This window comes from Xenopus laevis, chromosome 7L (assembly GCF_017654675.1).
Source record: "Xenopus laevis strain J_2021 chromosome 7L, Xenopus_laevis_v10.1, whole genome shotgun sequence".
NCBI classification, from domain to species: domain Eukaryota; kingdom Metazoa; phylum Chordata; class Amphibia; order Anura; family Pipidae; genus Xenopus; species Xenopus laevis.
In genome coordinates this window covers 1,326,624-1,398,712 of record NC_054383.1, presented here as the reverse complement: position 1 = coordinate 1,398,712, position 72,089 = coordinate 1,326,624, and the positions used below count along the sequence as shown (strand labels likewise).

The following is a 72,089-nucleotide window of genomic DNA, read 5'->3' as shown; positions in this document are numbered from 1 at the left end:
TCCACATCACTCGCCCCAGGAACCCAGGAATCATTGCTTGCTGGGCCTTTGCAGTTCAAGTCTTCCTGTGACCTCCAACATTGAAGAATATCCAGGGCAGCAAATAAAGGTCCATTATAGACCTCACTCTAGTTTGGAAGCCATTGCTCTGAGCTCTTGTGGTTCCTCTTGTTCCTGCTGCAATTCCTCTTATATTCCCAGACCTTTAATTCAGAAGCCCAGAATGGGTAGACCAAATTATATAAATCAGAGATGTGCCGCCCATGTGCTGATCCAACTGCTTGGCCACCAGGTCAACAATCAGATGCCAATATGGGCCCATACAGGTCCTCACCTAATGGGATTTTCTAATCGTAAGGCCCACAAGCTGTTGACTGAGTCTTGAGGAGGTTCATCTTGATCAACTCCAAATCCCAGAATCCCACTGGGCATCACTGCAACATAGTTGATCGATGTACTCCAAGGGGGCCCTGGGGATGTTGGACCCCAGGTCAATTGTCTGATGGATCCATGGAAGCTGCTGTCATCATTGGTTCCAGATAAACAGTAAATATGCCAATTCACACTTCTCCGACAATTAATATTTTTCCCACAACTCCATGGGCATTGGCTGAAAGAAGCAGATGGAAAGCTCAGATACGGGCACAGGTTGACACATGAGCACCAGGGTGTTGTGACGGTGATTGTGACAGGTGATTAATTTTGAAATTTGAATAAACCAAAACAAAATATGTTCTTCTCAAGCCAAACACTAAATGCTGCTCCTGAGCCAGTGAATACGGATGTGCTGCACCCACGGATCAGACTCTCACTGGAGCCTGAAATAAGGGGAATGTTTGTATTTCTGGTGTCCAGTGGGTTAAAGGGGATATAAACCCAGAAATAAACAATAGTATCTGTTGACTTTTGAAACAATGTAGCAGCTGATCAGTGGAGAAATATTCAAGGGTGACTTGGGTGGGAGGATTGGTATGGGTGGTGCTGGAGAGGAAGAGGGTGCATTTTATATTGTGCTGATAATGTTCCCAACCAGCAGTGTCTATGGTACAACATGGAGAGTTGAGTCAGGCTCAGGAATAAAGAACAACCGAGAACAGACTTGATGTTGAAGGCAATTGAGTGACTCAAGGTAACTTTTCCTTGCACTTTAAAGCCCATTAAGGAGAATGTGGGAAGTGCACTTACCTCTAATACTGCAAGTCAGGGAGATAAATCTACTAAATCAGAAATTACCGGGTTTATTTGCAGAACAGACCCTGACACTGACAATAAAAACCCAATTGCTCTTCCCAGGAAAGTGCATTATGTAAATGAATACTGTTACTAAACGATGCAATACAATCCTCTTTGTCATCCAATGCACTCAGTCTCCCAGCATTCCTTGCTTATGTATTAACCACAAGAGGGTCTGCAGGCCCCCATTACTAACTAGAGTCTGACTGTCCAACCTGTAGCTCTTCTGCTCCTGTCAAACTAAACTTTCAACAGCGACTAATATTAATTTGCAACATTGATAAAATGTGCTACTGGCACTATCTTGACCTTCCGCTACATCTCAATCTAATGTCAACGTCTTGCCCTACTATAACAAACTTGTCCATCCTGTCCTACTGTCTCTATCTCGTTCTACTGTCTCCATCTTGTTCTACTCTCTCCATATTGTCCTACTGTCTCCATCTTGTTCTACTCTCTCCATCTTGTCCTACTGTCTCCATCGTGTCCTACTGTCTCCATCTTGTCCTGCTGTCTCCATCTTGTCCTACTCTCTCCATATTGTCCTACTGTCTTCATCGTGTCCTACTGTCTCCATCTTGTCCTACTGTCTCCATCTTGTCCTACTGTCTCCATCTTGCCCCACTGTCTCCATCTTGTCCTACTGTCTCCATCTTGCCCCACTTTCTTCATCTTGTCCTACTGTCTCCATCTTGTCCTACTGTCTCCATCTTGCTCTACTGTCTCCATCTTGTCCTACTGTCTCCATCTTGCCCCACTGTCTCCATCTTGTCCTACTGTCTCCATCTTGCCCCACTTTCTTCATCTTGTCCTACTCTCTCCATATTGTCCTACTGTCTTCATCTTGTCCTACTGTCTCCATCTTGTCCTACTGTCTCCATCCTGTCCTATTGTCTCCATCTTGCCCCATTGTCTCCATCTTGTTCTACTGTCTCCATCTTGCCCCACTTTCTTCATCTTGTCCTACTCTCTCCATATTGTCCTACTGTCTTCATCTTGTCCTACTGTCTCCATCTTGTCCTACTGTCTCCATCTTGTCCTACTGTCTCCATCTTACCCCACTGTCTCCATCTTGTCCTACTCTCTCCATATTGTCCTACTGTCTCTATCTTGTTCTACTGTCTCCATCTTGTCCTATTATCTCCATCTGCAGAAATTCATTGTTATAAAAATCCTGGGGAAGGAAGAGGAATGAGAAGACCCCTCATTAAAATAATGAAAAATGTTTGGGGTAGAACATGTACTACTGAGATATTTACTTTAAACAAAGGAAAATAATATGTTTACTCCTTGGCATTCATCTGCCAACTATACAGTGGGTGCAAGATTTATTGTGTTTTTGGAGCCATTATAAAAAAACTGTTTTTGCCAATTTGTCATCTGTACTTTAGTATGAGGCAAGTAATAATGGAATTTCCGTATCCTACAACCAAGCAAAAGTGGAAAGATAAGGTTGATCCTCAGAAAATGAAATGGAAATTGGAATCTGAGCACAAGAGCGAGTTCTATGTGTGTTCAGGTAATTTGAGCATTTCTATTGTCCAACTGGAGCCGACCAATCAGAAAATGCCCTTTGAATAAATTCCTGGGCTCTAAGTCATAGTATGTCCTGTACTCGAGGTCTCCTGAATTGTTCTGCACAAATAGAATTCAGACAGGGAGATATTTCATCAAGTGCCTCTGTGGGTTGCACAAAAGTAGAACGTCTCGGAGTCTATGGATCACCCTGACATTCTCGTACATTTCCTATTCAAACAGTGACAATTGCGGAAATGAAATTCTTACATGGAGAGTCGATCGGCGCATCATTTGAATGCATTACTGGTGCTCAGTGCATGGAGGCAACAGAGACTTTTCCATTTATTGGATTGAAGCTCCATTTGGCAAATACAAGCGGCAGATGGAATCTCTGCCTCATTAACTGCAAGTGGGTCTTTTCTGAGCATCGGCCTATTGAATGTTCCTCTGACAATGAGAAAACATCTTGTGATATAAACCCTTATCTTTTCGTTTTTAAGGTTCAATCCTAATATGAAGCAGTGATAAGGCAATGCTGGGAGTTTATTATTATACTGAAGCCATAGGAACATACATTTTCTTTACTTGTGCTCATAACAGAACTGTGTGCCCAACATTAAGGGAAAGTTAAACCAAAGAGAGAGATTACCTGTTGGCTATTAATACCCAGAAGCTGGTGGGCTTGCAATATAAAGGCACCACCAACTGATCAACCAGACCCTTCTACTGACTTGCTCCTCCCTCTCACACTCCCCACTCACATCTGTGCACCCTGATGAGTAATACATGTAATATTGCATACAGTGGTTCCAGCAGTTAGGAAATGTAATATGGGCAACAGATATTATATGCTCAGAGTAGCTTATAACTGTGGAAGTGGCTGAAGTAGAAAAAAGACCATCCCTGTTATATCTGTTAAGAAATCCTGAACACTCTATGACCCTATAGCTAAAGTATATTTGAACCCCATCTCCCATCGTTTTTGTCTTAGTTGCTCTGGGCATTAAACCCCATTTCTGTTTTTTTATCCATTCTGTGGCCATCTTGCCCTACAGCCTCCATCTTGTACTCCTGTCTTCATCTTGTCCTACTGTTTCCATCTTGGTCTAGAGTGTCTATCTTGTCCTACTGTCTCCATCTTGGTCTACTGTCTCCATCTTGTCCTCCTGTCTCCATCTTGCCTTACTGTTTCCATCTTGCCCACCTGTCTCCATCTTGCCCTACTGTCTCCATCCTACCCTACTGTTTCCATCTTGTCTTACTCTCTCCCTCTTGTCATAATGTCTCCATCTTGTCCTCCTGTCTCCATCTTGCATTACTGTTTCCATCTTGCCCTACTGTCTCCAGCTTGCCCTACTGTCTCCATCCTGGCCTACTGTGTCTACTTTGCTCATCTGTCTCCAGCTTGCCCTACTGTTTCCTTCTTGCCCTATTGGCTCTATCTTGGCCTATTGTGTCTATCTTGCCCTACTGTTTCCATCTTGTCTTACTCTCTCCCTCTTGGCCTATTGTCTCCATATTGGCCTACAGTCTCCATCTTGTCCTACTGTCTCCATTTTGTGTTACTGTTTCTATCTTGTCCTACTGTTTCCATCTTGTCCTACTGTCTAGATCTTGTGCTTTCTCCATCTTGCCCCACTGTCCTACTGCCTCCATCTTGCCCTACTGTCTCCATCTTGCCCTACAGTCTATATCTTGCTCTCTTTACATAGATGGCTTCTCTCTTACACACTTTGTATCTACAACTACAGGCACCGGTATGAAGAAGGGCAGCAGCAGATGAATCTGTTTTCATCCCTTTTTAAGCACATTTCTATACAACGCCAACAGATAAAGACATTTTCTCCAGTTCACTTTCAGTTCATGCGAGTGTATTTATATTACCCCCTAGTGCAGTGGTGGTGGGATGTTTATTTACACTGAGTTTTGTATTTGTACAAATCTGCTGTACTTTACATTTCCCTGATGATCCCTTGATTTTTACTGCTCTGCTTTTTGCTCCCACAGATGCCGGATGCGCAGTTATTCCAGAGAAACCAAATCCAGTATCTGTCTCTAATAGATCTTTCATTATCTCTATCAGCAACCTCACTTCTGTTCCAGCTGGGCAGCGACTTTCATTCTGATTCCCTTATAAACAGAACAGTGTGGGGCTTATTGTGTGCCCAGAACATTCCTTCTCTGTATATTTGTATTTATACATATGGGAGGAGGGAGGTGCCATATTGATTCCCTTAGACAGTACAGTATGAGGGTATAGCTTATTGTGTGCCCAGAACATTCCTTCTCTGTATATTTGTATTTATACATATTCACTCATTTTTCATTTCAGTCTTTCCACACCACTGAGTCTGATACTTTCCTGCTGTAGAAAACTCTCATTGGTGCTCATTATCTTTTTTCTATCCTGCTTAATTTTAATTAGGCAAATGCTTCCAAACTCCCCTTTTTGTTGTTAATGGGACAAAGGATCAGGCGGTGAATAAGATTAATCTCCAACCCGAGGTTGAACAATTGGTCAGGATAGGGGTGCGCAGGAATAGCGAGGGGGACACCTGAATGTGATGTATAATGTGCAGGTACATTGAGTGGTCGCTAGTCATTATCAATGAGAGAGAAGCATTAATCTATCAGCACAATAATGATCTTGTCATGTCTCTCTGTGCCGAGATGAAGCCCTCGCTCTAAGTGCCGCCGCCGCGATTTTAACTACATATGATTCTGATTTTCTAGGCAAGTAATTTATTTTTCTCTTTCTTCATATGGCAGCTGTTACTGGGAAGAGACTCTGATAAACACCAACCCCCAGGCAATGGGGTGGGGGGTGAATATTGTGAAGAGAGGAAAATCCTTGCTGTAGAATTGCTTTCAGTACTACGGTTGCTGAAGTGGCCCCCTGCGGATTTATTTATCTTTTATTTTATTAACATAACCCTAAACTTTTTTTAAATTGAATTCTTGGATGATCGTTGACTATTGATTTGGTGGAGAATGCAGTTTTTTTTCCCAACAACTTTCTATCACACATTCCTTAACAGGATGGCTTTTTAGTGAGTGAGGGAATACAGGGATATGGGAGAGAGCTCATAGTACAAGTTGATCCAGGGACTGGTCCATTTTGGAGTCAGGAAGGAATTTTTCCCCCTCTGAGGCAAATTGGAGAGGCTTCAGAAGTGTTTTTCGTCCTTCTCTGTAAGTTAGGCAGGTTATATATAGACTTAAGGTTGAACTTGATTGAAGTGTGTCTAACCTAACTTACTACTATATTACTATGTAAGATGTCCTCAAGTGGAGGCCCATTGGTTTAAGTGGATATATATATGGCGGAGGCCACAAAACACAGGTAAACCTGTACCACAGAGACCACAGAAGGACGAAGAGGGTTTTTCACTTACTATTGACTGTGTGTTACCATCTTACACTGCAAGAAGGCACCCTAGTGGTACACACTGCTATGTTTATAATAAACTTCATGTGACAATGTTGTCCCTATATCATGGGTCTTCAGAATTTTTGGGTTCAGGCCGTCCCTTTATGTTCAACACTTTTGAACCCACCTCCTATAAAATTCTCATAACATTCATTATTAGATAGTTCCAGGGATTTGTAATCAATCTAAGGGCACTTTGCCCCAATGTGGACTTCATGGTGGACCTGGTCTCCCACTGGATTCTTGGGATTGGAAGTGTGGGAACCCTATCGTTCCAGCTCCTGAGATAAAACCCCTGAGTGATACACATAAAGAGGAGACTTACCTCCCCTGAAAAGTTATTGGTTGGGTACCTCAGTGATTCTAGTCACTTACCTGCTTACTGGAGGTTGGCACTGTTCTCCTTCTAAAAATGCACCAGCCTGGGGCCCTGTTTGGTGAGTGCTGTGCCACCATCATCCTAAGGTCTTCCCGTCATGCTCATCAGGCTTGGGTTAGTGGATGTGCAGTACAGAACTTCTGTTTTGGGCTTGTACCCTCCTAGAACTGGCACAGGGGACACCTGGGAGCAGGTCCGGACTGAGAATTAAAATAGGCCCTGGCATTTTAAGTACACAGAGGCCCAATCAGCCCACATAGAAGCCCAAACAGCCCCCACCAGCCCACTAAATAGTGACTTTCTATGGGACCTTATAGCAGCCCCTCTGGCATTTGCCAGAACCCACAGATTGCCAGTCCGGGCCTGCCTGGGAGAATGAAGAAGAGCTCCCATTTGGGGTAGCAGGCGTGTGACTACAATCACTGGGGGGGGGTGCCTAACCACCTTCTCCTTTAAATGTCCAACCAGTTACCAACCGACATAGCTGTTATATATGGGCACGCTCTTTGATGATGGGGTTTGTAGAAGTGAGGCTCATTTGCATTGAACTCATGTCCCTACTTGTACAGTAGTAATATGATAACAACGGCCCATGCTCCCTCGGGTGTTTTTGACTCCCGTGTACAAAACGATGAAATTGCGTGGGTCTCCTAGCAACCGGCTCACTTCAGTTGAAATCCAATCATTTATCTGGCGCCATAGAAATATTTATTAACTCGCCGATGTAAAATGTGGCTGCCCAACCTATGGAAATGTACGTCAAAGACCACAGACCCCCCTATAAAATAATGAACACCTACTGACGTGCCTCATGCGACTCATGAAAGTTCATCCAGAAAGTTCATATAAAAAATTCATGCGACAGACATAGTCGACTGTGTCTGAGCTCAGATGCACCAAAAGGCTCTAATTATTAAAGGAATTAATTAACGTAACCCTCCTCCAGTAGCCGAGTCGGAAATCTCTCAATGCTGCACATGTGTCTGTATATACAGTGTCAATGATGAGATGAGAAGTATGAACAGGGCCACCATCAGGGCATCACAGGTACTGCACTCCAGTTGCCCCATGGCAGAGGGGGTCCTCATAAAACTGGGATTTGTAGATCATAAATGGGTGGGATTTGAGGAGGAAAAGGGAGGTTTTTGGGTCGATTGTTGGTGGAATGATGGCAAAATGGTGTGTGATTGGGGTGGATCATGGGAGTGGTGGTGCATGTTTTGGACAATGGGGCCCCTTTCTGCCACTTGCTTGTTGACAGAGTCCTTTATCCACAGACCTGAGTGACCAGTGGGTTAATATTTGGGGAGGGTCCTGCTAACTTAGTAATGCCAACCAAGTAGTACGGGGCGTGATTCCTGATGGCCCTGTGTATACATGTACAGGGCCATTGTCAGAAATCACGGGGCCCGTACTTTTACTTTACTGTTTCTGGGTATATATTGCCTCGGGGCAATGACAGTAGACTGGGGGGCATTAGAGCACCCCATTATATGAGAATTGCCTAAAAGCACTTGGTCACACCATTCAGTTAAAGGGACTGCAGGACTAACTCAATTCTCTATTGGCTGCACACTAAATTAGATTTTGGGGTGTTGCCTGGAGACATAATATCCAATACGAAATCTCATTATGGACTGTGGTTAATTTCTACCACCCAATCACTGAATATTATTCATTATATTATCCATCCAAGTAGCACATCTCATCTGTGGTCCTTAAATGTAGGCAGATGTCACCCAACTACTACTGATTGGTGGACTGGAGCCCAGTTCTGCTCATGCTTAGCTGCCTCGTCTCACTCCCGGCTCCTATGAGTTTGTTATGGTAGATGCTAAAAACACTGCCTTTACCTTGTCAACGGGCCCGATACCCCCAATTTATCTAAGGTGGGCTGATCTCTGTAGGGTTCAAACCCAGATACTGGAGCCACATTCCCACTCCTGTTATATAACCTATGGACAGGACCTGGTCACAAGATTCCTGGGTAATTGGGAAACTTCCATCTCGCCGGGCATAGGGACCATAATTGGGACTTTCTGAGCAGTAGGAATTAACCCTTTGGGTTCCCTACATTAGCAAATAAGCACCATGGCCTTTTGTTAGAAGCTTAGGAACTACCCTCTGAGTGACCTAGTTTTGCACCCGCTGCCCTCATGTTCTACACTATTCCATTTAGTAGATTAGCACATAGGGGCAATTATTCCGGGCCCCAGTTCCAGAGGGTTCATTGTATCATCTTACCCTTTAGATTGAGACTTTACCGTTGCGGCACCACTTGGGGTTCAGAATAATTTCGCTGTTGCACCTGTGACTGGAGCTCCAGTGATTTGCCCTTTGTCACTTCCCATTTGTTGCTTTAGAAAGTGTCACAATAATGGAAGTTTGGGCTGCAGATGGTTTTTACAGCACAAACACCATGTAATATTAATAGGAGACACGTGTGCATTTCTTATTCATTGCTGTTCCGTTCAATTGAAATACAAATCAGTTCTCACAGTGTTTGGGCTCATGTGATTCACTCAGTCAAACACTAAATACATTGGATTGTCTCCATGGACTTCTAGAGTCAGAGTGTGACCTGATAGAGTGAATGGAAGGAGAATGCAGATATGGGACCCCCAGTGGCTCCACGTGTGGGCTGGATACTGCATAGGACTTATGTTCCCCCTAAACTAAAGGAGTCTATTGTGCAAAAAAGTCCATTGACTTTAATGAAGAATGAACTTGGGCTTAGGCAGTGCTATGTGGCTCAACTCCTGGGCCTGTAGCTATTAGAGTAGCATCAATGAGAAACCTTACCCCCACCCTCGGATATATGGTGACACTGCTAATCAGAAGCTGGCTTTTACTGCTCGAGTCACTTAGAATAGAGAATACTAACATCTTATTGGTTTTTATGGGATAATGAGCCTGGAAACTTGGTCTGTGTTACTTCATCAATCCAGTATACAGGAGGCTAAGAGATTTAGAGACAGGTTTAGAGAGAGTAGAGCAAAAAGGATGCAGTTGGACATGACGGTGACAGTAGGGAAAGATGGAGACAGTGGGGCAAGATGGAGACAGTAGGACAAGATGGAGACAGTAGGGCAAGATGGAGACAGTAGGGTAAGATGGAGACTGTAGGACAAGATGGAGACAGTAGGGCAAGATGGAGACAGTAGGACAAGATGGAGACAGTAGGGCAAGAAGGAGACTGTAGGACAAGATGGAGACAGTAGGACAAGATGGAGACAGTAGGGAAAGATGGAGACAGTGGGGCAAGATGGAGACAGTAGGACACGATGGAGACAGTAGGGCAAGATGGAGACAGTAGGGCAAGATAGAGACTGTAGGACAAGATGGAGACAGTAGGACAAGATGGAGACAGTAGGGCAAGAAGGAGACAGTAGGACAAGATGGAGACAGTAGGACAAGATGGAGACAGTAGGACAAGATGGAGACAGTAGGGCAAGATGGAGACAGTAGGGCAAGATGGAGACAGTAGGGCAAGATGGAGACAGTAGGACAAGATGGAGACAGTAGGGCAAGATGGAGACAGTAGGACAAGATGGAGACAGTAGGGCAAGAAGGAGACTGTAGGACAAGATGGAGACAGTGGGACAGGATGGAGACAGTAGGACAAGATGGAGACAGTAGGGCAAGATGGAGACAGTAGGACAGGATGGAGACAGTAGGGTAAGATGGAGACAGTAGGACAAGATGGAGACAGTAGGGCAAGAAGGAGACTGTAGGACAAGATGGAGACAGTAGGACAGGATGGAGACAGTAGGACAAGATGGAGACAGTAGGACAAGATGGAGACAGTAGGGCAAGAAGGAGACAGTAGGACAAGATGGAGACAGTAGGACAGGATGGAGACAGTAGGACAAGATGGAGACAGTAGGGCAAGATAGAGACAGTAGGACAAGATGGAGACAGTAGGATACGATGGAGACAGTAGAGCAAGATGGAGACAGTAGGACAAGATGGAGACAGTAGGACAAGATGAGACTGTAGGACAAGATGGAGACAGTAGGACAAGATGGAGACAGTAGGACAAGATGGAGACAGTAGGATAAGATGGAGACAGTAGAGCAAGATGGAGACAGTAGGACAAGATGGAGACAGTAGGGCAAGATGGAGACACTAAGACATGATGGAGACAGTAGAAGACAACCCTGTACAGAGAGATGCCATTACATGATGTCAGCACAGATATTCCCATGTAAGCATCACGTGTATCGGGAAATAAATACTTTAATTCTCTTCTGATATAACTGCATATACTGATTGAGCCATTCCTGGAGAGGAGACAAATCTGTGAGATTCCATGACTGTATCTCATTCCCGGGAGAAGCCTGAGAAATCCTTTTGCTTGGAGTTGTTCCGGAATCTCTCTCACTGTTTGGAGAAGACAAGAAAATTCTTTGTTTTATTTTAGATTTTTTCATATTGAAGCCTTAAAAAATTAATTTCCAAAGTGTTTCTCTGTTGCAATAATTTATTGTGATTCCTTTCTTCCCAAAATTCCCAAATATATGAAAAAATGATCGCTTGGAAAATCTCATGTAACTCATTCCTCTCTGTTTAACCCCAAAGTCTCCTGCTGTTGAGGGGGGGAGGGAAGGGGACAAATCAAGTGAGGTGTTTCTGCTAAGATTTATTATTAACATTATTATTAACACTTATTTATATAGCGCCAGCATATTTCGCTTCGCCCATTACGCCCATTAGCCAATTAAGAGTAAAAAAAAGGTTATAGGGAATATTCCTTGGCTTTTCTCTTTGTTATTCGGAAGCAGACAAAACGGCTATAATTAGATAAAATTCAAATTACAGAACATGGAGCCACTGCCCCACTCCATAATGTCATAGGGAACCATAAATCAGTGTCTTGTGCCATTTATTTTGATTTCTCTACTTTTAGTTCAAGGGGAAACAGTCTAATCAGAAGGAATGTTCTCAATAAGCTGCACCCTTATATTGTATTGTCTTTTTAAAGGGGTAGTTCACCTTTAAATTAACTGTTAGTATGATATAAAGAGAGATATTCTGAGACAATTTGCAATTGGTTTTCATTCTTTATTTTTTGTGGTTTTTGAGTTATTTAGCTTTTTATTCAGCGGCTCTCCAGTTTGCAATTTCAGCCATTTAGTTGCTGGGGTCCAAATCCCCCTAGCAACCATGCATTGATTTGAATAAGAGACTGGAATATGAATAGGAGAAGCCTGAATAGAAAGACGAGGAATAAAAAGTAGCAATAACAATAGCCTTATAGAGCATTTGTTTTTAGATGGGGTCAGTGACCCTCATTTGAAAGCTGGAAAGAGTTAGAAGAAGGAAGCAAATAATAAATAATGATGGCCAATTGAAAAGTTGCTTAGAATTAGACATTCTATAACATATTATCCTGAAGGTGAATAATCTGCAGATAGACTGACACAATGGGGGACAGTTCCCCTTTAAGCAGGAATTATGAGTGACAGTTGATTAGACTGATTGTACAAGGAATTCTCTGGACTGTGTAATTGGGAAGGAGATGTTGGTTGGGGGGAGGATAAGTGATTTCCCTTTGCTAAAAGTCTGGTTGGACAGTGCAAATTTAGGGAATTGTAAGTGTCATAAATAAAGTGTCACCTGTTTGTGTCTCTGAGTCACTGGGATTTATAGACCTGACACTGGGGAGGATTTGCACAACGGGAGACAATATTGAAATTCAATGTAACACTTGTAAAAATGGATTCTGCACCAGAGAATTGTCACCTGAGAGATTCTACTCAATCCAAATGTTCTGGTTCTGTTATACAGGGAACTCTGAGTATCACTCATGTATTATAAGGGATAATGTACCCCCTACTGTAAATGATAAGGATATTAGAAGTCACTGAGGGGTTGTTCTGTGACCATATAAAGGCACAAGGCTGCAGGCTGAGTTATACAGGGAACTCTGAGTATCACTCATGTATTATAAGGGATAATGTACCCCCTACTGTAAATGATAAGGATATTAGAAGTCACTGAGGGGTTGTTCTGTGACCATATAAAGACACAAGTGGATTGTGCTCCTCAGGGTTGTGTCTGTGGGATGAATAAAGGAGCAGTAATGATCAGTGGGCGGGACCTAAACTCTCTGGTTGTAGGTAACAGAGGGAGGGGGTGTGTAACTGAAGGAGTGGGTGGGACTAGGACATATATATGGCGGCTCACAGCAGCAATTTATCTTTTAGCATTACTAATCAATAAATTGGAATCACAAATATTTTAGAGTCAAATTAACCTCCCACTATTGTTGCACTATTTATAAATGAAATAATCGAATTTTGCTTTTTTTTTAATATTTATAATGTATAATATAATATAACAGTCCAAGCAGACTCTCTGTTGCAGTAACATGTGTTTCTATTGAGTGTATTTAGGGCAGTATGTGACATTGGGGGGGTGACAGGGGCATAAAATGCTGTGGAAATGTGGAGAAAAATACACTTTGTAGCAGAACATGTGAAAGGCACAAAGGCGGATAATGTCTGGTTTATTCCCCGGCTCAGCGGGAAGTGACTGGTCCGTGTGTTATTTGCAGCCCGGCGGGTGGGAAGGTCTGGGCTCCACCAATTACAGAGCCATAAACTCCTCAGTTCCAGGGCCCCCCACTGGCTCCGTGTTTATATCTGAAGAAGGTACAAAAGAGTCTGTTTGACCCCAAAATTGGTTTCCTATTCAGCACTTTGATATTTATTCTTCTACAGTTAAAGGGTAAGTTCACCCAAGCGCAGCCGCAATGTGTTCGGAGCTGAAACCATTCAAGTACATTTGTTACTGGATCAGCTTTTATTTCTTTTTTTCTTCTATGAAATTCTCTTTGTTGTTCCTCCGGGCAGGCAGTTTTGACCCGGACAGACCTTCCAAAAACAGGGTCAAAACAGGAGAGGGGGGAACCGTAGAGAAGAAATAAATCTTATATTCTGGGGTTCACTGTCCCCCTTTCCTGTTTTATTATCTTTATGTGATCCCCCATATTTCCCCTCTCCCCTCGCTGAATTCTGGGCACATTTCTATTTCCATATAAGAAATGAACAGATGGGGCTTAGAATTCTCATCTTTGAACCCCCAACCTGCAGTGAAGCTTCAATTTCATCTTCCCCAGGACACGTTCCTTTAAATCCGACAAGTTCTGCACTTTCTCCTCCGATGGAAATAAATCATTTACATTGAGCGCGCGGAGCTGAATCCAAAACCCAATAAAGATTCTGCTTAGCGACTGTTTCTCTAATCTCACTGCGCCACGGAACCCACCCCGGGGGGATACGTGGAGAGGGAAACGGGAGTAGCGCTCCCAGCATTAAATATATATAATCCCACGGAATCAAATAACTCAATATTCCACCTGAAATGATGAGAAAGCAACTTCCAAAAATATATTTAGGTGTTAATTGAATTTATCCTTCCCCGAAACAAAATCTTGTACTGAAATAATATCCCCCACATAAATATTGCATGGGCCACTCCACAGCCGCAATTCTCTTAAAGTCAAACCACCCTCGAAAAGATGGGGGACAGAAAAAAAAAGCTGGAACTATAGGGGTCATTTACTTTAACCATGGACACATGGGCAGTAAGGGGTGCACAAGTAAATATATACAGTGTATCCATATGAAGGTGTCCATAGTACTGGGTAAGAGAAAGGGTTAAAATCAGAGAAGGCAGGGGTTAAATATTTGCAGCCACCATTCTCAGTTATTCTGCAATGCATTGTGGTATTTATTTGTAGGACATGCAGGCGGGTGTCTTGTGCAAAGGGGGAGATATGGTAAGTTATCAGTTGGGGGGGATCCAATTATTCCTGCCGAGAGTTTTAATTAATATCTCCACTGAACCAAGTGAAACATGAGATCGAATAAAGATAGAGAAGCAGCAGTTCCTCCAATTCTGATTATTTTGCCCGTTATCCATGTTCATGTACAACAACTCAGCTACGGCAGCCCCAGCAGCTGTGGACCCTCCTGCACCCCCTCTTCCCATTGCCTAATGGTTCCTGATAATCATCCAATCACAAGACCCGCTGAGTTTTCGTTCTTGCTCTTGTTTCCTTGTAGAAACCAACAATGTCCCCTTTAAGGCAGGGTTCCCAAGCTGTGGGGGAGCTACCTGATGGCCAATGAGGGTGAAATATGGGGAAAGTGCTCATTTGTTCTTCTTCATACACCTGATAGTCCAGCTCTGAAGGTGATTTTAGGAACCAATTGAGGGTGAAATCTTATTGGTTGATAATGTGGGAACTGTGACTGATACACCGACCTCTTCCTATATCGTTCTGCTTGTTATGGGCCAAGGGGGACACAGGGGCTTGAGGTGGAAAAGTCTGACAATCAGTGGTTCACGGGGAAGTTTCTCCATCAAGGAGAACCCACCTGGATCCTTCCATTAGGTTGAATAGGAAACACCAATACTGGAGCTAAAAATTCTAGGGGGCGCACTTTCTCCCCACTTCATCAAAGTTTTATGATTTGCACTAGCACACCCCCCCTATCCCTGGTAACAGGTCGGAGTCTCCTTTTCCTCTTTAGGCTGGAGGAAGTGACATCCATGATTTCCAAAAAAGAATTACAATTTTTGATTGGCCAGAGAAAAAGTGAGTTTTCCTTTTTGCCTCAGTCCATGTTTAATGAGCTTGGGCCCAGAGAAGGTGCTGGTATTTCTGGGTCATGTTTATAAATGGGTTCTTCTTTGCACGGTGGAGATGTAACTTGAATTTGTGGGGGCAACGACCAACTATGATCCCAGACAATGGACTGATTCCCACTACAGAATCAGGTCTTTTCTGAAGGCAGTGCTGCTGAGGGCTGAAGATGTATTGGCTCTCAGTCTTGTCCATTCTACAGAGATTTCTCCTAATTCTTTGCAATTTTACATTGAGGAATGTTATTCTTAAACTGTTACAATATTTGCCCACACACAGTGGGGCTTATTTATAAACACTGGGCAAACTTGCTCCTGGGCAGTAACCCATGGAAACCAGATGATTGATTACAACCTGCATCTGGCTGAAGAAAGCTAATCACTGATTGGTTGCTATGGGATATTGCCCAGGGGCAAATTTGCCCAGTGTTAAAAAATGAGCCCCAGTGTGTCGCAGAGTGGGGTACCCACTCCCCATCTTTACTAATTTACCTCTCTGGTACCTGCTGTTATAGTTATAGCCAATCATGTTACTGACCTGTTGCCAATTGGTCACATGTTCCATTGGGATTTTTTTTTTTGCATTGCATAAATTTTCCAGTCTTTTGTTGCCCCGCAGTCAACTTTTTGTATACATGTTGTTGGCATTCAATTCAACCAAAAAATATTATATATTTGTGGGTGACAGGTACTGTAATTACCATATTTTACTGTATAGTATTCATTAGTGGGTAACAGATACTGTAATTATTGAATGAATTAAAGGGATACTGTAATAGGAAAAAAATTATTTTCAAAATGAATCAGTTAATAGTGCTGCTCCAGTAGAATTCTGCACTGAAATCCATTTCTCAAAAGAGCAAAAAGATTTTTTTTATATTCAATTTTGAAATCTGACATGGGGCTAGACATTTTGTCAGTTTCCCAGCTGCCCCTGGTCATGTGACTTGTACCTGCACTTTTGGAGAGAAATGCTTTCTGGCAGGCTGCTGTTTCTCCTTCTCAATGTAACTGAATGAGTCTCAGTGGGACCTGGATTTTACTATTGAGTGTTGTTCTTAGATCTACCAGACAGCTGTTATCTTGTGTTAGGGAGCTGCTATCTGGTTACCTTCCCATTGTTCTGTTGTTTGGCTGCTGGGGGGGAAAGGGAGGGGGTAATATCACTCCAACTTGCAGTACAGGAGTAAAGAGAGACTGAAGTTTATCAGAGCACAAGTCACATGACCAGGGGCAGCTGGGAAATTGACAATATGTCTAGCCCCATGTCAGATTTCAAAATGAAATATAAAAAAATCTGTTTGCTCTTTTGAGAAATGGATTTCAGTGCAGAATTCTGCTGGAGCAGCACTATTAACTGATTCATTTTGAAAATATTTTTTTTCCCATGACAGTATCCCTTTAATGTAAAACCCCTTTTTCCACATGAACTTTCTGCAGAGAACTTTCACTTGACATTACTGGAAAAAAACCAAGAAAAGAATTAGAAATAGAGAAGACACACGGCACGAAATATTGTTGAGACACAATAGACCAAATAGATTGTGACACCTCCAGTTTGGAGATTTGAGTTAAGTCCTAGGGGAAATCTGGGGGTCAATCTCATTTCTGCTTCAGGGTCAAGAGAAGAAGTCCCAGAGGTCAGATATTGTGAGTTTATGTCCCATTTTCCTATAGGTTATGTCCTTCCAATGCCAGAGGTTATATCCCATAATTCTTACAGGTCGGACCTGTCAGGCTCAATAATTGTCAGAGGCCAAATTCGGCTAGTGAAGGCCATTTTATGTCTGGGGGCTATTCATACTAGAGAAGAAATACAGCAGCAGTTAAGGGGGGTATACAGGTTATAGGTTATATCCCACCATTCCTTCAGGTGACGCCCCTCATTTAGGATCAGCTGGGCAGGGTGTAGACTGCAAAAAAGAGGTGCAGATTGCCATGATTTTACCCTGTGCCCTACACTCAGCGCCCATAAGTGCAGAACATTTCTCATGAGTACAGTGCTGTCTGTGTTTGGCAGAGCTGTATTCACTGTGTTTATTACAGGCAGTAAGTGAGTGCATCCTTGATGCCCCTTAGCATTACGTTACTGCCTGCTCAATGCTCTTTAACTGAACTCTAGGAGCACAATTTTGCACCCCCTTGGGATGCAATTAGATATGAAGGATTTGAATTGGGTTTGGCTCAGTGCTTGGGTTTCTAGAAAATAAAAAATGCTGGAACTTGGTGGAATCCCGAACGAAATCCTTATAATAGAGTTGATTTGGTTGCAGCTTTATGAGGCAGAAAGCTGGGATTTCCATGTAAATAAGGCCACCGGAGGGCGCTGTTTCATTGGAGTCTATGAATAAACTCTCACAGCTGCTCCAGTGCATATCAGCCTCGTTGCTCACACACATTCCATCCCCAAGACAATAAAAAAAATGAAGTCTGGGAATCCAGAAGTTGTTTTGAGAAAGAGGAAATTCACTGTATAAATAACATATGTTCTTATTTAAATGAGTCCCACCGCTCCTATCTCCCAGCCCAGGAGAACAAACACTCCCAATCTGCTGCTTCCCCTCAGCTAATTGCCCGTCAGCCGGAAGGTTCCACAATTAGAAATACTTTACATCTCCTTTTCACAAACATGGGGCGAGAGCCAGAATTTCATTAGCATTTCTCACGCACCAACGGAAACCCATACATACGAGGAGGAATTATTAGGCGTCTGTACCTTTAAATTCATTTGCTGGAATGAACCCATTGAATATTCCTATAGAGAGGGACACACAGGTACAAACTGCTAAAAATGGGTTCAAATGCCACAATTTTCTATCCATTTCCAGGGATTTTTGGTTCCTCCAGAGTTGAATGTTCCGCACAATGTGTCACTGGTTCGTTGGTTTGTTGCAGCTGAAACAACAGTTGATACAAATATATAATGTTTATGAGTATTTACAAAACTAGAGACAATGAAATGATGTGAACAAAACCCTCCTTTCATTCCTGTTCTCTGGTTTCCTTAAAGGGGACCCCCTCAGAGCTGAAGTTGAAGATAATTGTAGGGCTCCACGTGTTTATGAAACAATAAAGATCAGAATTCGGAAATGTATTAAGTGACCTGAAGGTTTAATAGTTTCTCTTTCATATGAGTCGCTATGAACAGGGAGGAGACCCTCGGAGCAGTGATCAGCAGGGCCGCCATCAGTTGTCATTGGACCACATAAAGCAGAATGTTCTGTTCGTTGATGTGGTTCCGCAATCCGACTGCCATTTGTTATGATCCAATCATTGGGCCCAAGGACCCACAATCAGATCAGCCCAATATCACCCACTTCAATGTGGGCATATAGGGGAGAGATCTCTCTCCCCAATAACACAAGGCTGCAGGCTGAGTTATACAGGGAACTCTGAGTATCACTCGTGTATTATAAGGGATAGTGTACCCCCTACTGTAAATGATAAGGATATTAGAAGTCACTGAGGGGTTGTTCTGTGACCATATAAAGACACAAGGCTGCAGGCTGAGTTATACAGGGAACTCTGAGTATCACTCATGTATTATAAGGGATAATGTACCCCCTACTGTAAATGATAAGGATATTAGAAGTCACTGAGAGGTTGTTCTTTGACCATATAAAGGCACAAGGCTGCAGGCTGAGTTATACAGGGAACTCTGAGTATCACTCATGTATTATAAGGGATAATGTACCCCCTACTGTAAATGATAAGGATATTAGAAGTCACTGAGGGGTTGTTCTGTGACCATATAAAGGCACAAGGCTGCAGGCTGAGTTATACAGGGAACTCTGAGTATCACTCGTGTATTATAAGGGATAGTGTACCCCCTACTGTAAATGATAAGGATATTAGAAGTCACTGAGGGGTTGTTCTTTGACCATATAAAGGCACAAGGCTGCAGGCTGAGTTATACAGGGAACTCTGAGTATCACTCATGTATTATAAGGGATAATGTACCCCCTACTGTAAATGATAAGGATATTAGAAGTCACTGAGGGGTTGTTCTGTGACCATATAAAGGCACAAGGCTGCAGGCTGAGTTATACAGGGAACTCTGAGTATCACTCATGTATTATAAGGGATAATGTACCCCCTACTGTAAATGATAAGGATATTAGAAGTCACTGAGGGGTTGTTCTGTGACCATATAAAGGCACAAGGCTGCAGGCTGAGTTATACAGGGAACTCTGAGTATCACTCATGTATTATAAGGGATAATGTACCCCCTACTGTAAATGATAAGGATATTAGAAGTCACTGAGGGGTTGTTCTGTGACCATATAAAGACACAAGGCTGCAGGCTGAGTTATACAGGGAACTCTGAGTATCACTCATGTATTATAATGGCCACCTTTACTCAACAAGTACAGTACAGTGGAGCCCCCCTTTAGGCCCAGTACATATGTACCCCATGTGCCCCCCTGATGATGGCCTCGGTGATCAGGGTTAGATTGGGGGGTCCAGGGCCCATAACTATAATACAGTAGAGTAGACTGAACGGTTCCATGAGACAGGGGTCTGGTGAAGTGAAATCTCCCTGCTGCCGTCAAGATTATCATTTGCTGCAAATAATCGAGTGGTGGGTCGAGGCTTTCCGACAGGGGCTTTTCAGTGCAAGGTCACCTTTAGGGTCTATTGTTTGTTCAAAGCCCCCCACAAGTTCATAAGAGTATTAGTGATATATATAAAAGCACCATTGTATCAGACATAGTTCTAAGAATATCTTAGGAACTTTACTTCAAATCTAAGCCAAAATGACCTTTATATTGGGCAGTATTTAAGAGATAAACTAGAAATTCACCCCAAATATTGACTTGAAGTTTTCATTAGGCTGATCCCCAAGTCTCTGCTCAGGTGATTCCACACAATAGGAACCAGTGCTCTATAAAGATGGGGTGCAACACAAATGGGGAGCACAAAATATTTAAATCAGAACATTGTTCCTGGCTGAGAGGAGACACATCCATTTGCCCAGAACTTCAGGAGGATGTACCTAGAATGTTGATCGGATGCATCATTTCCCCAGGTTGGATTTACCCTTTAAATGTTTCCAGTTGGTTTCTCCCATGTTTATTGTGTCCTGGAAGCACCTGTTGTGACACTGTAACTCGCTGCGGCTCAGGTGAGAGGAGGTGAGAGACAAACACAATCTGTTTTGCTACTTTGTGCCGCCCGGCAATTGCAAATGCCACTTGCTCTGCAATTTACTCGCTCTGCTTGTTGACCGGTGGGAAGAGAAATGGAATAAATTGTGGCTGAGAGAAGTCGCCCCTGTCGGCCAGTGTCACACAATCTCTTTTAATGAGAGTTTAATTAGGAGCCGAGTGCTCAGTCTCTGCCGCAAAGAGGCACCCGAGTTTAACTTCAATTACTTGTGGATGTGAAATCAATTTGAAATAAAATGTCCTAGTGATGAAGATAATGAATTCCAAAGCCCTGAATATGTTCCTACAAGTGCGGAGCTTGTTGTGTCTGATGCTTCGTCTCCCTCTGACCTTCTCTTGCTGCTCCTCTGTGACACCCAAAGACACCCAATGATACTCAATGACACCCAATGATACCCAATGAAACCCAATGACAGCCAATGATACTCAATGACACCCAATGACACTCAATGACACCCAATGGCACCCAATGACACCCAATGATACCCAATGACACTCAATGACACCCAATGACACTCAATGATGCTCAATAACACCCACTGATACCCAATGACACTCAATGACACCCAATGGCACCCAATGACACCCAATGACATTCAATGACACTCCATGACACCCAATGGCATCCAATGACACTCAATGACACCCAGATCATTATCATAATTATAGAAGCTCAGAGGCACAGAGTCTGCCGTCTCCACTCAACAAACAATATTTATTTTAATTACTATTTTTAATGTTTTCTCTTTTGTCTCAGAGCAGCTGCTCCAGTCTGATACCAGTAGGGAACAAAACTGTTGCTGATGCTGCTGTGAAATCCCCCAAAATAATTTGTTAGATTCCAGTTTACAGTCTCGGCAACCACCACATTATACTGCACTGCCACTAAGCAACCTAACTGCAAAAAGAAAATCCTAATTATTTCATGTTTAATGCCTAACTGTAAAGCAAACTGTGAAAAATAGAAAAAAAGTGCAGTTTAAGAAAATGCATTATTTGTGATTTACTTGTTCTGGACTATGTGAAGGGTAACTGCCCCTTTAAAGAAAATCATACAACAAGCAGCAACTACAAGGGGGTAAAATACACTGCAGTCAGGAAACTCTGAGTATCACTCATGTATTATAAGGGATAATGTACCCCCTACTGTAAATGATAAGGATATTAGAAGTCACTGAGGGGTTGTTCTGTGACCATATAAAGACACAAGGCTGCAGGCTGAGTTATACAGGGAACTCTGAGTATCACTCATGTATTATAAGGGATCATGTACCCCCTACTGTAAATGATAAGGATATTAGAAGTCACTGAGGGGTTGTTCTGTGACCATATAAAGGCACAAGGCTGCAGGCTGAGTTATACAGGGAACTCTGAGTATCACTCATGTATTATAAGGGATAATGTACCCCCTACTGTAAATGATAAGGATATTAGAAGTCACTGAGGGGTTGTTCTGTGACCATATAAAGGCACAAGGCTGCAGGCTGAGTTATACAGGGAACTCTGAGTATCACTCATGTATTATAAGGGATAATGTACCCCCTACTGTAAATGATAAGGATATTAGAAGTCACTTAGGGGTTGTTCTGTGACCATATAAAGGCACAAGGCTGCAGGCTGAGTTATACAGGGAACTCTGAGTATCACTCATGTATTATAAGGGATAATGTACCCCCTACTGTAAATGATAAGGATATTAGAAGTCACTGAGGGGTTGTTCTGTGACCATATAAAGGCACAAGGCTACAGGCTGAGTTATACAGGGAACTCTGAGTATCACTCATGTATTATAAGGGATAATGTACCCCCTACTGTAAATGATAAGGATATTAGAAGTCACTGAGGGGTTGTTCTGTGACCATATAAAGACACAAGGCTGCAGGCTGAGTTATACAGGGAACTCTGAGTATCACTCATGTATTATATGTATAATGTAATTCTAAACAACTTTTCATTTGGTCTTCATTATTTATTTGTTATAGTTTATTGGCTTTTTTCTCTGACCCCATCTAAAAAACAAATACTCTGTAAGGCTACAAATGTACTGTTATTGTTACTTTTTATTCCTCATCTTTCTATTCAGACCTCTCCTATTCATATTCCAGTCTCTTATTCAAATGAATGCATGGTTGCTAGGGGAATTTGGATCCTAGCAACAAAATGGCTGAAATTACAAACTGGAGAGCTGCTGAATAAAAAGCTAAATAACCCAAAAACTACAAATAATAAAAAATGAAAACCAATTGCAAATTGTCTCATAATATCCCTCTCTACATCCTACCAAGAGTTAACTCAAAAGTGAACAACCCCTTTAACCCTTCAGTTACAGTAGAAAGAGAAGACTCTTGCGCTGAACTCCATCCTCTCAGCTTTGTGACTGTGACTGATTCCCTCTTGTTCCGGATCATTTACGCCGCTCTCATTTCTAGAGGCTTTGAGGCGTTTAAGTACCGGGGGCTCTCGAACGCACAGGCGGTGCCAGATCTCTCAGAGGGGAGCCGACAAAGTTCCTCTCACAATAGCAATTAGCCGCTAATTACAAATCTGAATACTGTGCATGATTCCCTTCATCGCCTTTGTCTGGTTTAATTCCCAGTATTCTCCAATGCCCCGGCAGTCAGGGTTACGGCAAAGCCTTCCGCGGATTCGGGGCCCTTTTATAAATGAATTTAATTTCATATTGTTTAATAATAAAGCAAATTTGCATCTTTGTACTTTGTAATTTATGCAAAGTCACAAGGAAATCTCTGAGCTCCGCCGGGAACAACGTCATTAAATTCAAACAGGCGCATGTCTGGCTCTTACAGGAGAAATCTATAACCAGCAGAGCTGACAATCTAATTTCCACAGTGGCTACTTTTTCCCTTTACATTTCAGTGATCATTCAGGGACTTCTCCTGAGAAGTTATATGTAAAGATTTGTTATTTGTGATGCCACCAGCTCAGTGTTGCTGCCCTTGTGAGACACTTGTGTTACATGTATGTTCTCCTATGTTTAATGCAGGCGGATTTATCAGAAAACCCCTGCTATAAAGAGCTTTATTCATGAGCTTTATTTGTAGCATAGTTTCAGTTGGTCATGTTCCCACCAATGTCAAAAAAAGCTCCCCAGGCTGCTCTCCTTGTTAAAGGAGAAGGAAAGGCTAAAAGTAAGTGAGCTTTATCAGAAAGGTCTATATAAATACACCAGTAACCCCTCAAAGTAATGTTGCTCTGAGTCCTCTGTCAAAAGAAACAGCACATTTCTTTCCTTCTATTGTGTACTCATGGGCTTCTGTATCAGACTAACTGTTTTCAGCTTAAACCTCCAGGGCTAGGGCTTGAGCATGCTCAGTTTGCTCCTCTCCCCCTCCCTCCTGTAATCTGAGCCCAGAGCTATGAGTGAGCAGGGAGAGACTCAGGCAGGAAGTGATGTCACACCAAGCTAATATGGCAGCTGCTATCCTAAACAAACAGAGAGCTTCTAGAGCTGTTTACTCAGGTATAGTAAAGTATTCTGCAGAATAAATATAGTCTTATAGCTTGTACTATTGTGGCTAATCTATTTGCAACAAACTGCTTCGGTAGCTTTCCTTCTCCTTTAAGGGAATATAACACAACTGGAGGGATATGGGAGGTAATAAGAAAGGCTGAGGCCTGGCAACCGGACACACTGACAGTTTAGGCAGATGAGTCAGTAACAAGAGCTATTGGGATCTATAGGAGGAAATGAAATATAAATGCACCTTTTACCATTAGAGAAATACAAAGGGCAACTCTCCCCTGTGCAGAGAAATAATAAAGATATGACTATTCTCATTGCAGTGACAATGACAATTAAACCCTGGGGGCTCTTTGCCTCCCACCCCAGCAAGCGCTAATCACAGCCCCACTCACGTCAGGATCAGCTCTCGGCACAGTAAATCACCGCACTTGTGTGTTTAGATGATATTAAAGCAGCTTTTAAAGATAAATGGTGATGGTGCTTGACAAGTCCTCGCTACAATAGAATTCTAATGACGAGACGAGGAGCTGGTGAAGGTGCCCCCTAGTGTGTGACGGCTGAAAAACATGTCTGGGGCTCCTCAGTCCCACGTTACACTATACACTTCAATTAACACCCCACAATATATTGTACAGCCCCCTCAGTATCCATGTTACATTGCACAACCCCCTGCTACTTGTGTTGCTTTGCATAGTTTCTAAAATAACCACATTACATTGCCCAGCCCCCCTGTACCCCTGATACATTGCACATCCCCCCGTACCCCTGATACATTGCACAGCCCCCTCCTCGTACCCCTGATACATTGCACAGCCCCCCTGTACCCCTGATACATTGCACAGCCCCCCTGTACCCCTGATACATTGCACAGCCCCCCTGTTCCCCTCAGTACATGTTACATTATAAGGGAGTTAATTTACGGCCATGGATTTACTGTAAATTTCAGGGAATGGATTGAACCATTCAGTGGCCCAATTACCCAGAATGACTCTGCAAACGATATTGAGTAAATTGTGACTTTCTGCTGATTATTGTCCTTGTGTCATTAGTCCAATCAGTGCAGCTAATTGTGTCCCACTCGGCTCATCACAGAGAGGAAGGTCAGTTGTTGCCCCTGTTGCTCCCACTGGAACCCCAATATGTCTGGGAAGAGACGAGGAGAACCCCAAACCAACCAGACCCAATGTTACCCCCCCTTACTGGGGCAAATACCTGAATAGAGAATGTGCCCCTCTTCTGTGTTTTTTCTTGGGCGACACACAATTGTTTTATATAATTAGCCCCACTAATAGTAATATTCCCATGAGCAGCCACAGAGCTGCAGGTTATTTATGTGGAATTTATATCAGCCCAAGCTCAGAGTCTGTAGCCAATGTGCCGCTATTGATAAGTAACTGGCCCAGTCCCACTCTGGTTCCACGTGACCCGTATGGAGTTTTCCAGCAGAATTTCCATGAAACTGAAATTTGTGTCACATGAGTTTGTGTAACATAAATACGGAGACTGTTTTGTACATCTCAGTCAATTGCACTTATTGTCTGAGCTGATGTGAGTTCACGTGGGTATCGCTGTGCCCGGGTAGAAGGAATAATCAGCTGCCAGTGCCCCAGCCGACCCCACGTCTCTTATTGTTGTACAAAATCCCACCCTGAGTCGACTCATTAAATAGAATCACAAAACTGCGTTCCTGCTGCTCCTGTCGATACTGTGCGCGGCTAATAGGGGTCACTAATGGGCTACGATTGCTACTTGGCAACAGGATAAAACACCTGGAAATAATCGAATTAACGGCGACTCTCAAGGGAGCATTTCTATATAACAGGCAAAGTATGTGGCAGCAAATAGAGAAATGTGCCGAAATGGCCTTTCATGATTTCTCTTGTTAGAGTTTCTTTCAGTTACATTAATTTTAATATATTGGTGAAATAAGCACTTTTTACCTTAAAATAAGTACAGTGCTCTCTGGCTGAGATAACTGAAGAGGCTACAGCACTTAAACAGGAAGAGATACAGTAAGGGGTACAGGTGGGATACATTGAGGGGTACAGAAGGGGTACAGTAAGGGGATAAATAAGGGGTACAGTAAGGGATCTTGAAAGGGGCACAGAAGGGGTACAGTAATGGGGTAACTAAGGGGTACAGTAAGAGATCTACAAAGGGATACAGTAAGGGGTACAGAAGGGGTACAGTAAGGGGTAAATAAGGGGTACAGTAAGAGATCTACAAAGGGATACAGTAAGGGGTACAGTAAGGGGGTAAATAAGGGGTACAGTAAGAGATCTACAAAGGGATACAGTAAGGGGGTAAAAGAGGGGTACAGTAGGAGATCTAGAAAGGGATACAGTAAGGGGTACAGAAGGGGTACAGTAAGGGGGTAAACAAGGAGTACAGTAAGAGATCTAGAAAGGCATACAGGAAGAGGTACAGAACGGGCACAGTAAGGGGGTAAATAAGGGGTACAGTACGAGATCTAGAAAGGGATATAGTAAGGGGTAAAATAAGGGGTACAGTAGGGGGTAAATAAGGGGTACCGTAGGAGATCTAGAAAGGGATACATTAAGGAGTACAGTAGGGGTACAGTAAAAGGATAAATAAGGGGACAGCAAAATATCTATCAAGGGATACAGTCAGTGGCGGAACTACCGGGGGAGCAGGGGGTGCGAGTTCGCCGCTGAAAATGCAGCCAAATGCGGCAGTACGGAGGGGGGCGGGGCCCGGCTGCACATCACGCACCAGGGCCCGCCCCCCTCAACGAATGCTACTGGATACAGTAAGGGGTACAGAAGGGGTACAGTAATGGGGTAAACAAGGGGTACAGTAAGAGATCTAGAAAGGGATACAGTAAGGGGTACATTAAAGGGGGTTAATAAGGGTTACAGTAAGGGATCTAGTAATGGGATACACAAGGGAAATATAGAACACACAAAAGACAAAGATACAGAAGACCTGTGGTGCCGGGGCCTGGGGAATTTTTTTTAGGGGGCCCTGGTCCAATATAGTTACCCACTGCAGAAGGGGACAGAAAGGGAAACAGCTATGGATACAAGAGGGATACAGAAAGGACTACATTCTCTTTAATTCAGAGAGAAAACCTTTCTGATTAGATAAAATAAACTGTAGGATGTGATTTCCTTCTGAACGAGAATTCCTGATATTAAACTGTCAGATCTATGACTGGTTTCCATAAAAGTTCAGCTCATTTATCCATGGGAAAAAGACAAATGTAAATATAAATTGTACATTAATAAACTCTTCACTTACTTTCAGTCAGGTAAATCTCATAAATCCTACTTAAAATACATTCCATCTTGAAATTAAGAATTAAGAATTAAGAAAAAGTATTCCAATTTCTATACATGTCAAACTGTAACAGTCACTCAACTTTGCTCTAAAGTCTCACCTTTGAACCACTGTAGTGATCTTGCCCTACTGTCTCCAATCCATCTTGTCCTACTGTCTCCATCTTGTCCTACTGTCTCCATCTTGCCCTACTGTCTCCATCTTGCCCTACTGTCTCCATCTTGCCCTACTGTCTCCATCTTGTCCTACTGTCTCAATCTTGTCCTACTGTCTCCATCTTGTCCTACTGTTTCCATCTTGCCCTACTGTCTCCATCTTGCCCTACTGTCTCCATCTTACCCTACTGCCTCTATCTTACCCTACTGTCGCCATCTTGCCCTGCTGTCTCCATCTTGTCCTACTGTCTCAATCTTGTCCTACTGTCTCCATCTTACCCTACTGTTGCCATCTTGTCCTACTGTCTCCATCTTGCCCTACTGTCTCCATCTTGCCCTACTGCCTCTATCTTACCCTACTGTCGCCATCTTGCCCTGCTGTCTCCATCTTGTCCTACTGTCTTCATCTTGCCCTACTGTCTCCATCTTGCCCTGCTGTCTCTGTCTTGTTCTACTGTCTCCATCTTGCCCTACTGTCTCCATCTTGCCCTACTGTCTCCATCTTGCCCTACTGCCTCCATCTTGTCCTACTGTCTCCATCTTGTCCTACTGTCTCCATCTTGCCCTACTGTCTCCATCTTGCCCTACTGTCTCCATCTTGTCCTACTGTCTCCATCTTACCCTACTGTTGCCATCTTGTCCTACTGTCTCCATCTTGCCCTACTGTCTCCATCTTGCCCTACTGCCTCTATCTTACCCTACTGTCGCCATCTTGCCCTGCTGTCTCCATCTTGTCCTACTGTCTTCATCTTGCCCTACTGTCTCCATCTTGCCCTGCTGTCTCTGTCTTGTTCTACTGTCTCCATCTTGCCCTACTGTCTCCATCTTGCCCTACTGTCTCCATCTTGCCCTACTGCCTCCATCTTGCCCTACTGCCTCCATCTTACCCTACTGTCTCCATCTTGCCTTACTGTCTCCATCTTGTCCTACAGTCGCCATCTTACCCTACTGTCTCCATATTGTCCTACTGTCTCTGTCTTGTCCTACTGTCTCCCTGTTGTCCTACTGTCTCCATCTTGTCCTACTGTCTCCATTTTGTCCTACTGTCTCCATCTTGTCCTACTGTCTCCATCTTGTCCTACTGTCTCCATCTTGTCCTACTGTCTCCATTTTGTCCTACTGTCTCCATCTCATCCTGCTGTTTCCATCTTGTTCTGCAAGACAACTCTGGTATCAGTTTACATTAGATCTGAAGAAGACACAGGTTGTATCATGCAATCCAGTATTAAGGTCTCTTTAATGGTGCAATGATTGAGTTTCTTTAACGTGTCGGCCATCATTGTTTTATTTCATCATTGTCTGTGCAAGAGGCTTCACTGAGGGAGAAATAACTTACAGTAAAGATTAAATATCAGCCTAAAGATCATTTGCAAGCATTGCTGTATGATTCCTGTCTCGTGGCACCTCTGGGACAGCCGCGCTACAAATAAAGTGCTTTATTCTGATTTATAGTGACAGCAACAGCGAAACCATTGACAGGCACAATTCTCCTTCCAGCAGGTTCCCTGTGTAATCGCTTCATCCTTTGTACAACACAATCAGAGGGAAAATGATGGAACGCAATCTCGGGACAGACTCTTCCAAGAGACCTTTCGTTAGAAACATTGTCATTGAAGTTCCTTTAGTGTCCCCTCCTTTTGTGCCTTTCTAATCATTTCAATTTTCCTCCTCATTTTATTGTATTTGTCATTCTAATGAAGGGGGAATCCAGGCGCAGGCAGTGACCGTATTTATACTTACAGGCCAATAATTCAAACAAGCCTTTCCATTCTGACTCAATTCTGCTCCTCATGATGAGTAACAAAGGGCACCACACAGGCCACTCCATGTGTTCTACCCTTATTTCTACCTTTCTACTACCCCTGCCCTCTCCCTACTTTATTTCTGGTCATTGATCCTGCAGGAGCCTTCACTCTTTTCTGCACCCCCATTGTCCATCTTCTCTTTCCCTACGTCATTGACATTCAGTAACAGCAAGTCTTGTACCAGATCTATGTCACTATCTGTCCCAATGTCATTCCCATACTCATTAGCAGTCATTATATACACAAGGAAACCAATGATGCAAGCTGATTTAAAGGTACATCCGCATATGGAGTAGGACTGTATTAGAGCTCACGTGTAGAGCAGATATCTGACCTTTATTAGGAAGGAAGAAGATTACTGGAGAATGGTGCTTCATAGTAATGGATTAATTGTAACAGGTTGAGGGTTTCTTGTGTACCAATGACAATGCAGAGTTGCCCTTAGGGACAGTCCTGGACCTCAAAAATTATGGGCTTGGAAGAAGTAGACTTGCAGTGATCCCCAACCAGTAGCTTGTGAGCAACATGTTGCTCTCCAACCCCTTGGATGTTGCTCCCAGAGTCCTCAAAGCAAGTGCTTATTTTTGAATTCCAGGCTTGGAGGCAAGTTTTACAGATGTACTGCTAAACAGAGCCTCAATCTAGGTTGACAATCCACATGGGGTGCTAAATTGCCAATCACAGCACTTATTTGGCACCCCAAGAACATTTTTCATGCTAGTGTTGCTCCCCAACTCCTTTTACTTCTGAATTTTGCTCATGGGTTCAACAGGGTTGGGGATCCCTGAAGTAGGGCATTACAGCCCCATGTTCCATCACAGTCATCATCATGATCATTGATATTGAAGAAATCGCAACCTGTTACCCCCACCCTTGCGAGAAACTTGTACCACAGCATGATCTTGTAGACGTAAGAAGTAAAGGACTACACAGTCCCATCATCAGGTGTAAAACCGTGAAACATAAGGTCAAGGAACATCCTTGGTGAAAGCCACAACTTACAGTATATATCAGTATCTGTATCTGCATCATATTCTAAATATTTACATTGATTGAGCAGATTGTTACAGGAACTGACATATCTCCATTTGGGGGCTCAAATCCCCCCATCTTTTCTGCAGAAAAATGTTGTTCCCATCTTAATTTTTAGTGCAAAGCAGCAGAGGTTCTGATCCTATCGCTGAATATATTTATTCTACAGATCAATACAGACTTCAGTGATAATGAAGGAAAGAAATAAACTAAGAGAAATCATTGATGTATAAAAGAGAAGGAAAGATGATGAGCAATCACAATGTAGAAGTCACTTGTAAGGCAACACTCAGTGTTTGAAGAGCAATCAATAAACATATCAATAAATTAGATTTCCGTGCTGAATGAGGGGTCCCAGTTTGGAGGCTTATTATAGGAAGAAGGTCATTGATCCATTACCCTTATATTAAGGACACCATGGATGATGAAGAATGGAGAGGTGCTCCAAAGGTACCTATTGGTCTAATGACTAGTTGATTTGAAAAGTAAAGTGCCACCAAAAGGAATTCTAATTTTTATATAACAGGTGTCACTCAAGGAACATGGGAAAGTCTTATTTTACTTGTGGGCCAGCTCTCCTGTAATTGGGTCATTGCTTGTTTTTTTTACACCATCTGACCTGACATTGTTCCTAGAAACCCCCAATGTGTGTAGCGTCTAACCCCACTCCAAAAATAACAGGGCTCATCAATGAACAAAGACATTGTAGAAATATCTAATCCAACAGGTAAATGTATAGGAAAGATTGTTCCACAGACATGATAAATAGCTTAAATATATGTTTCCTGTCCATGAAGCTCTGGTTGCTCAATACAAATCAAGTGTCTGCTCAGTTCTGTAGTAACATTTGGAGTTAGATGGCCCATATAGGCATTATGGATAAGGTCTTAGTGGTTGGTGTAACTTGGTAATGGTTTGGTCCAGCCCAGTAGCCTAAAGAAACCAAAAAGCAGTTTGATTTCACTAATCTAGTGTAGTATTTTACCGTCAACCTCGTCATCCTTGACTTGACTGACTTAACTGGAATAGGTTTTAATGGAGCATGTAATGTGTAACAGTCGGGGCAATGAGTGACTCCAGCAAAGGGTCTACTGAATGGTGAGGTTCATATGTAGTTCAGCAAGACTTGATCCCTATACTTCTGCCCAAAGTCAGTCTCCTCTTCTAATGTACTGACTGCTTCTATTCTAGAATAAGGTTGGCTAGATGTTTACAATAGCTACAGATCTAGAAAACCCAAGCTCTCTACTAACCCAAATCAACTCCCTGAAGAAAAGACAACAGGCAGCCTATTGACATGATAATATTAATAAGGAACATGGACTCTTGTCCACAAACATCGCTTCCTACATGGACCTTGTTAAAATATTCATATTCCTCTTGGCGTGAGCTCCTGCTTTAATCGCCCAGGAGTTGATTCACGTCAGGGGATTCTCCCAGCGGGACGGCATCTTGTTACAATACAGACAAACACGTTGGCTTCTGCTGCATCAATCACTAATACGGAACATGGAGCTTCCCATTAAATCACATTATGTTGCAACGACTCCAGGCTCATTATTATGCACAATGATTTCAGATGCTGTTTATATTACACCGGGGTTTGGGGTATACCCAGGAGACCACCATAACCACAACCATAGAAAGCTCCTCACATGTTAACTTATGTCTCTTACTCCCCCATTTATCTTCCCCAATCCCTTGTTCTCTTCTGTTGTTTCTGTTCTTCCACCTCTGCTCTTCCTTCTGTATTTGTCTCCTTTTCACAATGTTCTCCACTTCATCAAAGTCATTCTTCTCTTCTGCCCTTCTAACTTTCTGTCACATCTGTCTTCCATATATTCCCCCTCTTCATCCCCTCCCTTCCTCCTCATTCCTTCTCCCTTTTCTCATTTATGTTCTTTTTTTCTATTTCACTTATTTCCTTTCTCATTTTCATCCCCTTTCACTTTTCTTCTTCTCTCCAATTTCCTCTCCTTCCTTGTTCTTTCATTTTCTCTTCCCCTTCTGATTTCCTATCAACCTTTTTGCTCTCTTTTCACCGCTATCTTTTCTCCTTTTCTTCTCTCCTTTCATGTTCCATTCTCCTGCATTTCTCTGTTCCCCAACTTTAATATTTCTTTCTTCATGTTCTTTTGTCTTTTTCTGCTCTTTCTTCCTCTTTCTACTCTTTTCCTCTCTTATCTACTCCTTAAACTTTCTCTATTCCTCTTCTTTTCCCTTCTTCTCTTCCACTGCTTTCCATTTCAGCTCCACGTTCCCTCTCTCAACTCTCCCTCAACCCACTCCTATGCCACTTCTCTCCCCTCTCATCTTCCCCATTTCATTTTTGTTTCTGATCTCTCCTTCTCTTCCCTTTACTTTTATACTCCCAACCCATCACTGTCTTATTCTCTATTTTATCTATTCTTCTATATTGCTCTCCCTCTCTTTCTCTTTGCCCCCCTCGTCTCTTGTCTGTTTTGCCCTTTGCTTATATTTATATTTAAATAAGTTGGGTCTCCCCTTTTCTTTGTAGTGAGACTTTACACCTTTATCATTCTGTTTGTTACTGTATCTTATTGTGACCCTTCCTTCTACCAATTATCTTCACATTTTCATTAATCTTTGCTTCTTTTGTTTTTCAGGAGTCTGTGGAACTGGAGTTATGGTCAGTACATAGTAAGTGATACCTGTGCTGATTTAAAGACTAGATTGTAAGCCTATACCCATAGGTGTATTCCTGGGTCCCACTAGGTCCCACTCTCCCACAGGTGGGTGCCACAGAAGGAGTGTAACACACTGTTTAAAGTGCAGAAAGGTTGTGGATATAGTCACACTTGCTTTTGATATTTCCCCTTTAATCTCATTAACCCCCGTGTGTAATTTCCCCCTTGTTTTGCTGGAGTCAGTCAGTAACACCCCCCATATGAGACAACTCACCTGTTCCAGGTATAAATAAGAAGGGCGGTTACTAATTACTCGGCGAGACCTATTTGTGCCGTTATTTGTACCTGATGAGCCGAATCTCATTTTTACTTTGTGTCATTATTATTTTTATTATTTTGTTATGGAGGAAGCGGCCGCCAGATCCAGCGGAATTAGTGTGACTAATAGAAGCAAATAACATCATAAAATCATTTGCAGGGATTGAATAAATATTGTCTGAGACGGTATTTGCAATTAATGAGCATATTGTTATTATTTGTATAATTAGGGACATAAAGACGTGTAACAGAACGTGTGTGTCGGGTCAGAACCCCCCGTCACTGAGAATGAGCCTCCCAGGGGTTCAGTTCCTGCAGATCAGTGAGCTGAATAAATAGGCAGAATGTTATAATCAGCAAAAGGTTAACGATACTAATTAACTTCTCAGTGCTGTTTTTTTTGTTCTTTCCCTTTTTTACAGCTTATTTTCTCTCGACAAACATCTCGTTTAATGTCAGTTAATTAGGAAGCGCAATATACTGAACATACAGATCCACCTAAGACTAATTGTACTTGTGACTATGGGAACTTAAAGAACCCGTCACTGAGTAAACTCAACTGGACTATGAACCCCCAGATAAGAGTTACCCCAAACTTAATGTTGTAATTATTATTAGTATTTACTTATTTACAGCCAATTTATTCTACAGCACTGTACAGATATTAGACATCATTCCTATCAGTCCCTGCCCCAGTGAGCTTACAATCTAAGGTCCCTATCACATTCCCATCAGTCCCTGCCCCAGTGAGCTTACAATCTAAGGTCCCTATCACATTCCCATTGGTATTTGCCCCAGTGAGCTTACAATCTAAGGTCCCTATCACATTCCCATTGGTCTTTGCTCCAGTGATCTTACAATCTAAGGTCCCTGTCACATTCCCATCAGTCTTTGCCCCAGTGAGCTTACAATCTAAGGTCCCTATCACATTCCCATCAGTCCCTGCCCCAGTGAGCTTACAATCTAAGGTCCCTATCACATTTCCATTGGTATTTGCCCCAGTGAGCTTACAATCTAAGGTCCCTATCACATTCCCATTGGTATTTGCTCCAGTGAGCTTACAATCTAAGGTCCCTATCACATTCCCATTGGTCTTTGCTCCAGTGAGCTTACAATCTAAGGTCCCTGTCACATTCCCATCAGTCTTTGCCCCAGTAAACAATCTAAGGTCCCTATCAAATTCTAATCAGTCTCTGCCCCCCAGTGATTTTACAATCTAAACTCCCAATAACATTCCCATCAGTCCCTGTCCCAGTGAGCTTACAATCTTAGGTCCCTATCACATTCCCATCAATCCCTGTCCCAGTGAGCTTACAATATAAGGTTCCTGTCACATTCTCATCAGTCCCTACCCCAGTGAGCTTACAATCTAAGGTCCCTGTCACATTCCCATCAGTTCCCTGCCCCATTAAGCTTACAATCTAAGGTCCCTATCACATTCCAATCAGTCCCTGCCCCATTGAGCCTACAATCTAAGGTCCCTATCACATTCTCATCAGTCCCTGCCCCAGTGAGTTTACAATCTAAGGTCCCTATCACATTCCCATCAGCCCTGCCCCATTGAGCTTACAATCTAAGGCCCCTATCACATTCCAATCAGTCCCTGCCCCATTGAGCCTACAATCTGAGGTCCCTATCACATTCCCATCAGTCCCTGCCCCAGTGATTTTACAATCTAAGGTCCCTATCACATTCCCATCAGTCCCTGTCCCAGTGAGCTTACAATCTAAGGTCCCTATCACATTCCCATCAGCCCTGCCCCATTGAGCTTACAATCTAAGGTCTCTATCACATTCCCATAAGTCCCTGTCCCAGTGAGCTTACAATCTAAGGTCCCTGTCACATTCCCGTCAGTCACTGCCCCACTGAGCTTACAATCTAAGGTCCCTATCACATTCCCATCAGATTGTAAGCTCATTTCCAGCTTCTCTTCTTTTAGACCTTGGGCAAATAACTTGGGGTTGTCATTAGGTAAGACTTTATTTTAAATTCTCAGGGAACTGCTGGAAGGACTAGCAGATCTGTCAGTCTGTCTGTTGTACAGGCCCAGCTAGATCCTCTCAGGCAGTGGCCCCACCCCTCTGACACCCTACAGAACAGACAGCACCCTCTGCAGGGAGACATATTGGGCAGATCTGGGTGCTCCTGTTCAGGCAGGTGAGGAGCGGATTTCATTTTGTGGACCAATTAAACATCAGCATCGCTCTGTCACTCGGCAGCTTTTAATTACAATACAGAAGCCTTGAATTAAATCCAATTAACACAGAACAAAAGCAGAACAAAAGCAGAACAATCTCCACTTGGCACCCGACACCTGATACAGAAAAGAGCAAATAAAACAGAACATTTCGATCTCCTTCCATCTCGACTTGTTCACAGGCCTCTGATCTGTCTTAAAGTGACAGTAGCGCTTTGGGGGCACATTAGAATCCTGGTAATTTATACAAATCTGCTTCCAAACCTACAGTCATGTCTCTGCCAGGGAGACCTCATCAAATATTTCTAATTATTAAATGTATAATAAGGCCCCTCCCCCACACTCCCCAATCCAACCCCACTGACCTGTATTTGATCAAAGACAGAGTAGTGAGGGGGGAGGGGTTAAAGGTCACATGATTTCATTAGTCATTAAATTCCTCTTGTCAATCATTATAAAAAGCCCCACCCAGTAATGCCCATGGGAGGAGAGCAGGTGCCTATCAGCAGTGGCCCAAGGCCATTGGCACCAGGTGTCCAACCACGTGGGGGTAACATCACTATATATATATTTATATATAATTACGTAACAAAGATCTGGAAAATCGTAGCAACCAATCAGCAAGTTGAAGGTTCCGATCATGTATCTGAAATTAAAGACCACCAATTAGCTGCTTTAGATTAAAAGGCCTCATGAAAATCTTATGACTCAAATTAAAGGGGAGGTTGACCTTCAAGTTAACTTTTAGTATGTTATAGAATGGCCAGTTGCCAGTAACTTTTCAATTGGTCTTAATTTTTTCTTTTTTGAATGATTTCACTTCTTCTTCTGACTCTTTCCAGCTTTCAAATGGGGGTCACGGACCCCATCTAAAAAACAAATGCTCTGTAAGTCTACAAATGTATTGTTATTGTTACTTTTTATTCCTCATCTTTCTATTCAGTCCTCTCCTTGGTTGCTATGGTAAATTGGACCCTAGCAACCAGATTGCTGAACTTGCAAACTGGAGAGCTGCTGAATAAAAAGCTAAATAAGTCAAAAACCACAAATAACAAAAAGTAAAAACCAATTACAAATTGTCTCAGAATATCCCTCTCTACATCATACTAACAGTTAATTTAAAGGTGACCAACCCCTTTAATATCTATGGGTTACACATATGTAACATGTACAACTAATGGCACATGGTATAGTCTATGGTTTAATATGATACATCTGTACAATTTTCCTGCTTTTTAATAAGGTTTGAGTGACCCACAGAGTTGATTGGGGGTATTATCTGGGGTACAAAGGGGTACAAGAGCCTGGGGCAGTAAGACGCTCACATCTCAGGGGTTGGTACAATGGGCACGGAGTGAAATGACATTTGCTAATGAAAAGTGACAGTTTCCTATGATCTAAGAGAGCGGAAGAAGCAGCAAATGAAGTCTGTGTCCCCCTGGGGCATTTGGGGTTCAGGGAGGGATTCGGTCCATAGACATATGCAGATTGTGTTCCCTTCATGTCCTTATCTGTTATTCCAGCGAATGAGTGCGACGTCTGTGTGTTTCCAATTAATCATATATTGCTTTTCCTGGAACTGTTCCCTGGTCAGACCGGTAGAGAATTTCCCCAGAACTGTATCAATTCGACAGAATCACTGATTTCCCTGGGTTTCATTTCTGGAAAGAGAGGCAGATTAAAGGTACAGTTCTATTATACCGTATATTGACTCCCTTTTATAATCCCATTATTCATACAATGCTGTGGTTTCTCCCATCAGGAGGATTATCAGCAGCCCCTCTAAAATAGCACAGTGGGCACCCCCAAAGGACGGGCCAAGCCGAGACTTCCAGATAAAGGGTATATAACCCTGTCTTGTGAGACTATATGCAATATTTTTGCCAAAACAAGGTGGGATACCCCCCAATGCAAGGACTGTGAATTTAATAGTAAAATAATTATTCATATAGAAATATTTTTTCCCATAAGTGACATGACTTCACTTAATATCCAATAACATTCTGGATACTTTATTTAGTTTGTATTAAAGGGGTGGTTCAACTTTTAGTAGGTTATAGAATGGCCAGTTCTAAGCAACTTTTCAATCGGTCTTCATTTTTAATTTTGTATAGTATCGTATAGTTTTTTTTAATCATTTGCCTTTTTCTTCTGCTTTCAAATGAGGGTCACTGACCCCATGTAAAAAACAAATGCTCTGTAAGGCTACAAATGTATTGTTATTGCTACTTTTTATTCCTCATCTTTCTATTCAGGCCTCTCCTATTCATATTCCAGTCTCTTATACAAACGAATGCATGGTTGCTAGGGGAATTAGGACCCTAACAACCCGATTGCTGAAATTGTAAACCGGAGAGCTGTTAAATAAGTCAAAAACCACAAATAATGAGAAATGAAAACCAATTACAGAATATCCCTCTCTACATCATACTAACAGTTAATTCAATGGTGAACACCCCTTTAATAGGATGATAGCACTATAAATAAATATATTGCCTTGTTGGGTACAAAGCTTCCAATGATGTCTGTATCAATGCCATATAATGTCTTCTCTCCAAACATATCTGTTCCGGCTATAAAGCAGCCATAGATTTTCAGCTTTAGGATCAGAATTCATTGATTGAAAAAAGATTCTCTTTGATGAACCTGTCCGGCCTCTTCAAAAGAAAAGAACCCAGGGGGCTGTGTGTTGGGGCCAAGAATGAGAATTCCCACTTCTTGTCCGGATTTCTCCAGCATTTACCTTCAGCTGATTGAAGTCCCAAGGCACCCAATTGGCACCTTCACTGGCACCAGGGATTATGGGCACCTCTTTAGAAACCCGAGGAACAGGACTGAACTTGGGCACTTTGGGATGAAATCAAATTCTGTATTTACATAGTAACATAGTAACATAGTAAGTAAGGTTGAAAAAAGACACATGTCCATCGAGTTCAACCTTTTTTTTTTTTTCTTTTTTTTTATTAACTACCTATCTGCCAGTTGATCCAGACGAAGGCAAAAAACCCATCTGAAGTCTCTCCAATTTGCCTCAGAGGGGGAAAAATTCCTTCCTGACTCCAAAATGACAATCGGACTAGTCCCTGGATCAACTTGGACTATGAGCTATTTCCCATATCCCTGTATTCCCTTACTTGCTAAACACCATCCAACCCCTTCTTAAAGCTATCTAATGTATCAGCCTGTACAACTGATTCAGGGAGAGAATTCCACATCTTCACAACTCTCACTGTAACAAACCCCTTCCCAATATTTAGCTGGAACCTCTTTTCTTCTAATCGGAATGGGTGACCTTGTGTCAGCTGGAAAGACCTACTGGTAAATAAATCATTAGAGAGATTATTATATGATCCCCTTATATATTTATACATAGTTATCATATCTCCCCTTAAGCGCCTCTTCTCCAGAGTGAACATCCCCAATTTGGCCAGTCTTTCCTCATAGCTAAGATTTTCCCTTTACCAGCTTAGTTGCCCTTCTCTGTCCCCTCTCTAATACAATAATGTCCTGTTTGAGTGATGGAGACCAAAACTGTAGGGCATATTCTAGATGGGGCCTTATCAGTGCTCTATACAGTGGGACCCCCTCCTCCCGTGACTCTCTGCCCCATTTAATACAAGTCAAGAGCTTATTTGCCCTTGATGCTGCTGACTGACATTACTTGCTACAGACAAGTTTATTATCTACAAGGACTCCAAGCTCCGTCTCCATTATGGATTTGCCTAGTGCAGTCCCATTAAGGGTATAAGTGGATATTGTTACATCCCAGGTGCAGGACTTTACATTTATCAACATTGAATCTCATTTGCCACTTAGCTGCCCAGATTGCCAGTTAGTCAAGATCCTGTTGCAAGTGCCACATCCTGGATGGAATTAATTGGGCTGGATAATTTGGATATTTGCAAAGCATCAAATAAAACATTCTATCAATCCGGATGGAAAGTAAAAATCATTGGTTGATATGGGAGTGATTATTTAATGATATACAGTAGGAGAATGTTAATGTTTTACACTGTTTCCTTAACTTCCACTTATTTGTATTCATGTCTTGTAGAATTGGGTTCATTTCACAGATTTTTCATTCATTTCCAGAGAGGGAATTTGTTATTTTCCCAATGAGAATCTTGGTAATCATTGGGTCTGGACTGAAAAAAACATCACACGTCTTCAGTTTATCGCTTATCAATAGGTTCATGGAAAGGATTAGGTAGGGGGCGCTGTGGAGGCAGATGAGGGAAGGGCGAGTCTTTCAGGCAGGGACTGAATGACAGAACAGGAACAGGGTGATGAGGACGAGAATCAGTCTGGACCGGGTGAAGAGGGAGATGAGTCCGACTGTATAGGAAGATTAGGGCGAAGCGTCAGGACAGGAGCAGACTGAATAAGAGCAGGATGGAGCAGGTATAGAACGGGAACAGACTACTTGGGACAGGACGGGTGTAGATCGAAACAGGATGGTGCGGGCTTAGATCGGGACAGGACAGATCGGACGTAGATCGGAACAGGCTGGATAGGACAGAACAGGACAGAGCGGGCGTAGAGTAGATCAGACTAGAGAGCAGGAGGACTGTATAGCAGGAAAGGGAAACATAAGGGTTAGTCTAGGCAGACGAGATTCAGACAGGCAAAGGAAAGATAGAACAAGGTAAGGTCAAGGTCAGGAAAGGAGCAAGGAACAAAGCAAGATTCAGAATAGCGGGGAATAGGAAGTCAGGCAGTGCAAGGTCAATGCAAGGTTAAAACCAGGCAAGATAAAGGTGAAAGCAGTAATGGAACCGGAGTAGGAACAGGCAAGGCAAGGTTTAAAGCAGGACTGGAGCAGAACCAAGAGGGGAAGATAAGGCAGGTCAAGGGCAGTTAAGGAAAAGGCAGAATAAGGTTAAGGCAAGACAGGATCAGAACAAGGCAAGGTAACAAGACAAGGTTCAAGGTAAGGCAGGAACTTTTAGCTAGGGGCAATGCCACAGTGCTAGTATAGGTTAATGCTCAGGCAAGGAGTTTGGGGAGGGCTGACCTCAAACCACCAATTAGGCTACTTCTGGGATAAGGTTGTAAATCCCAGGTAATAGATAGTGAGCAACTCTGCAGGCTGCTCACCTGGCCCAATGGTTAAGGCACAGAGCCAGAAACCCAAAGGTCCCTGGCTTGAATCAAAGCAGAGCCTGACAGTTCATTTCCTAAGTAGAACAATGGCAAATGGGATGTTCCTGGTCCAATGGTTTTGACTTTGTTACTTTCTGGTTTTATTCAGTGGTATCATTATTCTGTCCTGGTATCCAGCATGGCTCCATCTCTAGTTGCTTCTCTATGGGACACATTGCAGAAGTCTCTTTGAGGTTCAGTTTATAATCACCAAGACACCCCATAAATAACTCCTGGTGCAAGGGTTCTCCCCATGGCAGTGCTGCTATACTACACATAACATTTACCTTCTGTGTTTAAACCCATTTTACATAGCACAAGTTGCAGGAGATGCAGTGGTAGAACAACTGGCTGAACTACAATAAATTCTTTACAGCTTCCAGCTTGTGGGAGATGTCGGTATAGAGGGAACCCATATCCATGGTAACTAAAAGCCACCCAGAGTCCCATTGTCCGACAGTTACAATGTAGGAAGCAAATAATATCCATTGATCACATGTGATGGAGGCTCAGGTACAAGAGCCTGCGGGGAAAAGTCTATCAATTGCAGTAATTACTGAGCCACAATAGCACAAAGGGAAAGTAGTTTTTGTTTCTGCAGGAGGTCCGCAATTACTGGCTGCCCCCCGGCTGCTAACAGCCAAAAATTCAGCAGTTTGTATGAGGCTGCCAATCAGTTTAGCAACTTGCAGCATCATTATCCAACGGAAAGTAACAGCTCTTACACTTCAATTGGTACCACCAGCTGTTACTATTATACTCATTACCAACCTTTTTTGCAGCCTCAGTTATATTAGATCTACTGTATCATCTCATGGACACTTAAGGGTTTGTCACTGTGCCAAGGAAGGGTAATTATACCAGAGTGACCTAGCGCCCCCTAGAAAACCTGCTCTAACTCATATACAAGTGGAAGTGAGATGGGAGCAGAAGCCGGGAGCAGCTGGGAGCAGAAGCCGCGAGCAGCCGGGAGCAGAAGCCGGGAGCAGCAGGGAGCAGAAGCCCAAATGACTTCCCCCCCATGGTCACTTATCTGCTCCGTTCTGTAGAATTCTGAGGAAGATCTGGCAAAACGCCAGTGAGTCTTTATTATTGTGTGTCTTCATGTGAATTTTAGACCTTTTGGCGTCCGCTCATTACACACAACCACTCACACTGTAAAAGCACAACAATTGCAGGACTTATTGCAGATGCTGTACTTCTCATTATCTCTTGCTGACGTGGGAAGGATGAGGCCTAATTAGACCTATTGGGAGAGATTAGCCCCCCCGGGCCACGACTCGCCAAGAAACTTACATTGCTTCCACGATGTTTGAGTAGGACGAAATGAACCATTTACTGTGCTTCATGCAATGATGGGGCAATTCACTTTAATAGGTCAGAGACAGTTACGGATAATTAGAAGTCAAATAATTCAAAAGCTATAAAAAAATGAGGACCAATTGAAAAGTTGCTTAGAATAGGTCAATTGTGGAACATATTAAAACTAAACTTAAAGGTTAATACTGTTTCCCACAGGACAATTATTCATTGCTTCTATGGCCTTTAAATTGTAGCAAAACTGACACTTTCCTAATGCCAAACTGCATGTTTTGGAGAAATATCACGAGTTGTTTATGAGAAAGTAATTATTTTAATATTATGGATTATTCTGCTTCTGTAATTTGGATCTTCATACCTTAAATCTACTAGAAAATCATGTAAACATTAAATAAACACAATGGGCTGGTTTTGTTTCCAGTACGGATTAGTTATTCGGATCAAGTACAAGCTACTGTTTTATTATTACACAGAAAAAGGAAATCATTTTTTAAAAATTTTAATTATTTGGATAAAATGGAGTCTATGGGAGACGGGCAGCCTTTCCATAATTCTGAAATTTCTGGATATCGAGTTTCCGGATAAATGGTACTTTAGATCTACTGTATAACAGGTTTTTTTTGTAACTTAGTTTTTATTAGTTTTACATGAGTCATACTGAAAATATTACATTTTTCCATTTCTTTTGCTTCGTACAAACAATGGAAGCATCTAATTTTACGGACAAGTAAAAGTAATATACCCAAGTTGATACCTGTTATCTATTTAATATCCCTAGAATACCTAAGCACTTAATGAGCTGAGACAAAACTGGTCATTCTGTAACAATATCTTATAAACAGGTTGGTCATAAGGTATGGGTCACATTGAAATGCTAAGATAGTAAGATAGTAAACCTCTCAGGTTTGATTGACAGATGGGGGTCGGATTCCTTGTGGTGCACTAGCAGCCAAGCCTCTGAGTTCCCATATGTCCCAAATATTTGTATATTGGTCCACTTTGTTGGTTATCTGTGCAATACCTGCTTTGAAAATCCTGTTCACATTTATTCTGTTGACAATTTCGGTCAGGGTTGGTGATGTGTAGGTCTTCCAGTTGGATGATATTGGCCAACGGGTAGCTGTTAGGACCTGGTTGACTAAGGCTTGTCCACATTTGTGCAGCTTGGGTATAGGTTTGCCTAAAAGTAAAGTTATGGGGTCTATTGGTATTGGTCGCTGCAATAATTGACCTAAAATGTTTGCCACTTTAGTCCACAGTGGTTGGATTACTGGGCAGTCCCAGAAAGTGTGTAACATAGAACCTCAAGCTCCACAATTCCTCCAACACAGAGGTGAATGTTGTGGAAATTAATTTGTTCAATCTTTTGGGTGTATAGTACCAACAGGTCAGTATTTTGTAGATATGTTCCTTTTGTCTCACACAGGTGACCATGCACTTTGCATTATCCCATATCAAGGGCCAGTCATTGGCCTGTATCATTGTGGGAGGGCTTGGTCCCGACTGTCCATGTATTTTTGTCTGAGTTGGACCGAATCTAAAGGGGCAGTCAATATTTTGTAAAGTCTGGTGATGAGATCTCTCTGTTGTAGCCCCTGAGCTGCTAGAATTTCGAATGCCGTAGGAGGGTTTGTCTTGATGTTAGATCTATAACACTTTAATCTAATTATCAATGTATTATTACTATTATTAGACTGAAATTCATGAAAATTCCAGCACTAAAATCAACCCTGGAAACTCAGGACCCAAAGAACTAGTTTAGAATGAATTATTTAGTTATTCAGCAGGTGCATGTGAATATATTAAAGGGGGTCATGGAGATGCACCCTAAGAGGCAATGTCGGGTGCCACCCCATTAGGCAAGAATCACTGGAGACACAATGCTCTGTTGCATATGGTCATATCAATCAGCACCATGGACAGTGACTGGGCACAATACAACTTCATTATTATCAAAACTGGGGACAGCAGTGCAGCTGTTGCTGATCGAGGGTCCCAGTCTCACAACATTGGGATATTATCTGTATGAAGGGAATACCGAATGTCTATTTGCATTGTAAATCATTGCTTATTATGAGCAAGGGTGCGGGGAGTTGAAAGCAGTGTCTCAGGCTGTGATGGGAAGAAGTCAGTGTTCAATTTCCTTTCCCATCTTAGTCCCTTAATATTCCCAAGCTTTCTGATTGGCTGACCAACATCCCAATCCTATACTGGGAGAAATATGCAGAAGCCCAAAGTTCCCTTCAGAAATTGCTGCCAAAACTTTGTCTAAAGCCTTTTACGTGGTTTCCGGATTGAAAGTGTTGTTTCCCCCGGCTCAGCTATAGACTCATTGCTCTCTGCTATACAAAAATACAGATTTAATCAAAGTTAGGCTGCTCCTCTATTCTATAAAGTAACTCATGCCCAGCAGCACAAGATTTATTAGTCAGGGGATATCTAGGGATGAGTATATTGAGCTTTTGGTAAAGTAAGGTAAGAATAATGGAATTATTCAATTTGTGTGTTCATCAGTGTAACAGGGAAACCAATGGCCCATGATGTTAACCTGTTAATACTGTACCTAACACCTTCCCTTGCCCCCCATTTTCAGGTTGTGAATCCTTTGCCAATCCTTTTAAGAGATTGTAACACACTGGGGGGCTATGGGAGAGATATGAATGGATGTGGCTATACTGAAACAGCAAAGCAAGTGGAGAGGGAGAGTGAGTCGGAGATTGGAAGAGAAAGTGCAGTGGCCCTTTAAGGGCTGAGACTATAGTATTACACTTTGCTCAGGGATCGCCAAGTCTATAAGGAACAGTCTGATATGTGATCATATATAGAAGAATATGCATATCTACCTTTTGTTTTGGGGGAGTGGAGTCTGGAACATTTTAATTGCCCCTTTTTAAACACAACTCTCCATCATAGCCGACGTTACAATGGGCAGAGGTGCATAGACTGTTGCCCTGGGAACCTAACAAACCTCTTTGTACAAGGAATGTAATTAAAAGTCAAAATTCAGCTGAACCTGAGTGGTTACACTGCAGCCAGTCCCTGAAATGAATCTGGTCACATAAAAAACCTGAAATCCTCTCCCCAGAGCCCGTTACTTTAGGAACAAGATGAGCATCACATTGAGGCCGATCTCCCCAAGTAACTTTGGGGAAAAAAAATGTAAAATAATTATTATCTTCCTTACACCCCCTAAACAAACTCACTGCCATTCCCACCATATACAGGGGGGTAACATTATAACTGGGGCGCCCAACTTGTAGATCATTGTGATCATCAGTCCATTGCAGCCCAATCCCGTCCAGGAGCTTACAATCCATTCCAAATTGAAATTCAATGGCTTGATGAACTGCAGATTTGGGGGTCAGTGCAAGACAATGAAAAGGCAGATTATGGGCTACCAAACTCTAGAAGTAAACCCTACATGGGTGAAGCCTGGACATACCTGATTTATAAGAATTGACTGATCTAACATAACAGTGACCACCTCCATTACCCGGAAGTCTGTTATCCATAAAGATCCTAATTACAGAAAGTCCATCTCCCATAGACTCCATTATAATCAAATAATAAACATTTTAAAAACAATTTCCTTTTTCTGTGTAATAAAAAAACAGTAGCTTGTACTTGATCCCAACTAAGATATAATTAATCCTTATTGGAGGCAAAACCAGCCTATTTGCTTTATTTAATGATTTTCTAGTCGACTTAAGGTATCAAGATCCAAATTACAGAAAAATCCATTATCCAGAAAACCCCAGGTCACGAGCATTCTGGATAACAGGTCCCATACCTGTAACAAGATTGAAACAACTTATATTGTTAAAGTATTTGCAATTATTTCTTAGAGTGACAAGTCCCCTTTAATTGGACTAGATCCATTTAAGGAAACAGTCCCCTTATAAATGGCATAAAGAAAGCATTTAAGTTAATTAATGACATTCCATGATGTAACCACTAGGGGGCACTGAGTGAGAATTGGATACCTCAAGGGTAAACTTGAGGGAAGTTTTATGAACCCCCATACTACTCCAGGAGCCCCAAAAATAAGCTCACTAATCATCTGGCCCCCTGCTGAGCAGTGGGTGCTTCCAACAAGTAGAAGAGGGCCCAATTAAAAAAAATGACTTGTGCATGCATGGCCGTGGTTCTGATCTGCCCCAGCCATAGTACACCCTAACTATACCCATAATCTGCCACTGTGGATATGAGCCTCTGCACCATGGATATGAGTCTCTGCACCTTGGATATGAGTCTCTGTACCGTGTATATGAGTCTCTGTACCATGGATATGAGTCTCTGCACCATGGATATGAGTCTCTGCACCATGGATATGAGTCTCTGCACCATGGATATGAGTCTCTGTACCATGGATATGGGTCTCTGCACCATGGATATGAGTCTCTGCACCATGGATATGAGTCTCTATCGTGAGGATATGGGTCTCTGCACCGTGGATATGGGTCTCTGTACCATGAATATGAGTCTCTGTACCATGGATATAAGTCTCTGAACCATGGATTTGGGTCTCTGTACCATGAATATGAGTCTCTGTACCATGGATATAAGTCTCTGAACCATGGATTTGGGTCTCTGCACCGTGGATATGGGTCTTTGCACTGTGGATATGGGTCTCTGAACCATGGATATGGGTCTCTGCACTATGGATATGGGTCTCTGCACCATGGATATGAGTCTCTGTACCATGGATATGAGTCTCTGCACCTTGGATATGAGTCTCTGCATCATGGATATGAGTCTCTGCACCATGGATATGAGCCTCTGCACCATGGATATGAGTCTCTGTACCGTGTATATGAGTCTCTGTACCATGGATATGAGTCTCTGCACCATGGATATGAGCCTCTGCACCATGGATATGAGTCTCTGCACCTTGGATATGAGTCTCTGAACCATGGATTTGGGTCTCTGCACCGTGGATATGGGTCTTTGCACTGTGGATATTGGTCTCTGAACCATGGATATGGGTCTCTGCACTATGGATATGGGTCTCTGCACCATGGATATGAGTCTCTGTACCATGGATATGAGTCTCTGCACCTTGGATATGAGTCTCTGCATCATGGATATGAGTCTCTGCACCATGGATATGAGCCTCTGCACCATGGATATGAGTCTCTGTACCGTGTATATGAGTCTCTGTACCATGGATATGAGTCTCTGCACCATGGATATGAGCCTCTGCACCATGGATATGAGTCTCTGCACCTTGGATATGAGTCTCTGCACCATGGATATGAGTCTCTGTACCGTGTATATGAGTCTCTGCACCATGGATATGAGTCTCTGCACCATGGATATGAGCCTCTGCACCATGGATATGAGTCTCTGTACCGTGTATATGAGTCTCTGTACCATGGATATGAGTCTCTGCACCATGGATATGAGTCTCTGCACCATGGATATGAGTCTCTGCACCATGGATATGAGTCTCTGTACCATGGATATGGGTCTCTGCACCATGGATATGAGTCTCTGCACCATGGATATGAGTCTCTATCCTGAGGATATGGGTCTCTGCACCGTGGATATGGGTCTCTGTACCATGAATATGAGTCTCTGTACCATGGATATGAGTCTCTGTACCATGGATATGGGTCTCTGCACCATGGATATGGGTCTCTGCACCATGGATATGAGTCTCTGTACCATGGATATGAGTCTCTGTACCATGGATATGGGTCTCTGCACCATGGATATGAGTCTCTGTACCATGGATATGAGTCTCTGTACCATGGATATGGGTCTCTGCACCATGCATCACCCAAAAACTCCGGGGTATTGCACGAAACCCAGCACACATCAAAAAATCATTGGGACTTCTCCCTTTGACTTATATGCAACCTCTACAGGTCTGAGATGTCGGAATTTCAGATTCTGACTTTTCCATCCTCAGGGTTTATTAAATTCCGTAAAAAGTGTTGGATCAAAATCGTTACATGAGAGGAGACCATCCTTCTTGTATGTTCTGTAGCACAGTGTTGTGGGTTCTGTAGTAGCAGGAGGAATAGATTGGATATGGGGTGTGATAATGAAGTATTGGTGGGATACAAGCAGATAATAATAATAACAGCTCTCAGAGGTCAGGGAGGAACAAAAGGACATGAGAGTCTCTGATTACTGAGACAAGTTCATCATTATGGATCCTCAGCAGCCCCCAGGGTTATTGATTGAAGGAAATCATCAGTTGGATCATTGAAGGGTCTAACATTGAGCCATCAGACAGCTTGAGGCACTTCAGGCAACGAGTGGTTCCAAACCTTCCATTTGTAGCCCCTCCATAAGAATCTGACGGTGTGGAAATCAATGGGATAATCCATAGTCAATGCAATCAGAAATAATGATAATGATGAAGCTGCTGCAAACACTGCAGTTTATGTAGAAGGAAGAGGTTGAACAACTTTTGCAGCAATGCCATTTTCCAAGGATTTCAGCAGTTTTTTTTCCTCTGATGTTGGTTTTTCCCTGCACACTCCCCCTAGTGGCAGAATCTGTGTATAAATGGCAATATGTGCAAGTTAAACACATTATAGGAATTGATTCCAGCCAATCAATGGTCTCACATTATACTGAGGGCAGGAATCGATTAAGGACATAAATATTATTCATACTCTTGTCCTGCAGTAACGGGTCATTATTATTTAACGCTTGGAATTGCCGAACCATCCCATTCAGTGAAAGGGAACATGAGGCAGAGAAATAATGAGGGTCAGTAACAGATGAAATTTATCTACGTCCGACAGTGTTGTTTATAGAAATGTCCCAGTCGCGGCACTTCTAACCACTTATGGTGAAATGGAGAAATTAATGGCAACATTATTATATTTAACGAGCTGCTGAGTTCCATCAGAGGCAGCGGCGCTTCTTTCTGTCATTACAGAACGTCCCCTTCCCTGGATAAACAGCTTTCAGCCATCCCATAATAACAAGCCGCTGCTAATGGCTCCCAAAGTAACGGCACTCGGACTCCTCTCTGCTCCAGTGAAACATCCCAGCAATGTGATTGGGGCAGGTTAATAAATATTTGTGCCATTTCTTTCCCATATTTATGGATCAGGCAAATCTAATATTTATTCATTAGCAGATGTTACAGCAAATACACATAAAAACCACTGCAGGATATAATTACAGTAACTATTTAACTGGAAACAAACTTACTGAAAATCAAATCTTTATTTATCTGCCTCACTGTACCCTTTGCTGCCATAGTTTTATCTCTCTGTACAGACTATGAGCAAACTTAGGGACTGGGAGACAGAAGGAGAGATGGGAAAGGGGTTTAGGGAGCAGAGAGACAAATGGGGGAGAGGGGAAATATAGAAGGGGAGAGAAGAGGGAGGATGGGGGAGAGTAAGGCCAAACAGTTGGGGGAGAAAAGGAAAGGAGAGGGGATGAGAGACAGAAGGAGAGAAGCGAAAGGGGGTTAGGGAGTAGAGAGACAAATGGGGGAGAGGAGAAATATAGAAGGGGAGAGAAGAGGGAGGATGGGGGAGAGTAAGGCCAAACAGTTGGGGGAGAAAAGGAAAGGAGAGGGGATGAGAGACAGAAGGAGAGAAGGGAAAGGGGGTTAGGGAGTAGAGAGACAAATGGGGGAGAGGAGAAATATAGAAGGGGAGAGAAGAGGGAGGATGGGGGGAGAGTAAAGCCAAACAGTTGGGGGAGAAAAGGAAAGGAGAGGGGATGAGAGACAGAAGGAGAGAAGGGAAAGGGGGTTAGGGAGTAGAGAGACAAATGGGGGAGATGAGAAATATAGAAGGGGAGAGAAGAGGGAGGATGGGGGAGAGTAAGGCCAGACAGTTGGGGGAGAAAAGGAAAGGAGAGGGGGTGAGAGACAGAAGGAGAGAAGGAAAGGGGGTTAGGGAGTAGAGAGACAAATGGGGGAGATGAGAAATATAGAAGGGGAGAGAAGAGGGAGGATGGGGGAGAGTAAGGCCAGACAGTTGGGGGAGAAAAGGAAAGGAGAGGGGGTGAGAGACAGAAGGAGAGAAGGAAAGGGGGTTAGGGAGTAGAGAGAACAAATGGGGGAGAGGAGAAATATAGAAGGGGGAGAGAAGAGGGAGGATGGGGGAGAGTAAGGCCAGACAGTTGGGGGAGAAAAGGAAAGGAGAGGGGGTGAGAGACAGAAGGAGAGAAGGGAAGGGGGTTAGGGAGTAGAGAGACAATGGGGAGAGGAGAAATATAGAAGGGGAGAGAAGAGGGAGGATGGGGGAGAGTAAGGCCAAACAGTTGGGGGAGAAAAGGAAAGGAGAAGAAGGGTATTAAAACAAAAAGGAGGATTAAAGGGTAAGGGAAGAAACAGGGGAGAAGAAGGGACCAGACAAGGGAGTCTAAACTTGTTAAGAGAAGAATGGAAAGAGAAGGGGTACCCGGTACCTGACACAGAGACGAGTAACAAGGAACAGGAATTCTCCCAACATTCCCATTAAGATATAATGAAACAGGGGAGGGGGGTATTAGGGGCCTGTCTGTGAGTTGTGTGGGTGCACACACGCCCCCCCCATCCATACAGTAAAGTCAATATTGGGATCATTGGAGGAGGTTAAACAGATTCAGACTGATACATGTTAATTAGTGATTAGATGTGCAGTTTCACAGTTACAGGAGAGTCTATGTTCGCACCTTCGCGACTATGTATATATTATAGGAATTACAGAAATTATGAAAAGAAGCAGAGAAATTGACTCATTTTTGCTTTTTAAAGGGCAACTAAATCCTTTGTTTATGTATTTATAATAATTAGCAATGCAAGCATCACACAAAGAGACAATGGGCTGAACTGCTGACCCAAAAACCACCCTCCTATTGGCCAGTTCTTACCCCGCAGGAGAACAGCCAACCCCGTTGTGTTTAGATCTGGAAATGATGAGGTTCTTCTCTACCTATTCTGGTGGCCAGTTGTCAGTGTAACATCTTCCTCCTTGGTACCCCCCAATCTCTGCTGCCCCCCCTTACCATTGAATTTGTTCAGGAGACTCGACCATACCCCCCAAATCCTCCCAAATTGAATTGGCCAGTTGTATGAGATGTCCCATATGAATGGAAGAATTTTTCCCTATCAGGGATAGTTATATTTATTCTATAGATAATCCAAATGAACCTGCCCCCCAAACCTACCCTTTGGCAAAGAGGAACGCAGGACCCCCAACTAACCCTTCCCCCTTATGTGTTGGTTTGTATTCACTATGGCTCTAAGCAGGGAAGCATTGCACCTAACTTCTCGGGTGTCAGTTTATGATGTACCCCATAAACACTGTACAAAATCCCAACTGCTCATGAGACTCTAATGCCCCACTGGCACACGAAACCCATTAACTTTTTGCCCTTTCGTCTCTTTTACCCACAGAATCATATCCACCTGTTCTCTCCACATTAACTGATTGCACAGCACTGGCAAAACTGTTTTATCAACCAAACCCATTAGAACTCTCACAGTTTGAATCTGTGGAACAACTGTCAGCTGCTGGGGGAGCTTCCCAGGCAGTGAGTATGGAGGAGTCCCCAGCTGGATCCCACAGACGTTGTGCTGCAGTAGAAGCCCAGGCAGGAGAGAAGAACATGGAGCCCCAGGCCCTGCAACCTGCCTGGTAGAAGAGAAGCAAGGGGAGCACAAAGTCTGAAGCTGGAGGTGATGGTGCAGAAATGAGGAGGAGTGAGAGGACAAGGCAGAGTGGGTCTCATGGTCCAGTAGATGTTGCCTGACAGAAACCCCATAGGCTGACTCTGTATAGGGATGTAGCGAACTGCCGATTTGGTGTTCGCGAACGCCGTTCGCGAACACCGGCAAAAAATGCGAACGTTCGCGGACAGTTCGCGAACTTCGAACACCCGCTAAAATCGTTCGATTCGAACGATCGAAGGATTTTAATCATTCGATCGAAGGATTTTCATTCGAATCGAACGATCGAAGCCATTCGATCGAATGCTTTTCATTCGATCGAATGCTTACAATCGTTCGAACGAATGGAAATCGTTCGATTTTTAGCGGTCGAAGGAATTCGAATGGTCGAATGGTCGAACGACTTGTATTCGAATCGAACGCGAACTCAAAATGCGAACGTTCCCAAACGTTCGCGAACATTCGGCGGACGCGAACGGTCGAAGTTCGCGCGAACTAGTTCGCAGCAGAACAGTTCGCTACATCCCTAACTCTGTATAGGTCAAGTTGTTTAATATGTGAACTTTAAGAGCTGCAGCCAACTGACCATACACATCTCTAGTCACAGGGCAACTGACCAGAAAGTGATCCTGGGTCTCCTCCTCTTCACACTCCCAGGGGCAATTTTTGCTGCCAATATTCTGCCAACAATACTAAGGTAATTCAAGTTGCCCCGGACATAGAGTTTCCCTTGGAGTGAAAGCCAACAGTTGTCAAAGAACTTAGGGGGAGTCTCTTGCCATTAAGAAAGTGAAGGCTTTTCTGAAGGATGTTCCCTACACAGTCTCTCAGAGCAAGAGGAGCAGCAAAATAGTCCCTGATCCCCCTGTGATACAACTGCCTTCGGGAAGATGTGACCAGCTCACCCACCCTGACATCCCACCTCTTCATCTTCAGAGTGAGAACTAGGTGTGATGGGAGGGATCCCTGTACTATCCGAAATCTCTTCATTCTACCACCTAGAAACCCTGTCCCTACAAAAGGTGATACCCAATTCCTGATACAGACTTCCCACAGGGAATCATTTCCTTGGGCCAAACCCCCAAAGTTAAGCTTCAGGTAAAGTGACCCAAAGAAAACCACTGGGCACAACATGCCCAAACCCCCCTCCTTCCGCTGCAGGTAAGTTATCCCCCATTTGACTGGATTCAGCCTGTGTCCCCAGAGCAACTGGAAAAACAGACTGTGGACCCTGGAGTAGAGAGATTCTGCCAATGGATACACGTACGCTACAAACAAAAACAGAGGGACCAGGTAGGCCTTGATGAGCTTCCAGGGTTGCCAGGTTGCCAGGGGCGGCAAAAATTCCACTCCTGGTAACTAAGAGCCGAATTTCTAGTTTTCAACCCGGAAATTGGTCTCTTCTAGTGCAGAGAGCGCAATTGCGCACTAATGGCGTGGACCCCCGACCCCCGTCTGGCACTGAGACTTTCTTTGGGTCATTTTACCTGAAGTTTAACTTTGGGGGTTTGGCCCAAGGAAATGATTCCCTGTGGGAAGTCTGTATCAGGAACTGGGTATCACCTTTTGTAGGGACAGGGTTTCAAGGCGGTAGAATGAAGAGATTTCGGATAGTACAGGGATCCCTCCCATCACACCTGGTTCTCGCTCTGAAGATGAAGAGGTGGGATGTCAGGGTGGGTGAGCTGGTCACATCTTCCCAAAGGCAGTTGTATCACAGGGGGATCAGGGACTATTTTGCTGCTCCTCTTGCTCTGAGAGACTGTGTAGGGAACATCCTTCAGAAAAGCCTTCACTTTCTTAATGGCAAGAGACTCCCCCCTAAGTTCTTTGACAACTGTTGGCTTTCACTCCAAGGGAAATTCTATGTCTGGGGCAACTTGACTTATCTTACCATTGGCAGCAAAGATTGTCCCTGGGGGTGTGGGGAGGTGAAGACCCAAGAGCACTTTCTTGTCAGTTGCCCAGTGACTAGAGATGTCTATAGTCAGATAGCAGCAGCTCTTAATATCCCACTCCTGAACAGTCTGAACTATGCAGACTCAGCATATGGGGTTCCCACTATACACCACCCACTGGACCGTGAGACAATTTACAGTACCTATCTAGTGTTACCAATCCCTATTTCTGTAGGGAAATGAGAGAGAGCAGACAGTAACCCTTCCAACACTTTCCTCTTGTCTCTATATATTAGGTACCTATCTAGTGTTACCAATCCCTGTTTCTGTAGGGAAATGAGAGAGAGCAGACAGTAACCCTTCCAACACTTTCCTCTTGTCTCTATATATTAGGGTACCTATCTAGTGTTACCAATCCCTATTTCTGTAGGGAAATGAGAGAGAGCAGACAGTAACCCTTCCAACACTTTCCTCTTGTCTCTATATATTAGGTACCTATCTAGTGTTACCAATCCCTATTTCTGTAGGGAAATGAGAGAGAGCAGACAGTAACCCTTCCAACACTTTCCTCTTGTCTCTATATATTAGGTACCTATCTAGTGTTACCAATCCCTATTTCTGTAGGGAAATGAGAGAGAGCAGACAGTAACCCTTCCAACACTTTCCTCTTGTCTCTATATATTAGGTACCTATCTAGTGCTACCAATCCCTATTTCTGTAGGGAAATGAGAGCAGACAGTAACCCTTCCAACACTTTCCTCTTGTCTCTATATATTAGGTACCTATCTAGTGTTACCAATCCCTATTTCTGTAGGGAAATGAGAGAGAGCAGACAGTAACCCTTCCAACACTTTCCTCTTGTCTCTATATATTAGGTACCTATCTAGTACTACCAATCCCTATTTCTGTAGGGAAATGAGAGAGAGCAGACAGTAACCCTTCCAACACTTTCCTCTTGTCTCTATATATTAGGTACCTATCTAGTGCTACCAATCCCTATTTCTGTAGGGAAATGAGAGAGAGCAGACAGTAACCCTTCCAACACTTTCCTCTTGTCTCTATATATTAGGTACCTATCTAGTGTTACCAATCCCTATTTCTGTAGGGAAATGAGAGAGAGCAGACAGTAACCCTTCCAACACTTTCCTCTTGTCTCTATATATTAGGTACCTATCTAGTGTTACCAATCCCTATTTCTGTAGGGAAATGAGAGAGAGCAGACAGTAACCCTTCCAACACTTTCCTCTTGTCTCTGGGCCCTGTCATTTATACAATGCACAAAGCTAATGATAAATGATACCTTATTGCAGGCTCATTTGATGAAATCTAATATCCCCATAGAATGTATGAGCTGGGGGTGCAAGGGATGGAGCTGCTCGCACTGTTATGAAAATGGAATAATAATTACAATACATATTTATTTGTATCTATGGGGACTTGCACGTCTCGCAGTCTGATTTCTCCTGGTACAAATGAAGGTCTAAACAGGTTGATAAATATGTGACTTCCATAAACCAATCATGCAGGAACAATGAAATCCCCCAAGGTTGTACCCAGCGATGTGCCTTTATGTGCACCGCCAATGTCACTCTGCTCAGCACGAGCTCCATTGTGACGTCAGCATTGTAACTAGGCAAGGGCAAGCGCATTATGAAGTGCATAAGGTAAGTGCGCACGGCTCATGAATACGATTCCATTATTGTGAAAATTGAAAAAGGTCTTCATTAGGCAATGGATATATGGTACGATATGGTACATTATTCCAAGGCCCGAACACTGGGGGCTGGAAGAGGCAACACAGATAAAACAACATATTAATCATTCATGGACAAGTTTAATTTAATGTTCCGTGTCAACAGCTCAATTCATGCCTGTACCTTTAAATCTCACAGCCACCCCAAGATACAGGTTAGATAGTTTAGGGGGGCATAGGAACTGTTGGACACCACAGATGAGGGGCAAATATGATCAGCTCCCCCCTCAGTGGGCCCACAGCATATTAAAGTTGTGGTTCACCTTTAAATTAACTTTTAGCATGTTATAGAATGGCTAATTCTAAGCAACCTTTCAATTGGTCTTCGTTATTTATTTTTTATAGTTTTTTAAATATTTGCCTTCTTCTAAAGACTCTTTTCAGCTTTCAAATTTCTAAAAAAACAAAATCTTTATAAGGCTACACATTTATTATTATTGCTTCTTTTCATTACTCCTCTTTCTATTCAGTCCTCAACTATTCATATTCCAGTCTCTTATTCAAATCAGTGCAGGGTTGCTAGGGGAATTTGGACCCTAGCAACCAGATGGATGAAATTGCAAACTGGAGAGCTGCTAAATAAAAAGCTAAATAACTCAAACACCACAAATATTAAAAAATGAAAACCAATTGCAAATTGTCTCAGAATATCCCTCTACAATATATCACATTAGGGGCACATTTACTTAGGGTCGAATATCGAGGGTTAATTAACCCTTGATATTCGACTGTCGAAGTTAAATCCCTCGACTTCGAATATCGAAGTTGAAGGATTTACCGCAATTCGTTCGATTGAACGATCGAAGGAAAAATCGTTTGACTGAACGATTTTAATCCATCGATCGAACGATTTTCCTTTGATCAGAAATTTGTTAGAAATCCTATGGGGACCTTCCCCATAGGCTAACATTGATGTTCGTTTAGTTGGCGAAGTAGGGGGTCGAAGTTTTTTTTAAAGAGACAGTACTTCGACTATCGAATGGTCGAACGATTTTTAGTTTCGAAATCGTTCGAAGTCGAAGTCGTAGTTGAAGGTCGAAGTAGCCAATTCGATGGTCGAAGTAGCCAAAAAAAACGTTCGAAATTCAAAGTATTTTTTCTTCTATTCATTCACTCGAGCTAAGTAAATGTGCCCTTAACAGTTAATTTAAAGGTGAACAACCCTTTTAACTTAAACCCACTCAAAACTTCACTTGTTGCCCCTAATTGCTGACGAATGAGGACCCCAACGGGCCCTATACATTACTGGGCTCCCCTGCAGCCGCATGATACTGATCCATCCTCGAGCCTCAGTGATACTTTGTATTCCATTCAGGTGACTGGTGCCTAGAAATATAAAAATTCTTAGTGTGGCCCCCAGGGGCGGAGTATTTCGGAGCCATTTGTGTAATTGAAGGAATTAAAATAAAACAATAGCGACTCCTGTTCCGGCTCTGTTTATATAATAGAAATTTAATGGGATTTTAATGCTTTTTTAATGCAAAGCATATTTTGCGGCTGGGGGAGCAGCTTGTTGCGTCCAATACTCACAGCTCAGCACTTTTCTGCGCAGCTCATTAGGCAGATCTCCTGCATTCTGTGCCCTACTTCATTAGCCTTAAAGGGGAACTTCACCTGCAAATGAACCCTTAGTTGCTCTGTTTAATAACCCAATCATAAACTACGCAGGTACTAATGAGTTTGTGCTTTAATTATCTAATATTTGGTTTATTAGTAGTTTCTATGAAAAGGATGGGGGAGGGGCAATCGCCAAACTCTGCAGGTGCTCCGCTGATGGAACCACTACTATTAAAAACAAGGGAGCTGCATGGGGGACTGGGGGCCAAATTCTCATAGGGGGTATAAAAAGGAATGGGCCAAATGTATGTGCAAGGGTGACCCACCAGTACCACTAACCCCATTCTGCTCCTGATGAGCCCTGGGCACTGCCAGCTCTGCTCTTCCTTCAGCCATCATAGTATTAATGGGGATAACAGATATAAATTGAAATTCTCTGGATTTCCCCTTTATTTCAGAGGCGCATGACGTCCGAATGTCTCAGTTTATGGGGAGGAAAATATTTGGCTGTGAAATTGTCTGTCTGATTCAGCGTCTGTAGCGCAGTTTCTTGGGCCCGTCCCAAACCGCAGTGAGACAGTGAGAATAACGGGAAACTCTTCGGCAAAGTGCGTCTGCTCATTAAATAGATCCCACGGGAACCGGCCTTTATTCCACTGCTCAAAGCAACATTCCAGTGATTCCCAGCAGGAAAATCATTCCCAAATATGGGACCGGGAATGTTTCTGGCGGTTTCCAAGAAATGTTCAGTTATTTGTGCTTCTGAAAATAAAGGGGGATTGCAAAAAAAAGAATTTTTTTTAGAGGGGTTCCAAAAAGGGGCTAATGCCCTGGCACCCAGATTTTTAGTAACGTTGGGGAAACCTAGATTCATTGGGGGGGATGCTAATTTGTTGGTTATTAACCATGCTGGGCCCCCCTTCCTAAATAATGCACCTGGGGTCCATTAGACATCATTCTTACATTGCCTTTCTTTTAATGTGACTCATGAAGGTGGGGGGGAGATATAGAGCGAAGGTGGGTGTCCCTGTTCCAAATAAACCCCCCTTAGAGCAGTAGTTCACCTTAAAATTAACTTTTACTATGTTATAACATAGCTAATTTTAAGCAACTTTTTTAATTGGCCTTTGTTATTTCTTTTTTATAGTTTTTTAATTATTTTCCTTACTTTTTCTAGCTTTCAAATGAGGGTCACTGACCCCATGTAAAAAACAAATACTCTGTAAGGCTACAAATGTATTGTTATTGCTACTTTTTATTACTCCTCTTTCTATTCAGGGCTCTCCTATTCATATTCCAGTCTCTTATGGTTGCTAGGGGAATTAAAAAAAAGCTAAATAACTAAAAATAACTAAGAATACACGAATAATAAAAAATTAAAACCAATTGCAAATTGTCTCAGAATATCACTCTCTATGTCATACTAACAGTTAATTTAAAGCTGAACAACCCCTTTAATAAACAATAGAAGAGAAAAACTGTGATACTTTGTAGCAAAATACAGGATAGGGTTAAAATCCCTGCAATAAACAATACAAGCAAGACGTAAATATGTTCATTCTCATTAACAGAACAGCTTCATGTTCTTTCAGTTCTGCCCAATTTTCTTATTTGTATATCTATCATGTAATAAAACTATTCCAATATCTGAACTGAAATATAGTTACTAACCTATAACAGCTCTTGACCTGGGGTAATTGCCATTGTTCCAGCAAGTACTGCTCTTAAAATGCATTAATATGGGTTGGTAATTAGTAAGATGGAAAAAGTACAAAGAAAAAGAGAAATTTTCCTGACCCAATAAGGTTTATTCTGGCTTTTAGAGATGAGTGAATGGATTAATGAACCCTGGGAATGGAAATAAGATCAACATCACAGAGCAGCTCTCAGGGGGCCCAGGTTTACCTGATCCGAAAAATGAGGATAGAAGGGAGAGACACAGAACTGCTGAATATATATATATATATATATATATATATATATATATATATATATATATATATATATATATATATATATATATATATATATATGATCCTCTTCCAGCTGTCCGGGTCTCTACCCCGGGACATACAGAACATTATAGATGAACCTGAGCAGCCTCCAAGTTGGTTTGACTGTGCAGAGCCAGAGAGAAAGTAGGGCAAGATGGAGACAGTAGGACAAGATGGAGATAGTAGGACAAAATGGGGAAAGGAGAACAAAATGGAGAGAGCAGTACAAGATGGAGACAGTAGGACTAAATGGGGATAGTAGGACAAGATGGAGAGAGCAGGACAAGATGTAGACATTAGGACAAGACAGAGCGAGCAGGACAAGATGGAGACAGTAGGACAAGATGGAGACAGTAGGGCAAAATTGTGACAGTAAGACAAGATGGAGAAAGTAGGGCAAGATGGAGAAGGAAGGACAAGATGGGGACAGTAGGACAAGATGGAGACAGTAGACAATATGTGGACAGTAGAACAAGATGGAGACAGTAGGACAAGATGGGGACAGTAGGACAAGATGGAGACAGTAGGACAAGATGAAGACAGTAGGAAAAGATGGGGACAGTAGGACAAGATGGAGACAGTAGGGCAAGATGGAGACAGTCTGACAAGATGGAGACAGTAGGGCAAGATTGTGACAGTAGGGCAAGATGGAGACAGTAGGACAAGATGGAGACAGTCTGACAAGATGGAGACAGTAGGGCAAGATTGTGACAGTAGGGCAAGATGGAGACAGTAGGACAAGATGTGAGGATGGAGACAGTAGGACAAGATGGAGACCGTAGGGAAAGATGGAGACAGTAGGAGATGGGACAGTAGACCAAAGACAGACAGTAAGGGGCTGGAAGATTGTGACTGTAACCAGGAAAGATGAGGAAGATGGAGGGACAGATGGGGCATTGATTCTAGTTAATAAGAGGGCAGTGGGAGATAAAAATGGGGACAGGTAGGACAAGATGGAGAGAGTAGGCAAGTGGACAGTAGACAAGATGGAAGACAGTAAGGACCCAATGGCAGTAGGGCAAGATGTCAGTAGCAAGATGAGGAGAGAGTGGAATGACAGTAACAGCGGTACGAGTACAGAGTAGTAGGGGTTGTGACAAGATAGGAGATATACAGGAGAGTGAAGACAGAGGACAGAGACAAGGGGAGACAAGATGTGTAGACAGTTGGAGACAGTAGGAAGATACAAAGACAATGGAGATGTGGAGGACAGAGTGGACAGTAGGACAAGATGGAGACAGTGGGGACAGTAGGAGACTAGGGCAAGATGGAGACAAGATGGGACAGTTGGAGACAGAGATATGTGACCAAGAGTGGAGACGAGTTGGGACAGTAGGACAGATGGAGACAGTAGGACAAGATGGAAGACAGTAGGACAAGGATGGGACAGTAGGACAGAGTGGATGGAAGATGAGACAGGTTCGGACAAGATGAGACAGTACAAAACAGGTGATGAGACAGTAGGACAAGATTGGACAGACAGTAACAAGATGGAGACAGTAGGGGCAAGGATGTTACAGTGGGATTGAGGCAAGATGGGAGACAGTAGGGCAAGATGGTGACAGTACAGACAAGCAGATGGAGGACAGTAAGACAAGATGGAGGACAGGCTAGGCAAGATGGTGCAGGACAGTAGGACAAAGGATGGAGAGGTAGGACAAGATGGAAGACAAAATGGATAGGACAAATGGCGGACAGTAGGACAAGATGGAGAGAGCAGGACAAGATGAAGACAGTAGGACAAAATGGGGACAGAAGGACAAGTCGGAGATAGTAGGACAAAATGGGGAAAGGAGAACAAAATGGAGAGAGCAGGACAAGATGGAGACAGTAGGACTAAATGGGGATAGTAGGACAAGATGTAGAGAGCAGGACAAGATGTAGACATTAGGACAAGACAGAGCAAGCAGGACAAGACAGAGAGAGCAGGACAAGATGGAGACAGTAGGGCAAAATTGTGACAGTAAGACAAGATGGAGACAGTAGGGCAAGATGGAGACAGTAGGGCAAGATGGAGACAGTATGACAAGACGGAGACAGTAGGGCAAGATTGTGACAGTAGGGCCAGATGGTGACAGTAGGACAAGATGGTGACTGTAGGACAAGATGGAGACAGTAAGACAAGATGGAGACAGTAGGACAAGATGGAGACAGTAGGGCAAGATGGAGACAGTAGGACAAGATGAGGACAGTAGGACAAGATGGAGACAGTAGGGCCAGATGGTGACAGTAGGACAAGATGGTGACTGTAGGACAAGATGGAGACAGTAAGACAAGATGGAGACAGTAGGGCAAGATGGAGACAGTAGGACAAGATGGGGACAGTAGGACAAGATGGAGACAGTAGGGCAAGATTGTGACAGTAGGACAAGATATTGACAGTAGGACAAGATGGAGACAGTAGAACAAGATGTAGACAGTAGGACAAGATGGAGACATAAGGAGATGATGGAGACAGTAGGACAAGGTGGAGACAGTAGGACAAGTTGGAGACATAAGGACAAGATGAAGACATAAAGACAAGATGGAAACAGTAGGATAAGATGGAGACAGTAGGACAAGATGGAGACAGTAGGACAAGGTGGAGACAGTAGGACAAGTTGGAGACATAAGGACAAGATGAAGACATAAAGACAAGATGGAGACAGTAGGACAAGATGGAGACAGTAGGACAAGATGGAGATAGTAGGAGAAAATGGGGAAAGGAGAACAAAATGGAGAGAGCAGTACAAGATGGAGACAGTAGGACTAAATGGGGATAGTAGGACAAGATGGAGAGAGCAGGACAAGATGTAGACATTAAGACAAGACAGAGCGAGCAGGACAAGATGGAGACAGTAGGACAAGATGGAGACAGTAGGGCAAAATTGTGACAGTACGACAAGATGGGGACAGTAGGACAAGATGGAGACAGTAGGGCAAGATGGAGACAGTCTGACAAGACGGAGACAGTAGGGCAAGATTGTGACAGTAGGGCAAGATGGAGACAGTAGGACAAGATGGTGACTGTAGGACAAGATGGAGACAGTAAGACAAGATGGAGACGGTAGGGCAAGATGGAGACAGTAGGACAAGATGGGGACAGTAGGACAAGATAGAGACAGTAGGGCAAGATTGTGACAGTAGGACAAGATATTGACAGTAGGACAAAATGGGGACAGTAGGACAAGATGGAGACAGTAGGACAAGATGGAGACAGAAGGACAAAATGGGGACAGTAGGGCAAGATGGAGAAAGTAGGGCAAGATGGAGAAAGAAGGACAAGATGGGGACAGTAGGACAAGATGGAGACAGTAGACAAGATGTGGACAGTAGAACAAGATGGAGACAGTAGGACAAGATGGGGACAGTAGTACAAGATGGAGAGAGCAGGACAAGATGAAGACAGTAGGAAAAGATGGGGACAGTAGGACAAGATGGAGACAGTAGGACAAGATGGAGACAGAAGGACAAAATGGAGACAGTAGGACAAGATGGGGACAGTAGGACAAGATGGAGAGAGCAGGACAAGATGAAGACAGTAGGACAAAATGGGGACAGTAGGACAAGACGGAGATAGTAGGACAAAATGGGGAAAGGAGAACAAAATGGAGAGAGCAGGACAAGATGGAGACAGTAGGACTAAATGGGGATAGTAGGACAAGATGGAGAGAGCAGGACAAGATGTAGACATTAGGACAAGACAGAGCGAGCAGGACAAGACAGAGAGAGCAGGACAAGATGGAGACAGTAGGGCAAAATTGTGAAAGTAAGACAAGATGGAGACAGTAGGGCAAGATGGAGACAGTAGGGCAAGATGGAGACAGTCTGACAAGACGGAGACAGTAGGGCAAGATTGTGACAGTAGGGCAAGATGGTGACAGTAGGACAAGATGGTGACTGTAGGACAAGATGGAGACAGTAAGACAAGATGGAGATAGTAGGGCAAGATGGAGACAGTAGGACAAGATGGGGACAGTAGGGCAAAATTGTGACAGTAAGACAAGATGGAGACAGTAGGGCAAGATGGAGACAGTCTGACAAGACGGAGACAGTAGGGCAAGATTGTGACAGTAGGGCAAGATGGTGACAGTAGGACAAGATGGTGACTGTAGGACAAGATGGAGACAGTAAGACAAGATGGAGATAGTAGGGCAAGATGGAGACAGTAGGACAAGATGGGGACAGTAGGACAAGATGGAGACAGTAGGGCAAGATTGTGACAGTAGGACAAGATATTGACAGTAGGACAAGATGGAGACAGTAGAACAAGATGTAGACAGTAGGGCAAGATTGTGACAGTAGGACAAGATGGAGACAGTAAGGCAAGATGGAGACAGTAGCGCAAGATTGTGACAGTAAGGCAAGATGGAGACAGTAGGGCAAGATGGAGACAGTAGGACAAGATGGAGAGAGCAGGACAAGATGGAGACAGTAGGACAAGATGAGACATAAGGAGATGATGGAGACAGTAGGACAAGGTGGAGACAGTAGGACAAGTTGGAGACATAAGGACAAGATGAAGACATAAAGACAAGATGGAGACAGTAGGATAAGATGGAGACAGTAGGACAAGATGGAGACAGTAGGACAAGGTGGAGACAGTAGGACAAGTTGGAGACAGTAAGACAAGGTGGAGACAGTAGGACAAGATGGAGACAGTAGGGCAAGATGGAGACAGTAGGGTAAGATGGAGACAGTAGGGCAAGATGGAGACAGTAGGGTAAGATGGAGACAGTAGGGCAAGCTGGAGACAGTAGGGTAAGATGGAGACAGTAGGGTAAGATGGAGACAGTAGGACAAGATGGAGACAGTAGGGTAAGATGGAGACAGTACGGCTTAGTGTCGGACTGGCCCACCGGGATACCAGGAAAACTCCCGGTGGGCCCAGGTGTCAATGGGGCCTTGTGCTGCTAAACATTTGGCCTATTTCATGGTCTTTCCTTATTTCTATAAGAACAAAGAGGCTTAATAGATGGAATAATAGATTATAGTATGTAAAGAAAAAAGAGACTAGGAGAATAGAGGTTGAGTGAGGAGAGGTAGAAAATACCTAGACTAATACCCCTAGTCTGAAGTTTTTGGGTGGGTTCCTGGTCTAAGGTTTTTTGGTGGACCCCTGATGTCTCAGTCCGACACTGGTAGGGCAAGATGGAGACAGTAGGACAAGGTGGAGACAATAGGACAATATAGAACTTGTTTTCTCAAAATGAACAATGAATCTGTTAAATGAATGGGAATAGAGGGCAATGCACCCATAGCTCACTTGATTAACATATTCTCCCAGTAGATCATAATTGTGAATCCCATTCCTATGTATCAAGGATTAGGTCGGCGGCGCTATGGAGGCTGATGAGGGTGAGTCCTTGAGGCAGGGGCTGTATGTGCCAAAGTGAACACGGCAAGGATAGGCAGGAATGGGGTGACGAGGGCGATGAGATAGATTGGATCAGGTGCAGAGTGGAGCAGGACGGAGAGGCGAAGATCAGGAATGAACTTGACAGGATGAAGAGGGCGATGAGTCAGACTGGAACGGGTGAAGGGGGAACAGGATGAAGGTCAGGAACAGACTGGAGAGGATGGTGAGGGTGTAGATCGGGGGCAGACTGAAAGGATGAGACAGGACGGGGAGGACGTAGATCTGGGGGACAGGATAGTGAGAGGAGACTGGAGCAGAAGGAGAGAGGAGACTGGAGAGCAGGAGGATTAGGTACAAGGCAGAACAGGGAGCAGAAATCAGGAACAGACAAGGGTCAGGTCGAGGTCAAGGCTGGGGAAGTACAATGAAAGGTAAAGTCAGGCAAGTCAGGGAAGGACAAGGCAGAACCAAGGGAAAAAGGGCTAAAGCGGGAAAAATCTAACTAGGCGCTGCCACAGTACTAGGATGGTCATATAATGCTCCGGCAAGGAGTGTTTGGAGGGCTGGTCTTAAATAGGGCAGAGTCAGCCCTGATTGGCTGACTGCAACCAATCAGGCTGCTGCTGGGCTGGGGCTGCAGAGGTCAGATAACATATAGTAAACAACCCTGCACTGATCACCTGGCCAAATGGTTAAGGCATTGAGCCCGACTCAGCAGAAGTTGACAGTATAAAGCCCCAGCAATGTTTCTGCAAAAGATTTAGCAAATTATTAGTTAACAGATCCAGTGCTGCCTACAGGTATTTCATTTTGTAATTTGGGTCACCTTTCATTAATGTTACTAAAAAAATTTAAATATGAAATAAACCCAATTGTTTGACAACAATACGGTTTGAAGCATCTTAATAGGAACTTGTATTATTATAGAGAAAAATGTAACAAATAGAATTGTTTAAAATGGACTCTATGGCAGATGCTAATTCTAGTTTATTATAACCTGCCTCATAGTGATGGGTTGGATCTTTCAGGGCAGACCAGAATAACTAACATCATGTTCTCTTGCAAAAAGTAGATGCAGACAGCAGCCAATGAAATAGCTGTAATATAGATCTATAGGGAAATAAGAAAGGGCTGATGGGAATTGTCATTATTGAGGCCACTGGGTGAAGGTCCTTCTGGAAGATCCTCTTGCCAAATTTCTAAAATGACTTTACCGGCCGGGGGCAGGTCTGTGGGGGGCGGATCATGACATAGATGGGTGGAATTCTGACATCAAGGGGCGGAGTCACAACATTAAGTGTGGAATCTGCTGGGGATTTGGTGGGTTTAAGAAATGAGAAGGAGAGAAAGAGATGGGTTAGAGGTGGACTAGGGATTAGATTTACATTGATGGTCAATTTATAATACTGACCCCGGCCTTGACTAGTATTTCACTGTCTATGTGGACAACCCTACTGGCGCCTTGAAACACAACTGTCAGCTCACCTGTTCCAGAACCACATGTTCAGCCCAAATGCACGATCCCCTGACTAAGGAATCTGGGGTTTGAGTAATACCTGCCCCCCTATTGTTTTACATTAATCAATTCTCTGCTTTTTGCTGATAAAACTGGATATTGGCCTTTTTCAGGCTCAGCAGGTGCCGGATGTGAATCAAAGCAGAGAATGAAGTGTATTAGTGGCTAAACATGCGCCCGTCCCGGCTCAGCTCCTCAGATCTTCTCTTTAAAGGCAAAATCAGCCACAAGACAACATGAGCCGGGCCAGAAACCAGTGCAATGTATCCGCAGGGTATTTTCCATTTGATCACTGTTTCATTTGAAGCTTTCAGAATCTCTGCTCTTCCCTCCTGAGAAGCCTTCTAAGAACTGAGAAATAACAGCACTTCTGACCTGCTGCCCAATACCGACCCACAGGTACCGGCTCAGTTCCTCCTTCCAAAAACCTCCCACTGAGAAAGAACACGGCACGACGCTGAGATTAGAGACTCCTCATTCATATATATATATATATACATACGGTTGTGTATATACAGCATGTGTTTATTATCTTTACGGAATACAGAAATAAGAAATAAATAAGAGAAAATAAATTTAAAAGGAATGTATTCTGGGCTCATTCAGTGGAAATTCTTTCAGTGCATGGTTTCATAGAAAGGAATTCTCAATTCAATATCTGGGTGCATATATAATATATAATATATATATATATGTGATAATGATTTTATGATATGGGAACGGCCACAACACCATAGAGTAGGGTTGGCACCAGCCCAGTTTTGACCCCCAACAGCCCATTTTTTTCAGTTAGGGGGAGATTTGGGGTGAGTGCTTATTTGTACCCTGGGTACCCCTGGAACTATAGCAGGGTGACACCCCAATGTTTCTATATATCTGTAACCTTGTTATGAGCTAAGGGGGCCCAGTCTGAAGGTCAGTTAGGGGGAGATTTGGGGTGAGTGTTTATTTGTACCCTGGGTACCCCTGGAACTATAGCAGGGTGACACCCCAATGTTTCTATATATCTGTAACCTTGTTATGAGCTAAGGGGGCCCAGTCTGAAGGTCAGTTAGGGGGAGATTTGGGGTGAGTGATTATTTGTACCCTGGGTACCCCTGGAACTATAGCAGGGTGACACCCCAATGTTTCTATATATCTGTAACCTTGTTATGAGCTAAGGGGGCCCAGTCTGAAGGTCAGTTAGGGGGAGATTTGGGGTGAGTGTTTATTTGTACCCTGGGTACCCCTGGAACTATAGCAGGGTGACACCCCAATGTTTCTATATATCTGTAACCTTGTTATGAGCTAAGGGGGCCCAGTCTGAAGGTCAGTTAGGGGGAGATTTGGGGTGAGTGCTTATTTGTACCCTGGGTACCCCTGGAACTATAGCAGGGTGACTGTTACCCCAATGTTTCTATATATCTGTAACCTTGTTATGAGCTAAGGGGGCCCAGTCTGAAGGTCAGTTAGGGGGAGATTTTGGGTGAGTGCTTATTTGTACCCTGGGTACCCCTGGAACTATAGCAGGGTGACACCCCAATGTTTCTATATATCTGTAACCTTGTTATGAGCTAAGGGGGCCCAGTCTGAAGGCCAGTAAGTACGTGTGTTTGCCGCAGACTATGCCTCTGAGATGAAAGTGGCAGAAGCTGCTGACGCACAAGGAGAGAGGCACACGCAGGGGATACAAATTATGTGCGAAACAACTTTCCCACCTCATTAGTTCACTAAAAGCCCCCACTGAAATTCCAGCCATTCCAGCCCAGTGGGTTACACGGATCTGTATAAGGAAATGGTTTCAGCTATTGGCTTTTACATAGTTTATAGATGACATATGAATATTGTCAGGCGTTGAAGGCAGTAGGACAAGATAGACTGAAAGAGGAAGAGAGCAGCGCTGTGGAATATGTTGGCGCTTTCTAAATATGTATTAGCAATGATAATGAAAGAAACAGTAGGATGACGTGGTGAGAATGGGACAGAATGGAGACACTAGGGCGAGATAGACCCAAGAGTAAGAGGGCGGCAGTAGAGTAACTCTTTTACCCTTGGCAAGTTGCTTCTGCTATGTTGGGTGGTACCCCTTGAACTGTTTTGGGGTTTGTGCATTTCCCTTGCAGAGAAGCAAGAAGCCCCCAGAGCAGCTTCCCACCACCGTGACCTTATTATATATTGGGTTTGGCTGCGAGTTCTGAAGAAATGACTAAAGAGATGAACTCGTGCCACGGCCCTTAGTGATTCCCACAACTTTAATGACCTCCAGGTCCAAAAGCTCAGAAATTCCCCCAGTGCCGGTTTTTTTCATTTCCCGCGTGTCCTGGAACAAACGCGCCGACCGTTTCCTGAAATGCTCCTCCTCTGCTTTAATTCCTTTTGTACCCAACGGAAACTTTCATGTAATATTAATGAGGATTTGTAGGACATTTCACTACATAAGATCCGGCTGGAAGGAAAGTCCATATGGAATAAGAATTTCTTTTCTGTTTGATTTTAGAAAAAAAAAGTATTTGAAAAAAACTGAATTTTTTTTCCATTAAGGGCAGAATGGGGGGCACAGTTGGCTGTACGTTGTGTACATGGCAGTGAATTTATGGGGGTATCTGTGCTATTAAACCAGTGGATCTGGGGGTACAGTTGGCTGCACGTTGGGTACATGGCAGTGAATTTACGGGGGTATCTGTGCTATTAAACCAGTGGATTTGGGGGCACAGTTGGCTGCACATTGGGTACATGACAGTGAATTTATTGGGGTATCTGTGCTATTAAACCAGTGGATCTGGGGGCACAGTTGGCTGCACATTGGGTACATGACAGTGAATTTATTGGGGTATCTGTGCTATTAAACCAGTGGATCTGGGGGCACAGTTGGCTGCACATTGGGTACATGACAGTGAATTTATTGGGGTATCTGTGCTATTAAACTAGTGGATCTGGGGGCACAGTTGGCTGCACATTGGGTACATGACAGTGAATTTATTGGGGTATCTGTGCTATTAAACCAGTGGATCTGGGGGCACAGTTGGCAGTAGGTTGGGTACATGGCAGTGAATTAATGGAGGTATCTATGCTATTAAACCAGTGGATCTGGGGGTACAGTTGACTGCACGTTGGGTACATGGCTGTGAATTTATGGGGGTATCTGTGCTATTAAACCAGTGGATCTGGGGTACAGTGGCTGCACATTGGGTACATGGCAGTGAATTTATGGGGGTATCTGTGCTATTAAACCAGGGGATCTGGGGGCACAGTTGGCTGCACGTTGGGTACATGGCAGGGTATTTATGGGGGTATCTGTGCTATTAAACCAGTGGATCTGGGGGTACAGTTGACTGCACGTTGGGTACATGGCTGTGAATTTATGGGGGTATCTGTGCTATTAAACCAGTGGATCTGGGGTACAGTTGGCTGCACCTTGGGTACATGGCAGGGTATTTATGGGGGTATCTGTGCTATTAAACCAGTGGATCTGGGGGTACAGTTGACTGCACGTTGGGTACATGGCTGTGAATTTATGGGGGTATCTGTGCTATTAAACCAGTGGATCTGGGGTACAGTTGGCTGCACCTTGGGTACATGGCAGGGTATTTATGGGGGTATCTGTGCTATTAAACCAGGGGATCTGGGGGCACAGTTGGCTGCACGTTGGGTACATGGCAGGGTATTTATGGGGGTATCTGTGCTATTAAATCAGTGGATCTGGGGGTACAGTTGGCTGCACGTTGGGTACATGGCAGGGTATTCATGGGGGTATCTGTGCTATTAAAGGCAGCTGTTATAGTTGATGCAACCCTTTTAAACCAGCAGATCTGGGGGCGCAGTTGGCTGAAGGGGCATATAAGGAATGATTTGAATATCTATACCCACAATGCCTTAGGTAGGACAAGAGACTTGTGAATAGTTTCTGGTTTAACAAACTCTTTACGTTTTATTTAAGAGCGAAGGTATTTTTTGGCTCCTTCCCTGGCTCCTCGTGCCCAAACCAAACTGTCGCTCGGAGTAGAAATGACAGAAGTCCTGGTGCACAAACAGTCTGTTCTGGAAGAAATTCCCCGGGTGAAGGATGGTTTGTGCGAATATAAAACAGGGAGCGGTGCCAGACAGCGAGGGCTCTTGGCTGGAAATCAATATCTTTTCCTTTCAGCAGCAGTTTCTCATTTCTCTCATTTTACCTTTTCAGGCTGATTGTATTGTTTCCCTGTGTATAGTAGGGACGAGGCTGTTAGATTAACCACTTGTGTGCTGGTTGTTGCCCAAAGTGCTGAACCGCAGCATGACAGTATGAACCACAGTATTCCCCACCTCCCCAAAGTAGAGGTTCCCCTTTCCACTACCTTTCAGATTTGCTGTATCAAGGGCCACAAGGCTGTGAGGACCAGAAGATGTGGACTAAGGAGGAGCAGGGTACAGGGAGTTTCAGTCTAATGGGAAGGTAAAAGGCAATAGGCAAGAAGTGTAGCCAAGTTGAGGCACAGGACAGGGTAGGGAACCCTAAAGACAGGGGCGTAACTATAGAGGAAGCAGACCCTGCGGTTGCAGGGGGGCCCAGGAGTGTAGGGGGCCCAGTGAGACCCTAATTAATTAGCAATTTTAATATATCTTGGTAAAATAGGCGAACTTATAAATATTTTGGGGCCCTTAATTGAATTTGCTATGGGGGCCAGTAACAACTAGTTACGCCACTGCCTAAAGAGGAACAGGCTGAGATTTAGGAACTAGAGAGTCCAGACCCAAAACAGACAGAACAGAATTTTCTTTGCCCCTTATTGGGTTTAGTGGAAGGGCTGGCAATCAGATTGCCCCATTAATGGGCAGATCTTGGGGCAGAAGTGGAGCAGCAGTTGGCAATTAGTTATTCCTAAGCTGATGAGTCTATCAATGTGAAGCCAGTAAATAATACATGATAAAGCCTCTAAATCACTATGCTGTTCATGTTCAACCCAACGACGAGTTGCAAGACTAGAATATTCCGTTCCGCCGCTCATTATTTGTATGCGCCTCAGTCTGCAACTTCTCGCAATTAACGATAAAAAGATGCGCCCGACCCACCGTTCCCTTCTCAAGGTCACATCCAGGAGACCCATCAGCACATTTCAATATCAAAAGAGCCGGGAGGGTATTTATTCTGCAGAAGCCGCTAAGTTTGTGAAGTTAATGAAACACTCACGGAACGACTCCTGCAAAATGTATTGTTAAATATTGGCTCTCAAGGCTCCGTCAGAGCGTGTGCAAATAGCAGGGAGGGAGGGGGTTAATTGGAACGGGGAGGAAATTGTTTTATCCACTTTCTGCTGATTTAGTGCATAATTAGGTACAATTGTGTATTTGCTGAATACTGATCCAGAAAAAAATCCATTTAGTAATATAATGGTATAAGGGCACCCTGACAAACAGATACGAGACCTCTCAATGGGATTCATGAGAGCTCCGAGCACAGTGATCTAAATCATAATCATCATATTCATCATCCTACATATGTTGTTTAACACTGATGGACCAAAGAAGAAATATAACGAAACACTGGGTGGAGCTTGAGACTCTGATGGAAGCCTACAGGGGGTAGGACAGGAAGTCTGTGGCTTAAGGAGTGGGTGGAGCTAGAACGCTCTGATGGCAGCTTACAGGGCAAGGCCAAGGAGTATGTGGCTTAAGGAGTGGGTTGAGCTAGAACACTTTGGTGGAACCTTTAAGGGAGAAGGGAAGGGAGTCTGTGACTTATAATATGGGTGGGACTAGAACACTCTGATGGAAGTTTACAGGGGAGGGGCAGGGAGGCTGTGACTTAAAGGGCATGTAAAGGAAAAAAAACAATATCCCATTTTTACTTTCTTTAATGAAAAAGAAAACTATCTCCAATATACTTTAATTAAAAAATGTGTACAGTTTTTATAAGAAACCTGACTGTATGTAGTGAAATTCTCCCTTCATTTACTGCTGTGGATAGGAATTGTCAGACGGTCCCTAACTACAATCATACTTATGAACAGCAGGGGGAGCCCCCGCCTTACTTCCCAGCCATGCGGAACTCAAGCAGCTTTGTTTATGACGATCCCTAAGCAGCCCAGACCACACTGAGCATGTGCACAGTCTTGGTCTTGCAAAGATGTATAACAAAGTTACAAGATGGTGACCCCCTGTAGCCAACTTTGAAAGCAAAAATCATTTGTTTGATTAGGCTTGTGGTGCAGTAAGTTCATGTTTATGTTTAGTATAAAAAATACAGCATTTCTAGCCTTATTCTATTTTACACTTTACATGCCCTTTAAGAAGGAGGTGGAGCTAGAACATTTTGGTGACAGGGAGTCTGTGACTTAAGGAGTGGGTGGGACTAAAGCACTCTGATGGAAGTTTACAGGGAGAGGTGCAGGGAGGCTGTGACTTAAGAAGTGGGTGGAGCTACAACACTTTGCTGGAAGTTTACAGGGGTGAGGCAGGAAGTCTGTGACTTATGGAGTGGGTGGAACTAGAACACTCTGCTGCAAGCTTACTATTAAACTATTCAATTCAATCAGTATCTCTCTTATCTATAGGCCAGCCCCTTGTTATTTGCACTGCCAGCATTATCTTTGATAGAAACATATTATTCAATAAGATTCTAAAAGATTGTATTGTTTTGTATTGTAGTAATGGCCCCCA

At 43.3% G+C, this 72,089-nt stretch overlaps 1 protein-coding gene across 1 annotated transcript; it reads left to right on the top strand.

Moving 5' to 3' along the window:
- Positions 1-29,956: 29,956 nt before the first annotated feature.
- LOC121395743 (histidine-rich glycoprotein-like) lies at positions 29,957-47,307 on the top strand. Its single transcript, XM_041570024.1, has 3 exons — positions 29,957-30,037; positions 32,787-32,820; positions 46,217-47,307. The coding sequence occupies exons 1-3, from the start codon at positions 29,957-29,959 to the stop codon at positions 47,305-47,307; spliced, it is 1,206 nt and encodes a 401-aa protein (XP_041425958.1).
- Positions 47,308-72,089: the final 24,782 nt, after the last annotated feature.

Coding starts and splice junctions, on each gene's coding strand:
- LOC121395743 (XM_041570024.1), top strand. CDS start 29,957: ATGATCATTGATATTGAAGAAATCGCAACCTGTTACCCCCACCCTTGC. Junction 30,038..32,786: donor CACAGCATGATCTTGTAGAC/GTAAGAAGTAAA, acceptor TTTGTTTTTCAG/GAGTCTGTGGAACTGGAGTT. Junction 32,821..46,216: donor GGAGTTATGGTCAGTACATA/GTAAGTGATACC, acceptor CTCTATCGTGAG/GATATGGGTCTCTGCACCGT.